Source organism: Amborella trichopoda, chromosome 12 (genome assembly GCF_054954075.1).
Source record: "Amborella trichopoda isolate Santa Cruz 75 chromosome 12, AtrichopodaSantaCruz75HAP2 v2.0, whole genome shotgun sequence".
Taxonomy (NCBI): domain Eukaryota; kingdom Viridiplantae; phylum Streptophyta; class Magnoliopsida; order Amborellales; family Amborellaceae; genus Amborella; species Amborella trichopoda.
The window spans coordinates 44065814-44133584 of NC_142347.1; the positions used below are offsets into that span (position 1 = coordinate 44065814).

The 67771-nt window shown below is 35.1% G+C and overlaps 3 protein-coding genes across 11 annotated transcripts; 2 read left to right on the forward strand and 1 right to left on the reverse strand.

Annotated features, from left to right (window-relative positions):
• Positions 1-9752: 9752 nt before the first annotated feature.
• On the reverse strand, positions 9753-23588 carry DUO3 (Homeodomain-like superfamily protein). 6 transcript variants are annotated; one of them, XM_020667924.2, is made up of 10 exons: positions 23409-23588; positions 22901-23053; positions 19831-21602; positions 19355-19721; positions 16737-16821; positions 14165-14221; positions 13322-13381; positions 13021-13224; positions 10919-12922; positions 9753-10421 (listed from the first exon to the last, which is right to left on the reverse strand). In XM_020667924.2, the coding sequence occupies exons 3-10, from the start codon at positions 21506-21508 to the stop codon at positions 9816-9818; spliced, it is 5061 nt and encodes a 1686-aa protein (XP_020523583.1). In that variant the 5' UTR covers positions 21509-21602; positions 22901-23053; positions 23409-23588; the 3' UTR covers positions 9753-9815. The 6 variants fall into 6 exon arrangements, with proteins under 6 accessions (XP_020523583.1, XP_088709993.1, XP_088709992.1 ...); XM_088853867.1 differs by having other exon boundaries at positions 19831-21477; positions 23409-23539; XM_088853866.1 differs by having other exon boundaries at positions 19831-21480; positions 23409-23529.
• Positions 23589-42565: 18977 nt separating this feature from the next.
• On the forward strand, positions 42566-47283 carry LOC18435347 (uncharacterized). Its single transcript, XM_011625486.3, has 2 exons — positions 42566-42767; positions 46549-47283. Exon 2 carries the CDS (start codon positions 46580-46582, stop codon positions 46883-46885), a length of 306 nt encoding a protein of 101 aa, XP_011623788.1. The 5' UTR covers positions 42566-42767; positions 46549-46579; the 3' UTR covers positions 46886-47283.
• LOC105420738 (mitotic-spindle organizing protein 1-like) lies at positions 46727-58794 on the forward strand. 4 transcript variants are annotated; one of them, XM_011625488.3, is made up of 3 exons: positions 54932-55289; positions 56958-57240; positions 58416-58794. In XM_011625488.3, exon 2 carries the CDS (start codon positions 56985-56987, stop codon positions 57204-57206), a length of 222 nt encoding a protein of 73 aa, XP_011623790.1. In that variant the 5' UTR covers positions 54932-55289; positions 56958-56984; the 3' UTR covers positions 57207-57240; positions 58416-58794. The 4 variants fall into 4 exon arrangements, with proteins under 4 accessions (XP_088709995.1, XP_011623790.1, XP_088709994.1 ...); XM_088853869.1 differs by lacking the exons at positions 54932-55289; positions 58416-58794 and adding an exon at positions 46727-46865 and having other exon boundaries at positions 56958-57405; XM_088853868.1 differs by lacking the exon at positions 58416-58794 and having other exon boundaries at positions 56958-57405.
• Positions 58795-67771: the final 8977 nt, after the last annotated feature.

The following is a 67771-nucleotide window of genomic DNA, read 5'->3' on the forward strand; positions in this document are numbered from 1 at the left end:
AGAGGAACACGTGACTTCGCAAAAGGAGGCAATGAAATGAAGAGCATCCGCTTTCAACTCTCTCTCTCTCTCTCTCTCTATAGATTGGGTGCAAATTGAAACATTGGTATCATCTTAAAACAGCACTAGGACCTTGAAACTTCAAATGGGTAAAATGATAAAATCATATACACAAATGGGATTGTATATTGAGGATTTTTTTTTAAAAAAAAAAAAAAATTTATTTATAGTCAGGCTCTAAATAATTAGAGCCCACTTCAAAAATTTCACCAGAAGAAGTTGTTTTGATGCTTACATATCCTTAAATTGATCATCTCGACATCAAGATGCTTAGACATGGAAAAAAAAATGGATTTCAAGTTGAAGGTGGAAAACGATAGCTTGAGGTGTATCAAAAGCTCAAGAATTTTTCTCTTGGATTTTGAGCATATTCAATGACATACCCTCAACCACTTAATTTTACATCTAACTGCTATAGGTAGTTGTGGCCTTTTTGACAAAAAAAAATGATTTTATTATACATTATAGGAATATAGAACAAGATTTAGCTAATGTCTCCCTTCCTAACTCCATTATGTTATTGTGATGTATTTCTCAAAAAAAAAAAATTGCTATATGAGATATACCTCTCTCTCTCTCTCTCTATACATTAATATGGGCCTTTCACAATAACTTATTAAAGGATCTGTTTTGTACAAGGCAACAACCTTCCTTTAAGAAGTAGGGTTGTAATGTTCTATGCCGTATTTTTTTGTTGGATGTATTTTTATGACAATATCAAAAAGTAGCATGTCTTTATTGTGCCAGATCTGCACTGTACATATAAATAAACAGTGTAGACTACTGAAATATTACTTTTAGAAGTAAGGTTATAACCTTGTATAAACTTTTCATTTATCAAAGCACTTAAAGACTTAAATAACTTAACATTTTGCTTATATTTTATTGTCAAATTTTAAATAGCCATTCAAATGACACAACGAAATGAGTTTTGATATTCATCAAATTACACTTATAGTAAAATGTTAAAGTATTTCAACTTTTAGGTATACATGTGACATTTATGGGACTCATATCTAGTACAAAATATATATAATGAGAGAAAAAAGAATAAGTGTATGCTATTTGGGTCAACGTATGGGAAAGGTCGACTTCCCTCTAAAAAGAAGCATGGGCCTCCTACATAGAGAAGGAAAAACCTCATGAAGGAGCCTCTAGAGAGAGAAGTTATAGTGAAACAAACAGTTTTCTCGTGCCTCTCTTGGAGAGAGAGATTTGTTTCTTGTAAAAAAGTAGTGCCCTTGGAAATTTTGGGTGGTATCATTTTGTGAGTAAAACGTTAGTTTCTCCTTAATGATAAAAAAATTGTTTTCTTATTGCTCTCGAATTTCTATCTTGCGAGTTTGGTAATAGTTGTCAGGAAGTAAAGAGAATGATGAACAACAGGTGATGTAGGTTGGGATAGTAGTTTGAAGGGTTTTGTTGATGGTTAGTAAGATATCTTTTATATCGTAAAATATGTAATCCGATCCCAACAGTATAATGGATTTTAGTTTATTATATCCATTGATGTAGCTCTTTTGGATGAACAATATAAATCTTGGTGTTTTGCATATGCAAATAAATCCCATGGTAAAAGATTTTACCAAGAAATGGTCTGATTCACGGTAAAACAAAACTTCACCTCTTGAGGTGGAAAAACATTTCTAGTGCTTTTATTTTTACATGCATACCCATTATTCAGTATTCAGTATTTACAATATAATAGTATTCACTAAGACGGGAGAAGGTGAAGCTCCCGTCTTAGTGCTAGAGAAGGAGGAGGTTGATCTTGTTGGTAAGTTTAGGAAGATGATGGTTGTTGGCTTTTTTAGCACTCCATCTGATGATATCTTCGGTATGGTGTGAGTGAGTGGGCCAGAAGGGAATGGGGACTTTCGTATGACCCGAAAGTTAGAATTTTGGGAGCTGATAGGGTTGATTTTGTCTTGAAATCATAGGATGATAGTAGGTGGGCACTGGGGAGTGGATTGTACATAGCTCATGACAGATTGATGATAGTGGAGGAGTGGAAGTCGACGTCTCATGGGACAAATATTCAAAAGGTTTCTTGTTGGATTCGGCTTTGGGGTGTTCCATTACATGTCATGGTTTGGAGAATTGCACTTTTTCAGAAGTTGAGCGCCTCTTCTGGGATTATCCAGGAAATGGACTTGAGAACATAAGGGAATCCGGATAGAAGGTTTATCCGTCTCAAAATTCGACTGCAAGTGGCCCCATACCTTTTTATGGGTGGATGTTGTCGTTGAAGGTTTAACTAAGTCGGAGGTTGACGTCGCAATAGCCATTCATAAGAAAGAGGAGGAAGGCGCACGGAAACTGGTGGAGTCTAACTTGAAAAAAACGTTGGAGGAGCAGAAAGGAGAGAACACAACAAATATTGACCAGAAGATTCGAAAAATGGAAAGTATGATGGATGTAATTGGGCTCGATTTCGAGGTCCCAATAGCAGTGGTTTTTAAGATATTAAGGCTAAAAAAAGAACCAAGAAAACTTGCAATGGGGAGTTGTGAATGAGAAATCTTGCAAGGGAGCTGTGAATGCTACCAAGGCATCAGAAAAGAAGGCAATTTCGGGTATGGCGGATAAGAAGCTAGAGAAGGAGAAGGCCAGTGCATCTCCAGCGGATATGACGACTCGATCTTTAGCAAGGTTGGCTGATAAAGGAGTCCCAAAGCTTGTTGTTGCGCCGAGAGGGGTGAGCTTTAATGAAAGCGAGATCGTGGATGTGAACAGTGACATCACCTTGTCAGACTCAGTGTTCACACCATCGGAGCTGGCTTTCATCTTCGACCAGCAACTTGATGGACCATTACAGGAGGGTCCAGGTTCATCTTCTACCCATTTTAAATGATCGTTCTTTGCTGGAATGTTAGGGGCCTTGGAGATCCCAAATGTAGGAGGGACGTTAGATTTTAAGTTTCGAAATATAAACTGGAAGACGTAATCTTACTGGAAACCAAACTTCCAGGACCCACTATGTCTAGTGTCAGGGAAGTTTGGGATCTGGGATCAATTAATTTTGTTGGTATTGATGCTATAGGTACATCAAGGAGATTGTGGATTTTGTGGGACCCTTCATCTTACAATATTTTGAAGTGTTAAAAGGGGATAAAGTGCTTACTGTATGTTTCAATGGTCCACAACCAAATTTTTCTTGAGTCTTGCTTAATATGTATGGGCCCAATGCTATTAATTTTGACAGAAGTTTTTGTGAATGAATTGGTTTGTATTATTTATGGTTTTCAGATTCCATTTTGTATAGAGGGTGACTTTAACTTGACTCGATGGCCTGAGGATTCTTCCTCGAGAGGCCCTATCAACTCTTCAATGTGATTGCTCAATCCTCGAGAGGCCCTATCAACTCTTCAATGTGATTGCTCAATTGTTTCTTTGAGAGTCACAGTTTATTTGATATTCCGGTGGTGGGATCTAAATATATCTTGTCAAACAATGGTCTTATTCACCTTATCCAATCGAAGATTGATAGATTCTTAGTTTCATCAGTGTGGATGGATTGTTTCCCTTTAATCTTTGTTAAAGCTTTAACAAGGTTCCTATTCTGTTGAATACAAGCAATATGGCTGGGGGTTCGAAACTTTTTATAATAGAAATAAGGTGGTTGGAGGAGAGTGAGGTGGTTGATCTTATTAGGAGCACTTGGGAAAACAGTGTTACAAATGAATCCATGGATTACCAGATTCATAAAAGACGGCTTAATATTAAGCATAGACTCATTTTATGGAAGATGGAGAGGAGGTATCAAATCAAATAAAACCTAGAAGGGGTTTTGAGCGAAATTCAAGCTATTGATGATACTGCAGAAAATACAGGTATCTTAACTGCCGAAAAATTGGGGATGGTCAACGAAAAATTAAAATCTCTTTGGCATTATCAGAGGATTGAGGAGGTTTATTGGAGGCAGAAGTCGAGAGTGAAGTGGCTAAGAGAATGTGATCTTAACACTGAATATTTTCACGCTATTGCTAATGCCCGAAGGAGACAAAATGATATCTCGGGGCTCTCTATTCTTTGGATTGATGAGGATGATAGGAAAGGCACTAATAAAGCAATAATAGATTACTTTCACAAAGCATTCACATCAGAAGTTCGGTTCACACTCGGAGAGAATAACTTTTAAAAAGTCAATTGAGGAGATGGTTAATTGTTTAGAAAGAGAGGTTTCTATGGAAGACCTAAAGAAAGTTGTCTTTCTTCTACTAGGGGACAAAGCACTCGGTCCTAATAGTTTCCCCATTCAATTTTTTTAAAGATTTTGGTATTTAGTAAGTGGAGAACTTCTCCTGATGGTCAAGGAATTTATGGTGACATGGGAGTTTTTTAAAGGGGTCCAATTCCACTTATATTGCTCTAATCCTGAAAAAATCATTGATGGCAAGTCTTTCAGATATTAGGCCGATTAGTTTACTAACTGACATTTATAAAATTGTAGCGAAGGTATTGGCTGACCGTTCGAAGGTTGTGCTACATTTTGTTATATTTGGTCCTCATTCGGTTTTCATCCAAAATAGGTTGATAACAGATAGTGTGTTGGTTGCTCAATATTGTATACATTCAAGTGGGGAGAGCGAAGAGCCGGGGGGTAATTATTAAGTTGGATATGGAAAATGGATATGATAGGGTTGAATGAGGGATGCATATGATAGGGTTGAATGGGGGATTCTTCTAGTAGTAAATAGAGGAGTTGGATCTTTGGTTGTGTTTCTTCGGCACATGTCTTGGTTCTAATTGACGAGAGTTTGAAAGGTTTCTTTAGGGCATCCAGAGGTTCGAGACAAGGAGACCCTTTGTCTCCTTTTTTATTCTCTATCTATGCTGCATGCTTTAGTTTGATGTTGAAAAATGTACAAAGTGTTGGATTGTTCATTGCTTTTCAAGTGGGGAGAGATGGCCCTTGTGTGCCGCATTTGCAATATGCAGACGGCACCTTAATTTTTTTTGGGGCAGAAATAGACCAAGTAAACAATGATCGGAGATTTTTAAGGTGTTGTGAAGCAGCTTTGGGGTTGAAAAGCGTCTCTAATTGGCATTCATTATAGTGAAGCAGTGGTGGTAGAGCTGGCAGGTTTACTGAATTGCAAAATTGATGTGTTCCCTATCAATTATTTGGGGCTTTGTATTTTAGACTCTAGGCTTCCAATCTCTGTTTGGGACAAGGTGATTCAGAGGGTGCAAACCAAACTGGATTTATGGAAGCCAAAATATCTATCAAGAGGAGGGAGGGTGACTTTATTACGCTCGTGCTTAGCTAATTTACCTATCTATCATATGTCATTGCTGAAAATGCCGAGAAATGTGGTTAAAAAGCTTGAACAAATGATGTGTAATTTTTGTGGGGTTCCAATAGAGATGGTAAGCATTGCCATCTTTTTTAGTGGGACAGGGTATGAACCCCGAAGAAGGAGGGTGGTTTAGGGATTCGGAGGCTAGCGCTAATGAATGATGCCTTGCTTGGTAAATGGTGGCGTCGTAGCCTTCAGTCTAAGGATCCGCTTTGGTGCCATGTGCTTGGTGCTAAATATGGTATCGATCGATTTGGATTATGGATTGGAGGAGGGAGAGGTAGCTCGAGAAGATCTATTTTTTGGAAGGATATTTTTCTATGTAAAAATTTAGTGTCGAGGAACATTAGGTGGGTGGTTGGGATAGGGACGGAAGTTTCTTTTTGGCATCACAGGTGGCTAGGGGATGTAGCACCGAAGCTGTCATACCTGGACCTCTTTGAAAAAGTTGAAAATCAAGAGGCAACCATAGCTGAATTATATGAGGTTGTGGGCAATCAGGTATGCTGGAATTTACGTTTCCCTCACAATATAATGGATAATAGTTTTCTGGACTGTTATACTATTTTATTGAAGATGCTGGCGGAGGTCTATTTCTCAAGGGATATGAAAGATGAAATCATTTGGGATGTTGAGGTCGATGGCCAATTCCCTGTTAAATCAATTTATTCATTGTTAAATCGATTTATTCTCTCTTTTTTCATGATAGGTGGATATGGTCGATGCTTCAGTTAGCCTCGGCATGGATATGGCCAATAAGGTGCAGGTATGTGTATGGTTGGCAGCCCAATGACAATTGACAATCTAATTAAGTGTGGTAAGATTTTGCCTAATTTGTGTTTACTGTGTAAAAGGGATGGAGAAACGGGTTCTCACTTGTTTATTCATTGTCCCTTCAGTACAAGGATTTGGAATGTTTTTTTGAGCAGGATGGGTATTAGTGCGGCTTTACCTCAGTTTGTGGAGGACTTAGTAAATTAGCTAGCTTTTCAATGTTTACTAGGTGTTGGAGTATTTTAATTTGAAAAGTGGTGAGGGGCAATTCTATGGGAGATTTGAAAGGAAAGAAATAGGAGAGTTTTTGAAGAGTCTGAATTGACTTTGGAAAGAGTTCTCAATAACATATCTCATTCTATTTGGAGCTGGTCGAGTATTACTAAGTAGTACCAAGTTACTACTCAGGTAGATGTTTGGTTAAATCTACACAACCTTGTCAAATTAAAGGTTGTCAAGAGCATACCATTGGGAAGATAGGTTCCTCTAATGCATGGTTCGCTAAAGTTTAATTTTGATGGGAGTTCGCATGGCAATTCGAGTGAAGCAAGGATTGGAGGTATTCTGAGATATTCCACTGGAAATGTCATCTTTTGGTTTTCCGGGGCCTCTAGGTGTGGCAACAGCCAATTACTTTGAACTAGCAGCACTTCTTCAAGGGCTTAAGATCCTCAAATCAAAGAACTTAGGACCGTCATGTGTTGTGGAGGGTGACTCCTTTAATGTCATCAAATGGTGTACAAATGAGCAATGTGTGCCTTAGTCCTTAAAACTGTTGTGGTGTGAGATTCTAGATTTGGCAGGAGGTTTCATGGTGCCTTATCAACAAGTTTACAAGGAAGCAAATGCTTGGGCTGATTCTTTAGCAAAGCGAGGAGTGCATTTGTCTTTGATTGTAGTCTATGATATGTAAACCATCTGTAATTCTTTTTTTAGGTTAATAAAGTTTTTAACATTGATCAAAAAATAAATAAATTTTGTTGTTCTGTTGTGTTATTTTTTTTGTTTTATTTTTCTTGCTTGTTGCTCATTGTATTTTTTTTTCAAACTTTATCCGTCAAAAATCAACCCATGACCTAACGAAGTGAGTAGTATTGTGAATTCATTATCTCTCATAATTTTTTTGAGTCTTGCTCTTCTTAAGTTATCGAAAGAGCTTCCATCAAAATTTAAGTCATACTTCCTTCTTGTAGTGGCGGCCATAGTTTAAATCTGCTCCTCTTTGAGGTTATGGATTGTGACATGTACCCCGTCATTCTCTCTCTGCACAAAAGAGCACTTACTTTCTCTCTCTACAAAAACCCAGAAACCCAGCTTAGCTTTTTAGGATTGTTGGGGCCTTTTATAGAAGGTTGAAAATTTGATGCACATGTTCAGTAATGTGTACAGGTGGGATGCACTTTGCTGGGCTTGAGGACCATGTGAGAATGACAAATGGTGGTTGAATTTGGCAGCAGTAGAGAGAAGACTTGGTTCCAATCTCAATCGATGAAAATCAAGCCAACCTGCCCCCAAAAATAAGTTTCAGATGGTGAGCAAAGCTCATTGTAGTCTACCCTTGTCCAGTTTGAGAGTGCATGATTCAGGTTTAGAGAGAGAGAGAGAGAGAGTGCATGATTGAGGTATAGAGAGAGATTAGTTCTTTTATGTCGATGTACATATATTACACGCAACACTTGTATGTAACAAATGGCTTTATACATGCAGAAAAACTTTATATAAGGGTGGGGTCCTAAACAATCAAATTAAGGCACACCTTGAAAAGTCAACAAAAGAGGGTGGTTCAATTGCCCAAAACTCCTCAAATCAATCATCTAGATCTCAAAGATGTGTGGACATGAGAAAAGATGAATTTTAACTTTCAAATATTGAAAATAGTGCATCTAGTAATGCATTTTTTGGACCGTCAATTTTCAAGATTTTTAATTGTTTATAAATCAGCTCGATCTACTACACTACTTTTTAACTTTTAAATTTTATAATTAGAAATAAAAATAAATTTTCAAGCCATCACAAAGATTTTCAGTATTGAAACATCTTTTGGCACTATTTGAAAGTGCGTCTTACTTTAATTTTTTAATGCCTAAGCCTTATACAAACCCCACCTTATATATGATATTTGTGAGGGCGTACACTTCCAAACACATTAATACTTTTCATTTGTTAAACCTTAGAGAATGCACTAGGATTTAAGTTTGGTTGAAGCCCACAACTAAGTGCCATATACTTTTCATTTGTTAAACCTCAGACAATGCACCAGGATTTAAGTTTGGTATAACTCTACTGGAAGTCACTTAGTTGCAACCTTGAGGTTGTGCAAAGGAACCAACTGAAAATTTATAATGTAAGACCAGTATCCAAGGCTAAAAGTTGAAGAAATTGCTGAAACACTTGTTCCCTGCGTTGGTCCCCCAAAATCCATTATGGGTGCTCTCTCTCTCTCTCTCTCTCTCTCTCTCTCTCTCCTGGATAGTGCTTGCCATTGTCAAGTGGATTCCAATAATGTAGACATGCCTTACATCTCTCTCTCTCCTGGATAGTGCTTGCCATTGTCAAGTGGATTCCAATAATGTAGACATGCCTTTACATCTCTCTCTCTCCTGGATAGTGCTTGCCATTGTCAAGTGGATTCCAATAATGTAGACATGCCTTTACAAGCAAGAATTTACCGCATTCGGAAATTATATGCTCTGTATGTATGCAATCTGCAATCTGACTAGAATGTAGACCACCCCTTTTGACGCAACCCCATGCTCGCCAGATATGTGAAATAGTTCGGTTATAGTTTCAAAACTATTGGATAATGATAAATTTAAATGGCTATCTTTCTGATAAGTAAAGCCTCCTCATAATGCTTGTGGACATTTAGAAAGAAGTAAACATTAACAATCCAGCAGTTTTATTGGAATGGATCAAGGGACTTCTTTCATGTGCCCAAGCCCAAAAAGAAGTACATAGCTACATAACAAATGACATGTTGCAAGAATGGAAGCAATAGCCATATTTTGGACCCAAAAGCAAAATTTCTAAGGAAATTTATATTCAGAACCTAAAACTGATATACATTGTAGACAGATCTAGACAGTAGTAGGTCCTCTGAGAATCTGCATCTTGAATGAATCAAAAGCGATTGATGGGAATTTTCTTCCAATCCTTCACAAGGCAACAGAAAAAGAGAAGTTAAAAAACAAATTTCATTGAACTATAAAGTGCACCTACCTGTTTAAAGGTGGGCCTCATAAAACCAAGCCGGTTTTGAATGCCACTCTCCATTTTCTTGCAACGAGAGGACATGGGTGCATGAGTCTAACATTGTTTTATGCCTCTTAAAGAAGTCAGATTGGGTAATCTGCAAAAGTTAGACCATAGCCCTCCAAATGTTAAACCAAGAAAGATGTTTTTGGTATAAGTTACAGTTGAAAAACAACTATACACCATAAATTTGTGATTGTTGAACCAACTTACAATGAATCTTGAACCAAACAAACATGAAATCTATGTGCTTGGGTCTGTGAGGAGATACACCTAGGACATGTACATGCAGCTAATAATACACATTGATGAAGCAAACTATCCTCTATTCAAATACTAACACTGATGACCAATGACACAAAGTGAAAGAACATTAAGAAGCCATTTCATTGATGGGCAATTACCCTCTGTTGATAGGGAATTGTATCACCTTTCCCCATCATGCTGAGGAAGGAATTCTATCACAGGGGGGTTAACATTTGGAGCATGATCACCTATTTTTGAGGGACAAGGCATCAATGAAAGACTACATGTCTGTAAATCATTACTGGTACAATTATCAGAACAGTTATCTGAATTAGAAGGATGTAACTTCTCCACAAAATTCACAAAACCTATACTTTTTTGGACACACTTTCTAGGTTTCCTCTTAGAGGTGCAGGTAAGGGGCTGCAATGGATCAAAAGATACTGAGGAAGCTTTGCTTTCTTTTCTCTTAGGTCGCCTATTGTTTGATTTGTTCTGGTCGGAATCAGCTGCTTTACTTGCACTCTTTCTAACTCGTTTCTTTTTCTCACTTTCAGTCTTGGATTTTGAACGGGAAGGATCAGGAATGGATAGATGAGAGGATAGCTGTGTTGATCTTTTTCTTCTTTTTGGTTGTTTGTCAATTGCTGTTGAGTCACAGGAGGTCACCAGGCCATTGCTAGCACAAGCATTAGTGTGGGGTGTATCACCCCTCAGGCTACATTGTTCAGCATTGTCATCATCGGAAATAATCTCTTCTTCCTCAAACTCGATACTTTGTACTTCCTGTAAAGAGCAAATCTTCATATAAGTACATGAAGATGTATATTGATGGAAAAATCTAAAACTAATCAATAGAAAAATAAAGAAATTTCTTAAAAGGAAAACTAAAAACAACTGCATCAAAATCAGTTAAAGTTCTGATCCCTCCATAATAAAGGATAGAACCTCAGTCAAGTAATAAAAGGAGTATGGGAGTTGCAGGGTGAACCTCAGCACAACAAACTAAGACACGGGAATGCTCGATGAAGTATAAATATTTAAGTGCACATGCTTGTGTGTGTACATGACAGAATCATAAATAATAATCAGACATTCAATACAAGTAACCAGCTTACAATATCCTATCACTTCTTTCTTCAAATAAAAGAGATATGTTAAAATACTGTATATAAAGTTTTGGATCAATTAGCCATTTTCACATAGAGTAGATGGGAAAGCTTCCAATTTGATATAAACCACGAGTAGATCCTGAAATGACTGAAAAAAGAGAATAGGTGTACCTGGTCGCAATCTGATTCATCTCCTTCAGAATCAATCATCTCTTCACATTCAAACTCCACATGTTTCTCAATTTCTTCTTCAGAATCACTTAATTCTTCATGTTCCATCACTACTTCCTCAGTGGATCTCTGCATAACACCATTTGATCCATCTGGTTGTTCCAAAGCAAATAGGCCCTGTGCTCTATTCCTACTTCTTGACCATAAATCAAATTCATCAGAGCTCTGTATTGCATGCATGCATAAATTAGTTGTAGTTGAAGGTGTAAGGCATTCTACTCCAGTCTGGTATCCATTAACCAGCTGGCTTTCCTCAAACATATGAGTTTGCCTAGACCTTAAACCTGAATCTGTATTATCATTATTAGTATTTACTCTTTCTATTATTTTTCTCCTTCCATTCCCAGTGCTCAAATAAATACCCAAGTCCAGCTCATCTGAATTTCCTTCAATGGGATTCGAAGAACTGAAGGGGTAAGATTTATCATTTCCTTGAGGCTCAGTTGCACAAGCAACAGAGGAACGAAGTGAAGCAGCCAGAGCCCTGGAGTCCTTATCTATGACATCAGTCCTCTGAAACAGAGGGTGAAAGTGTATGGTACGCAAGCTTGAGGGTGCCTCTATTGACCCCATAGTAGGAGACTGGTCAACAATTGAACTAATCACTTGTTGGGGCTTAAAGAACGAACTGAAATTTGCATGAAGCGAATTTCCAGAAAAAAAGTGAGATGTACTTGAAGTGGTAGCATTATAGTTCTGATGATACAGCTGGTAACCCCCTTCAGGAGTCTGGAAGAGTAAAGGATGCATCTGAAAATCAACTTCATTGGAGACATCCACAGATGTGCTTTGATTTGGGTAATATCTTTGATCTTGTAAATCAACATTCTTATCACTAGAACTGAAACACAAAGATTTCTTTTCCACAGGTGGAGTCTTTCGAGATGATTTGGACATCAAACCTTCTGTTTCCTTACTGCTACTCCTCATAGAAGATGGGAAGTTAATCATGGCCGATTTCCTCAACAGTTCAGTTGATTTATCCAAACCTTCTGGTTCCTTACTGCTACTCATCAAAGAAGGTGAGTCACTTATAGCCAATTTATTCAACAGTACAGTTGATTTGTTCAAACCTTCGTTTTCCTTGCTGCTTTGCTTTGAAGAAAATTGTGACTCAGTTGTGGCCAATTTATTCAACTGTTCAGTTGATTTATTTGAGCCTTTTGTTCCCTGACTGCTACTCTTCGTAGAAAATGGCAAGTCAGTTATCACTGACTTATTCAACTGTTCAGTTGAGTTATTCAAACCTTCTGGTCCCTTACTGTTACTCTTTGAAGAAGATGGTAAACTAGTTATGGTTGATATATTCAACTGTGCAGTTGAATTTCTCTTCTCTTTAGCAATTAGTTTGTTAGATGCCCCACAAAGTGAAGTCTTAAGAGTAGATTGAGGGATGACCCGCACAGATGGGGGAAGGTTGACAGGAGGCAAGTCAGGTGCCAACTTGACTAAATGGGTATTCCCTTTACGCATGCGATATGGTCGAAATGTCACTTGGCTTCGTAAGGGCCTTTTGCCACTATCCATAGCCAGTTTGGTGGAAGAATCAGTGTGAGATTCCTTGCAAGTAACATGAGTGAGAAGAGGGATAGGTTGCCTTCCAGAAGGCTTTGATGAGGCAATAAGTTGATGTGAGGAACTGTTATCTGGCAAAGCTTTTCTGAATCCGTCGATCAGGGCAATAGAACCTTTTTCACTGACTTGGGCTTCCTTTTGTGGGGATGAACCATCCACTCCAAGACCCCTACTGCTATTGTCCAATGTAGCTGATAAGGCAGTTTCAGAGGTCACAAGAATGGAGTCCTTAGGTTTCCAATCAGCAAGAAAAGCTTCATGCACATAAGCTTCTTCTTCTTCTTCTTCTTCTTCCTCTTCTTCTTCTTCAACTTCTGTATTGTCATCTCCACTGTTATCTTCATCACCAACATTATCAGTCTGACGACCCTGCATAGAAAGGAAAACATCCTGTAGTCATGCTGAAGGTCAAAAAAAAATTGAACATTCAACAAAATATCTGGAGCTAGGGCCGTTATTGAATGCACATGATCCTCATCAGTTTTTGCCGCTTTGGATTTTCTTCTTTTTGCTTCATAAAGCCGGCGCTTTTGCTTTTCAGCTTCACTCATTTTGTAAGACTTCTGAGTCCCAAGTGCTATTCGCCATTGACGAGGTAGTAAGGCAGGATCTCTATGAGGAACACAGAATCTCCACACTGATAGCCAATCGAGCCTTAAGACTCTAAGTCCCTGAAAATTTCACATGAAAATACCCAATTAAGTAATCAAAGAACCAAAAAGAAGCTGTGAACGATACTATGAGCAACAAGTAAATTTTGAGTGAGACCTCATGAATTAGTGCTTTCTCTTCTGCAGTCAAAGGAGAAGACTTCATTCTACGAACTGCCTGCAGTAATAGAAATCAGGTCACAATGAAAGAAGAGTGTAACATAAATAGACCCTTTTATTCCAAAAGACATGCAAACAAAACATCCATTAAGATATTTGCGGGAACAAAATATGAAAAAGAACATTCAAGCAACAACTGCCCAAAAAAAAACAACGAAAGAAATTTTTTTTGAAAAACCATAGGCATGCAAATTTTGGGACAGCCCAGAAACAAAGTTGCAACATATATCTTGAAACATCATTAATCTTCCTAGTTTCTGTACAAATCAAAAGCATAACTGAAGATCTTTAATCATATCATGGAAACTGCAGACCCAATTAGAAGCAATGCCAATCGTACAAAAGGCCCCACCCAAGAAAGCTTCAACTTTAAACCGTCTCTTGGCTATTAACAGATAGCTGCTCATGCAAGTTTAAAGTTTGAAATTGAGACTCTTTCTTGGCTATAATCAGATAGCATATCGACGGACCTGGTAATTCATTTTTCCAAGCACCAAAACCTCTTTTGAAGAAACCCTTTCAAAAGGAGTTTTTGCCTCCAAATTTTTAGCAATTTATATATCTAACTGTCCAACTATCTGTTTATCTATCCATTCAAAAAGAAAATTATCTATTTATAGATCTGTGTGTGTGGCAGATGAATATGCTTTCCTAGTAAAAGTAATAAAAATAAAGCCAAAAGGGTAATAATACATTTCCATACACAAAGATACATATTAAGTACAAAAATAAATACAAATTATAAACAAATAAAAAAACAGAAAGAACAAGAAAGACATACTTTTATCGGATTTTCAGGTGCTTTGGCTGAGCTACGATTCTTCTGTCTGACAAATATCTGCATAAGTAAAACATTACAGTTAAATGTACGACATAGTTGTGTTCTCTTCTAATGGGAAGTGCAAGGCTGCATCAGCTACTAACAACATGGACGTGTCTACAATTGGGCTAAAAAAGCCTATGTGACAATATTTTATTTTCTAACATATATGTTGTATGTAATACATATTTAATATGGTCTAAGAAGCGTGATGACCTTAAAATTTTTCTTAACCCATCCCATGCCCAGGTAAAAGGGCTAGGTTCTGTTAGGTAGGCAACCAACATAAAATTTTGCCAAAACTTGGTATAAATGAAGCCGGTGGTCATAGATACATTCGTAGGACTAGGATGTCGGAAGTGAAAGAAGCTTTGAAAAGGACGAAGATAGGAAATGCTTTAGCACTAGATGGTATCTCGATAGAGGTTTGGAAGTGCATGGGGGAGATTGGCATTGGCTGGCTAACAAAGTTGTTCAACAAGGTGTTGACAATAAAGAAAATACCAGACGTTTAGAGAAAAAGTATTGTGGTATGTATTTACAAGAACAAAGGAGACATACAGAATTGTGTAAACTATCAAGGGATCAAGCATATGAGCCATACGATGAAGCTCTGAAAGAGAGTGATTGAGCAACGACTACGACATGAAACGAGTGTATCTGAAAGCCAATTTGGTTTTATGCCAGGAAGGTCAACAACTGAGGCTATTTTCCTACTTAGACAACTGATTGAGAAGTTTAGGATGAAGGGAAAAGATCTCCACATGGTCTTTATAATCTAGAGAAAGCATATGATAGAGTACCTCGAGATTTGATTTGGGGGGTGTTGAAAAAGAAATGAGTCTTCAGACACTACACCGACTTGATGAGAGATATGTATGATGGAGCGCTAACTAGTGTACGAACAACTAGTGGAGAGGAGTGAGTTTCCAACGACAATAAGTTTATATCAAGGGTCAGCATTGAGCCCATACCTCTTGTCTTCGTTATGGACGACTTAACTAGGCACCTACAGGATGAGGTACTGTGGTGCATGTTGGTCACAGATGACATAGTTTTGATTGATGAGACCCAAAATGGCGTCAACACAAAGTTGGAACTTTGGAGGGCTGCTCAAGAATCCAAAGGTTTTAAAATTAGCAAAACTAAGACAATATATATGGAATGCAAGTTTAGTATTAATAGGAGTAGAGACGAGGCAGTAGTTAAAATTGAAGGTCAGGAAGTACAAAAAAGATCACACTTTCGATATCTTGGGTCGATTATCCAATAAAATGGAGAGACTGAGGAAGATGTCTCACACAAAATTAGAGCTGGGTGGGAGAAGTGAAGATGTGCAATTGGAATTTAAGTGATCACCCAATACCAATGAAGCTAAAGGGCAAGTTTCATAAGACAACAACAATACTAGCTTTGCTAGATAAGGCAGAATATTGGGCGGAAAAAAAACAATATACCCATAGAATGAGTGTAGCAGAGATGACGATGTTGAGATGGATGAGTGGTAAGACAATAAAGAATAGAATTCAAAATGAATCCATTCAGGAAAAGTTAGGTGTGGCGCCAATAGGCAATAAGATGAGAGAGAGCAGACTTAGGTGGGCTGGGCATGTGTGCGCCAACCTAATACAACACATGGTAGAATGTGCAAGTTAGTTCAAGTGGAAGGATTGAAAAAGGCAAAGGATATGCCCAAAAGGACATGGTTGGAAAGAGTCAGAAAAGATATGGGGGCTTTTGGCCTCATTGAGGTTATGGCCTTTAATAGAGCAAAATGGTGGACCAGGATTCATGTAGCTGACCACAATTAATTGGGAAAAGGCTATGATGATGATGATGATGATGTAATACATATTTAGGCCTTAGCGATAAAATAGTATTTTTATATTTATTTAAGTGTTTGTATATCTACAATAAATGAAAGAATAAAGACATGTATATTTGTAAACAAACGAATGTGAGGGTGTAAGTGTGCATGTGTGTGTGTCTCTATATATGTATATGACATGGGATATGTATTTAATTATAATACATATGTAAGACATATCATAATTTTTTATGCTTTCGCCTATTCCATTTAGAATTTACAAGCAAAAAAAAAAAATTGAATGAAAGAAAGAAAAACAATTATAGTGTTATAAGTTGACTTAGTTTGGCTTTGAAGTAGTCCTAAGCAAAGTTCAACTGTTGGACACAGAAACATGCAAACACCAGGTTGCCCAAAGCATTCGAAAAGTTCTCTCACAGAAGAATTTCAAGGATGGAAAGAACATAAGTTGGCAGCCAATGACAAGCCAGTCGGAACTTGAAATGACCAGAAAATTGAAAGAAAAACTAACTACAACCATAATTACCAGAGAAAGTACTCAAGCCACAATCTACTAGAATACCATGTGAATTCCAAAATAATTTAACAGAGATAAGTTTGACCTATCAGCTGTTCCCATTTGATACAATTGCATGCATGCAAGAACTATGACTAGTAAAGTTTATAGTTGAAAACTAAATGCTTCCAAAATTCAGGATTGCCCACCTGATGTGTTGATTTACATGGAAGAAAGCGTTCTTGGATTGCCTTCCAGTCACTGTTATACACCATCAACCCCATGGCTAATAACCTACACAAAGCTCCCAAAGCAAATCAGCAAGGCAAATTAATCAATCACATCATGTTATTGACATTCATCTAGTGCAAACAAATTGCAAAAGCAATAATCACCCGATAGAGGTAACAATCATTTAGAAGAAGAGAAATGTGAATTTAAAGACGAAAAACAACGGTCTAATAAACTTATAATCAGGTATGACAGAATAAAGAAACGATAATTGCTACTGCACTTGTAGATTTCATCTACCCCTAGGGTTCCTCTTGTAGCTCTTTAACAATAAAAAACTTTCATGGAGGCCAATACATATTGAGGGCAATGCAAAGCACAAAATTAGAGGCTCAAATTGTGTTGAACTTGTATGACTTGATACCCATGGAGTTCAAAAGAAGCCCATGAAGTCTACATACTGCAAACAAGATCTTATCGAAGCACTTGATGGTCGATAACAACCAACTTAATCAGCAATAAAGTAGTCATTTATCAGGGTCCCATCAAAAAAGAAGCAAAAAACAGAAAAAAAGAAAAAAAGAAAAGGGAGAGAGATAGTCATCTATCAGGATATCATGGGGCAAGGTACAACAGTGACACATGAGATTTTAAAACCCCAAATAGTGTGGAATCCTAGTTTCACATAGCCTAAAAACATTTCCAGGGAAGATGTGAAAACAACTAAAAGCAATTTAGAATTTAGAGCCACATGAGCGCTTAAAGTTGGAAAATATCATATTGTCCATGAACATTGAAAACCCACATAAGAGTAAGTCCAATCAGAAAACAGTGTAATGACCAAATCATAAATATATGAATGAAATGGAACATGGAAAAACCGATTTTAGGATAGCAAGTATACTTTCCCTAGTTTCGACATCAAATAAGAAAAAAGAGATTGATAGGACTCCACCCTACAGTGTAATGCCTTGACATTAGGGGCATTTCAGTCATTTCTATGCATGTCCAAGTTGTATCTAGCGACACATACACCCACACGCACACACAAAGAAATGTGTATATATATATATATATACATATAGAGAGAGAGAGAGAGAGAGAGAGATGGAGAGTTGGAGGGAGAGAGGCAGAAAGACAAACAGACAGACCACCAAATCTATAGATAGGTAGATAGATAGATAGGTAGACAGATAGATAGATAGATAGAAAGCATGTGTGTTAAAGATAACTTTGCACCATTTGAAAATTGCAAGCCGGAGTACAGAGTCCAGTGGATTTACACAATAAATCTCTGCTAATATGACTGAATATTCCTCAGAATGAAGCCATAAACCTTTGGTTCCGATGGACCTGGCCAACTGGAGTTTTCCCAAATAGTATCCCCAAGGAAGTGAAAGATAAAGAGTCTCGATGAAACGGGTAACTCTATCTAATGGGCAAGAACAATGTTGCTTCTACATTTAAGAAGGATGCACTTAATGGGATCCATTATGGGATCTTTCCAACATGCAGCAATGTCCCCATCTTCACAGCACACACACTCTTCGTATAACAGCTTCGCAAACATGCTTTGACCATTTCACACTAACAACAGACATCAAAATAAATTCCCTCCCCATTTTGTCCAAGACATCGGTTTCAGGGCATAGCAAGTTAGGGCATAAGCCAATGAATGGCATAAGAGGCTAACAGGCCCCCACTTTGCACAAGAGCCTAAGCGTGGAAGTGAAGTACGACTCTAAGCGGCTCAACATGGCAGGAGCACTACTAAGATGAAATTTTTTGTTGAGATTCAGCAATCAGGGAGCGAAGTGTCACAGCCTGAGCCAGTTGAGGAAACTCACTTGTTTATCTGAAAAGTATGTTTCCAAATTAACCAAGGAGTAGGATGCAAAGGAAGCTTTGCACTTAATCTGCAGTAGATTAATGTGAAGAACCCCTTTTTCTTTGCTTGAATCAAATTATTTTTAGGTTAGCTAAGGAGAACAACTGGACTACATAGGGGGTTACTACACAAATTTGGCTTGTTCGCATTCACAACATCGAGAAGGTACACACATATGCAGATGGAGAGTTTCAAGGATTCTTTTATACACAAAAAAAGTTCAATCAATGTGGATGTGACACTGGGACAAAGGGCAGCAACGCCAGAAGAAAATGGTCGGTCCTTTTGCCAATGATGGGAACCTGTAATAACTTATATTGGTTTGTTAAGCAGTTTCCTTCCTTCTCTCAGACGTAAAAATTAACAGATGAATAAGCATTACTCGCAGCTTATTCCACCTGATCTTACATTTAGGGTGAGCACCAGTTCCACGATATGTCCCCAATTCCATTCCCTTTTCCATTGAGTAGGTATATGATTTATATTACAGCAGCTTATATAGCAAAGACCAGATGAGGTAGAAACATAAAGCTAATGGTGGTTCACAAACATGAAGCTAAAACGATAAACTAACAGACACATAAAAACTGCTTTTTTTATTTATTATTTATTTATTTATATTTTTATGGAGCGATCAGGGAGAATACAACATTTAATCATAAAATTCCATGCCATCACAAAGATAAAGAAAGCATGTGGTTTACTCACTCATCCTCAGAATCAGTGAACAGCACCCGGTTTGCATTACCAACTGGAGGAGGCTTGTGAGGAAATAAGGCTGGATTGAACATTAGAAAAAATCTCTGGACTAACTTGACAATGTTCTTGGGGACAAGAGCAACTGACTTCTTCATCGTGCTCTCTACAAGAGCAGCAGCCATGGTCTTCTTTGGCTGGGAAGGTACAGGCCTAGAAGATGAATCTGAGTTTGGACATGTGGAAACTCCTCCTCTAGTAATTGTTGAATTAGTTTCAACACTATTGGCAAATGCAGGAAAAGGGAAAAGAGGTTCTTTTTCAAAACAAGTATTATAATCTGCAGTTTCCACCCGACGATTCTTATGCGCTTCCACGGCTGCCAAGACAATTTCATGCCACCAAAGCAAATCAAAGTTAGAATAGCAATAAATCATTGTTATTGACTGTATAAAGTCAAAGCAACCAGAATCACAATAGTGACTTACCATTAGAAACATCCGCGAGAAATCCTCGAGCCATACCAAGTGGAGCAACGTCAAGGACTGATACCACACTTCCCAATACTGTAGGTACCCAACCAGGATCCCCATTATTTTGAATGGTATCCCCTGACACACAATGAACATTCGGGGACCCTGAAGATGGTTGACAAGAAGCAGACCCAACACTGCTGCAAAAAGGCCTCCGTAACTCTGACGATTTGGAAGTAACTAGAGATAAAAAATAGGGATCCTTTAACAAAGAAGCGGATGGCTGAACCAATGGGGGCTGAAAACAACACTCAGGATATGGGGTTTTTCTCCAACTTAAAACTTCTTCACGCTTATCAGCCAGATCCATAATCATTCTTTGAATGTCACTTGCAATGTGCTGACGAGAAGGATCCATAACACACAAGGAGAACACTTGAATAAGAAGTTGGACATGCTCATATATTAAGCAGTGCAATTGGCCTATCTGATGAGGAGTAAACCCGTCTGCCGTATCAATCATAGGCAATGAAGACTTACCATGAAGACCATGATTTGCATTTTGCATTTCTGTTGGCGAAGAGTGTGTGGCCTGTGCATTTGTTGTTAATGGCAATATGGGACGCAGTGGGGTCTTTGCCAAACCTAGAAGCCTCCCTTTGTCTTGGGTAGGCACCTTTTGACGCCTATTCTGCCTGGTCTCATGCTTATGAGAAGCCCCTCGTAAGTTTTTCTTCTCAACCTTTTCACTAGAATTTTCATCATTGTCACTTTCTAGGGCCTCTTCAATTTCAAGCTCGAAGTCAGCATCATTGTCTTCGTCATCATCCTCATTTTCATCCTTATCCTGCATCACCTGATCATCTTTATCATCTCCATCTACCTTGCAAATAACAGCAGCCAGGAATTTACGATATTCCTCTTCATCATCAACATTTTGAAAATAGTCATCTTCATCTGATTCCTGGAGAAATGCCTCCAGCTCATCAAGTGTCAAGCCAGCAAGTGAGTAGCGTGCACGAGTTCGCCTACATATAGCATCCTCAATATCCACATCATTGTCTTGGCCCCTTTGTGTTTCAATAATGGTTTTTCTTGAAATTCTCAAATCAGGCAGGGAATCCATGGTTTGGCCCAACAATTCATCCTCTGTTCTATTGCAATCTCCATCTTGCTTTCCCTTCTCAAGGGCACCCTCCGTACAAACCTGACTCTTTTCAAGATGACCAACTGATGAGGTAGCATTACCTAAACTTTGTGTTTCCTGCTCATCAATCAAAGGTGACTTCCTCTTCTTCGATTTCCCCATTGCGCCATCTTTCCCACTGACACCTTTCTCAGGGGTTGCAATGTCTTCCACATTGTCAACAATTTCCTGTCCAGCATCTGCATCCTTGGAGCCTCCAATAACCGGTTCCAACAATGCATCAGAGTCCTTATGATGAGAAGAGCTTCCAAATTCATACAGAGCCTCATCGTCAAATCCTCCATTCTCAGAACTCAAGCTTGAAGAGGCTTCGGGAGATGGAGTATCTTGCACAAAAGGGTCGAAGTCTATATCCTCATCTTCATCCTCTTCCTCCAATTCTAAGTCCCCATTGCTATCATTATGAGTATCACAATCTGCAACTTCTTTGCTATAGGTTTGCATAATTGTGCATGCTGCTGTTCCAGTGTGGGACAACGTTAACATAGCAAATCAATGCAACAACAAAAACAAGACAGTTGACAGATGGATCATTTCTAAAACATTATTTTGTTACAGTGATGTAATCCACCAGAGCCATCTGCGTGAGAATTACAAAAAAGAATGTCATTGCCAATTAAAACAATGACATATTCCTAAAGGAAAAATGTGCAGGCAAAAGAGATCAAGACAAACTAGCAATAAGCTGAACACTTAGTAAAAGTGAAAACATTAAGACTTTCTAAAACTGAAGAAAGTAATACAGGACAAACCTATAGCATTCACGTAGCATTGCATCACAAGGACCAGACAAATCTTGCCACTCAAACAAAATTTATGCTCTCCATGGGCTCAAAAACTAAAGCAATGTTTCACCATTGGTTCCATGTATCAAATAAACACTTATACAAAAAACATAGGAGCCAAAGAGAAACGACATCATTCCAAAATACAATAAAATGTTTCTCTGAACTGCTCCAAAAAACAAATGCTTTTATCATTTATGAATACCCCAACCCCAGAATACCCTAGCCTAGGAGCCCAAAGACCCTGCATCCAGTCCAAAACCCCTGCCAACTCCTATTAACCCCCCTGTCCAGGCCCTTGAAAACCTCCATGTACTTCCTTATGCTCATGTAGGATCCCAACTAAGTTGGTGCTGCATCACTGATTCTTCTCTTTTAAACCCAATAAATTCCATTCCCATATGAACCACCCTAAATGCCATCCTAGCAAACCGAAAACATGAGCTTGGAAGTTCAATCAAATAAGTATAATTAACCTTTTTTTGAAGAAGATGAAGAAGAGTATAATCAACCATGAATCGCTGATGTTAGGCTTTTATCACAAATCGAACCATCTTCGAATTCCTGCATATAGAAAAATGTGATACCAAGAAACATGACCCTAGCACCAACAATCATGACACATTTTGCCATAGGGAATTCTAGTTCTTTAATCAAACTCATCATCTCACATTCTTTGGAATCAAATAAAAATTGAACTATGATCCAACAATCATGACGTATTTTGCCATGAGGAATTCTAGTTCTTTAATCAAACTCATCATCTCACATTTCTTTGGAATCAAATAAAAATTGAACTATGATCCAAAGATGATTTCTTTTAGTTTCAAATTCCAGAAACAGCACAACCAACCAAAATTTCCTATTTTTATTGAATAATGCCAACGATGAGCCTATATATTTCAATGGACATTCACAAAGAAACTGTAAATATTGCAAGCGAGATCATCCTTGCAATATAGACAATTCATAGTAATAGATTAAAGCAATTGCAACAGAGCTGATCACAAAAAAGGAATGGCTTTTGAACAATATAAACTATATATAAAAACACGAACAATAGTAATATCATATTAGGTCAGATCATGGATACCTGTGTAACCCTAGCTGGTTCAAAATGCTTTAGCAGATCGAATCCTCTTCTGTATTTAACTCTTCATCATCACAACACCAGAAACTTTCCCTCCTCGGAAAATTAACTACCTAAAAAATAACTTATATGGATGATCGTGCGTGATTTGAATCCCTGACCCATTAGAGAATAAATCAGAGAACAAAATATATGGGAATCCATGGTTTCTAACAATGAAAAATCCAATCATGCAAAAAAATAAATGCGCGATTAAAGCAACAATCTTTCAACAAATTCATGTTTTAATATGAATGCATAATACCTCTCGAATAATTAGACTATGATAATTAGGGTTTTTACTGTTTCGCAATTAAAAGAGAAGAATAAAGCCGTTCTCTTTAGCGCCAAAGCGAAGCTCCAAATTATAGAATCAGTTTTCCTTCTTTCTTTTTCTTTTTCTTTTTTGAGATCTTTTTGGTGTAGGGGAAATTCACACTATTGGTACGGAAATATAAATCCGAATAGATACCTGAAATCTTTAGGCTCGAGCAAATGCCGCTTTTCGGTAAACCGGGACTCTCGAAATTTCGCCAAGTTTCGCGAGGGCCTCGAATTTTGGGAGTTCTTCCTGTCATAAAATTTGCACCTTATATACCGAAAAAGTTTATATAAGGTTTACACCTTATATTGTAGAATTAAGGTGTACTTTAAAATCCATAATAAACCATCTAATTGATATATGGATAAGGAAAAATATATATTCCAAGTTTAAAAAAAATAGTACATCTTGCAACGTATATCTAGATGGCCCATTTTCAAGATTTTCATGCATCTATATATCTTGATTTTCTTGTTAAAAAAAATACATATGCTATATTTGAGCAAGTTTTTGGGATTAAAATTTTATAATTAATTATGAAAATAAATTCCCGGGGCATCTAAAATTTTTTTTATTCCAAAATTGTTTCTTATTTCAAATTTTAGAGATGCACCTTATTTTGATTATTTAAAGTTTGATTATTTAAAGTTGCATCCTTATTCACCCAAAAAAAAAAAAAATGCATCATTATGCAAACCATACCCCTTATATAAACTTCAAGGAAAATTATTTTTTATGCATCAGGGGTACGCGCTTCTAGCATCCCCCAACGCACCGGACATCCATGTAATTGGATGTAAAAAATGGCAACCCTTAGAAAATTTAAAAAGAATAATACTAAAGCTACATCAAGAAAAAATTTAAATTTTATTTTATTTTTTATGTACATGTTCACCATAGTTGAGATATTCAACCTACAAAATTTTGGACCAAAAATCCAACTCTAAGTAGGATTTTATGAGTGAGACTCATTTCAATAGATGAAGGGTATGATTTGTACAATGCTGAGGTTCTAAACAATCAAAGTACGGTGCACCTTCAAATGGTGTTAAGAGATGTTGTTTCAATTATGGAAATCTTTGTGATGGACTGAAAATGCATTTTCATATATAATTATAAAATTTAAAACTTTAAAAATAGCGCAGATCAAATAGATCTATAAACACTTGAAAATCTTCAAAATTGACCGTAAAAAAAAATACATTACAAGATACACAATTTTAAAGATTTTTTTTTTTTTTGACAAAGGATCCAAGATTTTATTAAAATAACTAAAAAAAAAGATATTACATCAGGAGAGAACACAAGGGAAAGCAAATAAGTCCCTCGTCTAGCAAGAGAATTAGCCAGGGAATTGGCCTCTCGATAAACATGAGAAAATGAGACCGAGAGGGAGGCTGAGAGATCTAGGATTTCCAACCAAATAGATTGAAGCTCCCACAGGATACGCCATTCCATCTTGCACCAGCCAATCACGTTCAAGGAATCCCTTTTAATAATCTAAGAGAGGTGAGGTTTTGGGAGGAAATAAATTTTAGGCCTTGTAATAAGGAAGCAAGCTCCGTGTGATTAGCTATGGCAGTACCAAGGGGACCAGGATTGCCTAACGAGTTGCCACCAAAGTTCAACTTAAGGAAGGTTGTCCAGAACAAAGTCTCATCTTGACTTTATCCAGTGTCCAGAACAAAGTCTCATCTAGACAGAACAGAGTCTCCTCTTGACTTTATCCAGCAATAATAGATTAGGAAGGTTGAGCATGACATCTAAATGAGACAAACGCCACCCCAATTTGGTGATAGATTACCAATTCCATAAGGAGAGCTTGATGTGATCGAGCAGTCTATCATCCGAAATGCTAGCCCCCTCAAAGGTTCACCTATTCCTCTGTTTCCAAATTTCCCAAAGCACAGCCCCTCTAGCAATTTGCTCTTGTACACACATCTTAAGGTTGAAATGATCGATTTGAGGATTTTTAGACTTCGAAACGACCTCTTCTAATGAATTTCCGACCCACTATAACCTTGCATAGTACCAAAAGAACTTGGGGAGGTTGGGGCATGTCTTTAGTGAGGTCTTTACAAAAGATGGGGGAGGGGGGATGAAACAAGGTGTGTGTATATATATATATATATATATATATTGTTGGGTGTGTTTAGCCATTAAAGGCCTTATGAGTGATTGTAAATGTATTATATAGTGCAACATGAACTCAATAAGAGTGTAGTCCCGTGTGGACCATACTAAGCAAATGATGTTTGCTGATACCGAAGTGTACTTAACGTGTTAGGTTAGTCTGGTTGGGAAAAACTCATCTTACCTAGGCATAGAAAAACAAACCGATAAGAGTTAAATGGGTCATCCCTTGATAAAGTCGAAGTATGCTTGGAAGAGTGAGCTAATGGACTGTGTGACCCTTGTATATGATGGAAGCCTTCAGAGACGGGGCCAAAACCTCATTTACATGCCATCATACGACATGCATATTGATAGTCATTTTCTGAAACGTACCACCTTTTAGTTTGAAGCATGTGCATGTACGAGAGATAACTCCTGTGCACCATCGAGTAATAGATTGCATTAGGTCAGGGTGGCATTGGTTTCATTTCCAGGGAAGAAACTGAAATCCATGAATTGAGACTGCGTCTCCTTGCCCATTGGCTAGGCTTTGGTGACCCACTAATGATCTCCTATATGGATTGTGGGTCATGGGCAACATTGGGTCGGTTTGATAAAGTATGTATGGTCTGTAGTCCACAGTTGAAGTTGGAGTGCCCTAATGCATATTTATTCCTAGATCATATGGATTATTTTTTCATCAAAGTATTTAATTTTATCTATTTTAATAATATATGATTTTTATAAATGTTATTTGAATGTTTATAAATCTTTGAATATTTTACTTATCAAATTTGAATTTATAAAAATATAGATAGTGATTTAAATATTCAAATATGATTTTAAGAATTTGTAAAAATAATATTATTTTAAATATTACATTGGAGGCCCAATAGGACTTATGGGCTCCCCATGACAAATTGGGTGGAGCCCATTGTGTGCCACAAAGGGTGGCACGCCCCACCTACGTGGCTTTCTATTTTGAAAGAGCACAAGCTCTTGACTTCAAAGATAAGTAATTTGTGTTTTGGAAAGCTTGAGCATTGTGGTAATTTTGAATCAAATTTTAGTATGTGTGAGAAAGCTTGAGCATGAAATAAGAAAATATAATGTTATTATATATTAATTTCTTGTTTGAATTAATTTATGAAAAAAATAGTTTACGAAGTGGAGGATAATGGTTCTAACATCTTCGATATGATATTGATAACCTATGTATATAATGGATTGCTCATATCTCTCACTCCACAAGTCACCCAAGATCGATGGTGCATATTCAATCTCACATGAAGAGGCAAGCCATAAAAAACGTATACCATTTAAGCGCTATAAAAAGGGAAATACCCTACCCAAATCTCTACCCCTTGAACTTTTCATCTATCTCTTTCATCTTGGAAACTTTCTCTCTCCCTCAATAAAACCTAATGAGCATGCCCCACTCTTGGAACTCTCTCTTCCATATTGTGAAAATAAGCTAAGGGTTTAAGCTATAGAGAGTTATTATCTCTCAAACTAGGTTATCATAGGGGATTCACCTAAGGTTTAAGTTCTGTGATCAAAATGATTTATGTTCCATTAGTGTGGCCTGCCCTAAACATGCTTTCACGGCTGATATTGAAGGTTGACCATTAGATCCCACAATATCGGAAGGTGGTGACTTGGTATTGGGTGTAAAAAGCCCGATTGAGGTAATATTCGACACTCTCTTTTGTTTATTGCTTATTTGTTTATTTTTTTATTGTCTTATTTATTCTTAAGCATAAGTTATGTATTTTCTTTATTAATGAAAATTAAGGTTTTAAATGGCTTCAAGTTCTTGAGATTTTATTGTATTAATTTTTTTTATTTGAAGTTATTTTATTATAAAAATACTACTTGTACGTTCTCTAAACCGTTAAGAAAATAGAAATAATTGAAAAAAAAAATTATATACTTTGACTAGATCACACGAGTCATTCTTTCATATATATGGTCCTACAGAGAGAGAGATGGTCTTTTTGAGGAAAGAGAGAGAAACAATAAGGGGTAAAATGATGCTTCCATGGGCAACAATTTATCCATTTCATCGTTAACACTCGTCAACGTTCTTGTTTAGGTGCGATTTATATAAGGTTGCAGTTATATTTGTTGAAATAAGCTTGCACTATATATCATTTATTTTAGCTAGATAGTATAGGTTTGGCATATCTTTAAGACAGTATCGAAAAATAACATATCTTTTAAGATGGTGTCAAAATCTACACTATTAAAATCAAATAAACAGCCTCGATTACTGCAACCTTATTTTTACAAATAAGGTTAAAAATATGGTTGCAACTATATATAAACTTTCTCTTTCTTATGAGACAGCTCATGAGCACCTTGATTTAATGATGTGACTATGGCTTCCCAACACCTTAGCCAAACTAGGTTACATCAATTTTGATATTCATTTACCTTTTCTTTTTCCAACAATTTCAACAAGTATTTTTATTTTTTTTTTGGCAAACGGATATCCTTGTTTCTTATTGGAGTCGATTGGGCTATTTGAAGAGCTGAATAAATGGGCATCAATTCAGTAATTTTTAGATGGTAAAAACATAGTCAACAAGATTGGAGTGGACCACCAGGCCAAGCGGTTCCTTGGCCGTCTAGTAGCTAAAAATCTAGTCTCATGGAAAGTCAATAACAGAAATCGATATTTGACTAATTTTAGTTAGTTGGACCATCTGTTTTTATCCAAACATACCATCGGTCTAGTTAGCTTGAATTTTCACAATTCAATAGCCGATTCGATAATGATAATTATGGGTAAAATACTCAAAACCGATATTTCATAACATTGGGAATGATCACTAATGTTAAATGGCCAAAACATGATTTTACCATTCACGCCAAGGAAGTAACCCTACTTTTCTCACATTATTATAAATGCATAGTTAAATATTGGGTGTGGTTTCCATAAGGTTGCAACCTTAAACAATCCAATTAAAGTGCACATTCAAATTTTATCATAACATATAATTTTGATGTAAAATATTTTTAGGACTATCTCAAAATCTATTATTATATCTAATTATAAAATTTTAAACTCAAAAAATAGTTAAAATCAAGTAGATCTATAAACATGTGAAAATATTGAAAATGGACGGTCTAGATAATATGTTGTAAGATGCACCATTTATGATATTCAAAATCCATTTATTTTTTATAGTCATACATCTTGATGTCGAGATGATCAATCAGATATATTTCAACAGTAAAACAACCTTTTCCAATGGATTTTTGAGGTGCATCTGTAGTTCTACATTTTAAAGTTGCAACCGTATATAAACTTTTTTCTAAAATATTTGACAATATCATTTTAGTGAATATTTCATGAATTTCCATCAATTTTCAGTAATTTTGTTGAAAACAATAACAATGAGACAAATGTATTTTGTTAAGTATAGTATTGTTCTTATCCATTGTCTTTTGTTTCATTAAGGCAATCGTTTCTTAATATAAACTTTACACGGTTCTTTTTAAGATAAAACTTCAATCATATATACTAAGGGGTCGTATGGATCCTTGGAAAAGCATTATCGGAAAAAAAATCTATATTTTGTGGCATACAAAAAGTATTCTTTGTAATCTTTAAAATTGGAGCTCTGGCCCATATCTTTGATAAGCTCTGAAATACATTTTTTATGGGGCTTAGGGCCCAAACAAACAAAAATGTAGTTTATCGCATGGTATCATAGCTAGGTTTGTGCTGCAATATCACCCCTGAAATTAGTATTTGAATACCGCTCAACACCGCCTACAATACAGTCCTACAAAACCATCGTGCAAATTCTACCTGCCACCTATCTTCCAGCAAAACCATCTACCATCTCAAAAAAACCACCTGCCATCTCAAAAAGCCACCACGCCGTATAAAAAAAAACCACCATCTGAAAAACACTCTGCCATCTCTGAAAACCACCCGCCATCTTAGAAAACTGCCATCTGAAAAATACCCTAGCATCTAAAAAAACTGCCATATGAAAAACACCCAACCATATCAGAAAACCGCCCACCGTCTAAAAAAATTGCCATTTGAGAAACACCTTGCCATCTCAGAAAACCGCCCGCCATTTAAAACCACTCATCAAATATCTTATAAATCGGCCTTTCATCAGGAAAACCCCATTTGAAACCGCTATTAGAAACCGCCCATTAAACTATTTGAAATCAGTTTTTTTTTAAAAAAGGATCTGATTTTGTCACTTCACTTTTCTCGATGGCTGCTGACGATATGCCGTTCAAATTTGAGGCCTGATCTTAAGCATTTTTAGTCGACCCTCACATATAAATCAGTTTGTCCCTCGGGGCTTTTCCTGTTTTTCTGGATCCATTGTGTCTGCAATTTCTGGTACGCTTCTTTGGCCAGGTTTTCCGACCTTTATTAAATTTTTCGGCCATCTCTCTTCTGCCCATTCTCAGTTGTTTCTCTCTCTGGCTTTAGGCGTCTATCTATCACTTTCCCTTTGCGCCTCTCTCACTTTCCTTATCTCTCATGCTTTTCTTTATGGGTGCAGTTTGCATCCGTAGCTGCAGAGGTAAGGTGCGCCTTCAAATTTTATCATGATATATGATTTCGAGATATATGATTTTGATGTAAAATGTTAGCATTGGTTTCAAAAACAGATCGGTGGCTCGGGTCGGGCACTCTAAAATTTCATCCGGATCGGGTATCGGTCGACTCCATCGGATTAAGCTTTAAAAAAAAATCTAAAAAAATTATTAAAATTCATCATAAATATTTTCGTTCAGAAATCCAATAAGAAATGATGGTACTACATTGTTAACTTTCATTTTTTTCATCAATTTGTGAATATTGAGATATTATTTTCCTGTATAAACTTATGTTAACCATTAAATTTACATCACATAAAAAAAAAATCATAGAATTATCATGGACAATGTATATAATCATACATGGACTACAATAAAGAGTAGACTAAATAGATAAAAAAATAGCCACTAAAATCTTGAATTGGCGGAAAACCTAATTCGCTAAAAAACCCAAATTATTACAACCTAACTAACTATAATATTATATACTGAAATTAAAATTGTTGGTTTATATTTTATAATACAAATAATAACAAATCCAAAATATTTTATAATATCATCTAATTTAAAATGTATTATTGGCAACGGTAAGAAAAATAATACATTATATGATTTATAATGCAAAAATTAATAAATAAAATAAAAGATTTGGTTATCAATATATAAATTATTATAATGTGTAACAATTTCAAAATAACATTTTAATTTTTCAAAATTTTAAAATTTTAGATTTCTAGAATAAATTTAGTAAAAGGGATTGTTAGTAGAAAGAGAGAGATTTCAAATGGAATAATCCAATAGTTTAAACAACGGATCGATGCCCTAGGGTGTATTATTACAACCTAACTAACTATAATATTACATCATTTATTCCTAGGGTGTATTAAAAAATACTTGTTGTATTTATACATATCTTTTATTTTTGTTGACAATAAATATTTGTTGTATTATATATTTTTTTTGCTAAAAAAAATATGATACTTGTTGTATTACTTTTTATTTTATTTTTTGACTAAAAAATTAAAAAGATATTGTACTACATTTTTTTTTTGTATTATTTTTTTTTTTTTTTGACAATAAATATGTTATATTACTTCCTTTTTTTTTACAAAAAAAATAAAAAAATGTATTATTAGAAATAAAACCTCAAAGGGGGACTGCACACAACAGGAATTGAGGGAGGACAAAGGGGGACTGCACACAACAGGAATTGAGGGAGGACACGCAAGGGAAAATCCACATAACTAACCTCCTCCACGAATTCATCACATTATTACTTGGCTGTAATAAATATATACATGCTATTAGTTATGCAATTCTAACTTTGTCCCACACCGACGGACTAGAGCACTAAAATTCTCTATAAATAAGAACGCAATAGATAACTACAGTGCATGTAGAGTTACGGGGGTGATGTGTCTCACGTTAATGTGTTTTCACACCCGAGATGGGGCTGCCAGGTGTTTGTCTGCTAACAAAATAAGTGGTGAGTCTATCATTGAGAATCAATAATTTTTTGCCGTTTTACGACGGGAATCAACAATTTCTCTCTAGACTCTGCCCGTTCTCAATGATATTGTGCCGATTTACAACGAGAATCGGCAATTTCTCTCTAGACTCCGCCCGGTTATATTGCACAGCACAGCAAACTGATTCAATTCCCGTCAGTTCTATAACTCGCCTGGTTATATTGCACCAGTCGGTTCTATAACTCGCCATTCCCGTCGGTTCTATAACTCGTTTGGTTATATTGCGCCACTGGTTCTTAGATTTTTAAACCACTGGTTATTAGGATTATCTCAAAATCTATTTTTATATCTAATTATAAAATTATAAATTTTAAAAATGATTAAAATCAAGTAGATCTATAAATACATGAAAATCTTGAAAATGGACGGTGTAGATAATATGTCGTAAAATGTACTATTTTTTAGACTTAAAATCTTTTTATTTTTCATGTTCGTAAATCTTGATATGGAGATGATCGATTAAAGAGTTTTTCAACATTAAAACTACCTTTTTTTATGAATTTTCGAGGTACATTCGTAGCTCTATATTATAAGGTTGCAACCTTATGTAAACTTTTTCCTTTCTTTATACGTCGCCTAAGCAATATACCTTTCTGAACCGTCTAAGACTCATTCCTTTTTCTTTACACCGTCTATACAAAACCTCAAAAGCAAATCGGATGCAAAGTAGGTGGAGTTTTATTACAAACCTTTGATAACCATCTTGCTCACCATATAAGTGAGGGACTATACTATTGATTGAATACTCTTGGAATAATCTTTGGAGCCATTTTGTTGCACACACTTTTCATGAACCTATTTGCAAAAGTGACGGTGCACCGCTGCGTACTTGTGAGAGGCCAATTTTTCTCCAACCAAAACAAAAAAAAAAGGTTCCTTGTCCATATTGTTCATCCAAGTACTTCGGGTTGTTTCCTATCCAACCAAAGCATGTTCCAGTCATATAAGGTGCTATAATTGGCTCGACAACTGTAACACTCACACTGGAGCAATTGCACTCATTGCTCTCACAATCTCATTTTTGGGTCTTGGGTTTCAGGATGGGTTATCGTGAGCCACTCTCTCTTCATACCAACTTCCTCTGATGTTGTGCTCTCCTCTGATGTTGGATCCTTGAAGAGTTGGATCTGAAACCCACCTTTAAATCCACCTCTGAAATTGGTCTATGAAAACGACCGATCTGTACTATTTGTAAAATAACCATCGAGTCGTGTTTCGACTCTCTGATCTGTTTCTCTGCCGAGTCGTGCTTCGACTATTTGATCTTTGTTGGATCTTACTATTCTCAATTTCGAATCCAAAGTCCAACTGTGTGTGTTGATCCGCCGCTGATTTGTTGGCTCTTTTAAGTACCTATTTATTTTGATGATCAAATTTATCGATTCTGGTTAATGATCAAGTTTTATGTTACTCAATCATGTTATATGATTGAGTTTTCGGTTACTCATTCATGTTGGACGATGGAGTTTTCTATTACTCCATCATGTGTGATGATTGAGTTTTTTTTTTTCATTAATCAATCTTGTTTGTTCCAGAGGTCTGTTGATTTGCTATTATGTGTGACTGTTCTATTCAAGGCGTCAATTTCTAATGATCGCTAATTTGTAGCAGCTCAAGCTTCTTCTGTTCTTGTTTTGTTTTTAAGGGTTGCCTTCAGTGGTTCAAACTCAAATTGCTATCTCTTAACTCATATTGAGTTTGAGGGGAAGTGCAAAGATTATAGAAACCTCTATTTATTTTTTGGTACAACATTTTTTTTCATTTGATGTGTACTCATATTATGAATATGGTTCATTGTATATGTTACTTTCTTTAGTAATACACAACTTTGTAACCCTATAAATTGAGGCTCTTGTTCATATCATTGATAAGTTTTAAAAGGCATCTTTCATGGGGGCTTAAGGCCCAAATATTAAAAAATACAGTTTTTCACAATTAAAAATAATGTTTCAAAAGGGATTCAATCTTAAACTTAAAAAAAAGTAAAAAAGAAAAAAAAATTTCTTATCTTGTTGGCTTTTTGCTATGCCTTTGTTATTTTTTTTCCAAAATCCTAATGGTGTTTTAGTGTACAAATTGAAACCCTAACTTTTCTTCGGAGATAAAAAAGAAGAGATAGAAAGAGAGTAGTTTTTGGGTTTGAGGGTGAGAGATGGGAGAAAAAGAAGATGGGAGTATAGGTGTTTATGCACGTGTGTCTGTGTGTATTTCAAAAGAGGGATTATTTTAAGAGAGATTTCATGAGTAGGATTTAAGGTAGGTACATCCATTTTGCGAATTTGTTTGAGATAAGTCTATCTCGGTTATTTTAAGAATGGAAAAAAGTTTAATAAGGTTGCAACTTTAAAACGTAGGATTAAAGATGTACCTCAAAAATCCTTTGCAAAAAGTTGTTTTAATGTTGAAAAACTCTATAATTAATCATCTCGATATCAAGATGTATAAATATGTAAAAAAAAAAAAAAAGGATTTTGAATCCTAAAATAGTGCATTTTGCAATACATTATCTAGACCGTCCATTTTTAAAATTTTCAAATGTTTATAGATCTACTTGATTTTAACCATTTTTGGAGTTTAAAACTTTATAATTAGAGATGAAAATAGGTTTTCAGATAATCTTAAGAATTTTTTACACCAAAATTACATATTATGATAAAATGTGGAGGTGAGCCTTATTTGGATTGTTTAAGGTTGAAACCTTATACAAACCACACCCAAATTCCATGTAGTTTCCATAAGGTTGCAAACTTAAGCGATCCCACACCTTCAAATTTGATCATAACATATAATTTTGATGTAAAATGTTTTTAGGATTCTCTCAAAATCTATTTTTATATCTAATTATAAAATTTTAAACTCCAAAAATTGTTAAAATCAAATAGATCTATAAACATATGAAAATCTTGAAAATAGACGGTCTAGATAATGTGTTGTATGATGCACTATTTATGAGACTCAAAATCATTTTTTCTTTCATAATCATACATCTCAATGTCGAGATGCTCAATTAGAGGGTTTTTCAACATTAAAGTAACCATTTCCAATGAATTTTTGAGATATATCCATAGTTATGCATTTTAATATTGCAACCTTATATAAACCTTTTCCAACATGTCATAAAGTATATGCATCACGATAGTGATCATTGGGGGCCTGCCTTAGGTAAGTCATTATCTTATTCAATATTAAATATTTCTCTTCCCTTTTTAAGCGACGGAGTTTTTCATTGGTTATATAACATGTTACAGTTTATTTATTGGTGTTATGGTTTATTAGTGAAAATTGCATGCGTTTGGTTCACAGAGTTTAAGATGGGGTGAGATTAATTAGATATGACTTCATTCCCTCATAAAGAGTTTATTTTAGGGAAAACTCCGTACACAGTTCTAACTAGATCTTTTTTCCATTTTTCTTTCAAGCGGCATGGAAAAATCCCAAAGGATTTCACCGTACCTCTCATCTCTTATCTCTCTCATTTATTAACTTTTAACCATAAAAATTGGCCCCAACAAACTTTTTTATACCATTTCAACCAAAAAAATATATCAAAACCTTTTTTAACTTAAAAACATTTTTAACCCACCACATTATATCTTTTAACCCAAAAACATTTCAAAAATATTTTTTTATTATATTTTTTGCCTTTTCAGCTCCTCAATGCCACGTTGAAGGCTCCCTATCTCTCTCATATTGGGTTAAAATGGTATAAAAATATTTGTTGGGACTAATTTTTATGATCAAAAGTGAATAAACGAGGGAGATAAGAGATGAGTAAATATAGTGAAATCTTTAGATATTTTTTTATACCGCTAGAAAAAAATATGGAAGGAGGGTCTACCAAGAAATAAGATGGGGAATTAAGGTTTTATACGAAATTTTCCCTTTATTGTATGTGTATATGATTTTTTTTTTTTAAGAAATTAACATTGTGTTGGTGTTTTTGTTTGAGATGGTATTTTCATTGCTTGTGAAATTGTTCGTTATCTTAAATAATATTGGGTTTTTGGATACGAAATGTGAGTTCTGCCATGCTCCATTTATCCGCTTCTCTATCAATTGACAATTGGTAAACAATAAAAAGCTGTGGGGGGGGGGGGGGGGGGGGGTGTTGTCGGGGATGAAGCTTAAAAAAACACACAAACAAAAGAAAGGGAAAAGTTTGTATAGAGCCTAGGCTCTAAACAATTAAATTAGAGCCTACCTCAAAACTGTCACGAGGCTGTTTTGATGCCTAAATATATAATCAAATTGATCATCTCGACATCAAGATGCATTGACATGAGAAAAAATTAATTTCAAGTTTTGAAAATAGTGCATCTTGTAACGTATTTTTTTACCGCCAATTTTCAAGATTTTAAAGTTTTCATAAATTCGCTCGATCTATACTATTTTTGAAGCTTTAAATTTTATAACTAAAGATAAAAATATAATTTAAGGCTATCACATAACTTTTCAGTATTGAAACCGTATTTATCGACTCTATTTAATGGTGGGCTCTAATTTGATTGTTTAGAACCTCGGCTCTATACAAACCTTACCCAAAAAAAAAAAAAAAGGAAAGAAGAAGAAGAAGCTGGGCAAAAAGGTGTATATTGATGATCAGTTTCGTTTCATTGTTTTAGTTTGGGTTTTAATCATTGTTGAGGAGCATGCTTGATAGTTTTGTTTCAATGAGGAGAGAGAGAGACAGAGAGAGAGAGAAGAGAGAGAGAGAGAGAAAGAGAGAGAGAGCAAATGGTCCATTGAACCACTAACTCCATTGCAAGAAGGTCTGTGTCATGCTGAGCAATGGACTTTTGCAGCCTATGTCATTATTGCCATGCTCAAGTTCTTTCGGCTAATAAGCAACAATTAAAAAATGCATGTCAATGAGAGGTTAATCTTTTTCTTAGCCCTGAACTTGCATTGTTATTTGTTTATTTATTAGTACTGGATCTGAGTATGCTTTTTTCCTTTCTATTGGATTTTTGGTGTTAGAATAGTTTAGTTTATTGTCCAAACTATTTTTTGGTGGTTAATTCGATGGTTTAATAAATATGGAGTTATTAACTGATACTTATGCTTGTAGATTGATGGTAGTAGGTCTTCATATTTGTTTTGTAATTTTTATTTTAATTTAAGTTGTTTTATATTTGATTTTCTATTCAACAGATTACATTATTTTAAAATAAAAGGATTAATTTAATAATAGTATATATTTTAAATACGTATTAAATACCAAAAAATTTAATTATAAATAATTCTCAACATTTTGTAATATTATATTTTATTATTAAGAATTATCACAATTTAAAACTAAATTATATTTCAATTGCTTAAAAAATTGGAGGACCAATTCCAAAAATAATATATTTTTATATTCTAATTTACAAATGGATATTTTATTTTTCGATTATGAATTTTCGTGGCTTTGACTTTTAATATGTGTTTGTTTCCCAATTTTTGAATTTTTTTTACAAAAATTATAAAATATCTATGTTGCACACTATCCGTGCATGCTATTTTATTCATAATTTTATTTATTGATTGCTATATTTGTAGAAAATATAATATAATTTGTTTTAGTCATTCAAAATTTTAACTCACCCGGCCAACTTTGTTACAAATATGTTTGACATTCAAGATCTTTTATATTTTTTAATTTTGAACTTCAAATGCTTTTAAATTGAATTTATGTCTATCATTATTTATTTTAGGAAATATTAATATATAAATGCATATTTTTTAATGGAAATCTCATTTTTTGAAAACAGATTATGGCCGAGCACCAAATTTATTCTAATTAAATTTTAAATACTTCGTACAATTTATGACTAATTTCCAAAAAATGAGAAATGGGATAATATAGTTACTTGTTTGGTTATTTAAATAATTACATTTTCGTGAAACTTTTATGCTTCTAATAATAATGAATTTTTGTGTGCAACAATTTCTTATAATTTTTTAAGCCTTTAAAAAAAAATTGCACATAGCACCCAAAAAAAAAAACCAATTAAAAAATATTTTAAATTTCTTGATTCCAAATTCTCATGGTTTTCAATTATTCGACATGACATATGAAGATGTCTACAATTGACTCGTACAATATATTAGTAATATCTTGTATTAGCAATTTTGTGATATAATTACATGTTATTCTTCAAAGCTTAAAAGCAGAAGTCCAGAAGTCTCATGTTATATAAAAGATGTATCATTATTCCATTTTTTATCAATTTCAATGTAATTATCTCTCATTTGTTAGACATTATTTTCATATATTGTACTATTTGATGAGATTATTTAGGCACTTCTTACAAAAGCACAACGTCCTTGACTAATACATTATTAAGCCAAAATTAAGAGTGGATACATGTGCCAGTAAAAGGAAGGGACCTATTGCTAGATATATTGTACGATAAAGAACTTTATGTAGGTCACATTCCCCTGTTTTTAAGGGGGCAGGAGAGTTTGAACTCCTAAAATAATTGAGTGATATTTAGAGGGAGAGGGATGTGGATATGAGAGAGAGGGTTTGAACTCCTAAAATAAATGAGTAATTCCTTATCTTTAGAGGGAGGAAGATGTGGATGAGAGAGAGACAGAGTTTGAATATCTAAAATATATACCTTTATATGAGAGAGATATGGAGAGAAAATTAAAGAATATGATAGAAAATTAAATGGAAGAGAAAAACATGTTGATAAGAAAGAGTGTGACATCTCTCTTCAAGGGATAAGGGTTCATGCATCAATAAAAAAAACTACGTACTTTTTTATTTTTCCATAATGATGTGGGTTGGTGAATTATGTAATTGTGTATAACTCTGATATGTTTATCTTTTACTTTTTTTTGTTATTTTTTAATGTTATTTTTTTCATAGGGATTATAGACAATGATACCATTTATCTTTGATATAAGATGGTCACAATTCTTTACAACCATTTCATGTGAAATTTGATAGCTTGAATGTTTACTAAGTTCGAAAAAATTTATTTTGAAGTTTGAGCTTGGTCAATGAAATAATTGCTACGACCCAATTTTGCTTCTAATGATCAAGATTAATGTGACCACTTTATACCAAAGGTAAATAGTCTCATTCTATACATTACCTTTTTCATAATGTTACTTCATAATGTTACTTTGCCTTGGATTATAGTATCATTGCAGTTTATTATTGTTATGTATTGCATTCAATTCATTTAACAATTAAGTTAAAAAACACATGAAAGTTATATTGAAATTGTGCATGCAGGAAACATTGATATAATGGTGACACATTCTTTTTACAAAATATTTTTTAGGGTATATTTTTACCCAGTGAAGCTAGTTGCATGAACATCGGCCCTAGGATGCGTAGCTACGAATTTCACTTATAGGGTGAACTAGAAGATATTGTCATAAAATTGAATGCATTATTAGTTGATTAAATTGAAATAATCATTGTTCTCATTTATCTATGTTTTATACGGAAAATATATTTATATTCCCTATTTTTAAATTTTACATCTCCATGGACCAAAGATTTCAAAATACATATTTGGCCATAAATATCTTAAGTTTTATATCTTCTAACCCTCTAATCTAATTTTTTCCACTTTGAATTTATTTTCTAACCCAAACAAATTATAAGATGACAAATATTTCAAAACCTGTATTTTCACTCTCATTCCCTCCCTCTTTCACTCTCCCCAAGCCCCTTTTCTCTGTGTATTACCCCAACTCTCTCTCTCTCTCCGTATTTACCTCTCTCCCCTGTCGCTCCTCAAGCCCTTTTTATTTTTTGGACAAATACACTCCTCAAGCCCTCTCTCTCTTTTCCTCCCTGTATGGCCCTCTCTCTCTCTCTCTTCGTATGGCCCCCTCTCTCTCCCTATTACCCCCCACTCTCTCCCCCAAATGCCTTATAACACCCTTATAACCGAAGCTTTCGAATTGAAAAAGAAAATGGCCCAAAAAGGATTGATTGCTGATGGGTTCACTTATGGCGCTCTTGTACATGGTTGCAAGGAGAAAATGACTCAAGGAGCAAAATGGGTTATCACTGAAATGTTAAAAAATGGACTAAAATCAGACTATTATATTTACAGTAGTTTGATTGATCGTTTGGTGAGAGTAGAAGAAATTGAAGAGGCTTTCAGTGTAAAAGATAAGATGGTGACCTCGAGTATTCAGCCCAATGCTATAACATACAACATGCTTATTTGTGGGGTATGTAAAAAGGGTATGGTGAACGTCATTGATAAGTTCTTGGATGAGATGGTGAGGATGGGTCATACCCCATATTCCATGGCTTTTACTTCAGTTATTGAAGGGCATTGTAAGAATTAGAATTTGGCCGAAGCTTTCGATCTTCTTGCCAAGATGAAGCAAATAAGAGTGAAACCATATGTTTGTGGTAACTTGTAGCATTTTGATAAATGAGCTTTACAAAGCATGAAATTTCCGGATGGTCTTGATTGGATTTACCAATCGAACCACTAATTATCCATTGCTGAACTTTCAAACCTTAATCAATCATCAATTCACCATTGAACCTTTTAAGCCCTAGCCAACCTCCTATAAAACATGAGTAAGGGTTTCACATAGCATCAAACAATGAGATAATTGATGAGTATTTTAAGCACTAGGTAGAGATGGAAGGCTTTTCCTTTAAACTGAGAAATTTTGGAGTCGTCTAAGATTCCATCGAAAATGGCATTACCTCAACAAATGGAGATCTTTGTGGCTTCGAAAATGGCAGTACCTTTGCAAATGGAGATCTTTGTGGTTTCGAAAATGGTAGTACCTCTGCAAATGGAGATCTTTGTGGTTTCGAAAATGGCAGTACCTCTGCATATGGAGATCTTTGTGGTTTGGAACCTCTGCAAATCGACTTCTCTCAAAGAGAAGAGGGGTTTTGGGGATGGGTTTGGAAAACACGGGGTAGAGAGAGAGTGGGGTAATACGGAGGGAGAGAGAGAGAGAGTTGGGGTAATGCACGGAGGAGAGAGTTTGGGGAGAGAAAGAGGGAGAAATTTGGAGATAAGAGAGAAAAATATAGGTTTAGAAAAGTTTATCATTTTATAATTTGTTTAGGTTAAAAAAAATAGAATTAAAATGGAAAAAGATTGCCTAGAGGCTTAGAAGATACAAAACCTATAATTCTTATGGCTCAAGATATGTTTTGAAATATTGGGTCTATGAAGGTATGAAACTTAAAAATAAGAGATGTGGATATATTTTTTCTTTTATATATATATTTTTATATCTAATTTTTTTTTATGATTTTTCATTTTGGTTTTTTTGTTATTAAGCAAGAAGCAACCCAATTTATCCTTACGATAAGTATCATTTGTACTATCAATTTTGCTCTCTTTATTTTTAGCTTATTTCATTCATTGATAGGAGTGGACTGTGGATGACCAATACATTCCTTATATGAGTATATTTCCACCATTATATGTTCTTCACACTAATACACAAGAGTTTCATAGTGATTTATTTGTGCAAGTGTCATGCAATCGTTTTTCAACGAGACACTCCCTTACAAAACACTCACGAATGAGGTTCTACAGTATTTTACTTATAGCTCATTTCCATCAAAAGTCTATCAGACGGTCGTGATTATTTGATAATATTTGAATTTTAATTATTTTTTTGCAAATGAAATTCAAAAAAGGATGTGTACATTTAACCATATCGCATAAAAATAAAATATCAAAAAATAAAATGATTAAAATACTCCTATCATTTGAATTATTTTTAATATTTTATTTAGGCGTTCCTTACTAATGCCACACACACGTAAATTATGAGGTTAATCTAATAGGTAAAAAATAGTTAAATTTACAAACGATCAAAGAATTGTGACCTTCTTATGAACTTTGAATAATGATGAATCATGAGTAAAAAAGCTGTAGAATTCTACTCATTAGTGTAAGTATTCATGCTTGTGTGACTTTTATATCTCTCATATCCTTATGACAACTTTCTCCCACTTCTCGTGCTTCCATTCGATCTTTAATGGAAAAAGTTTATTCATAGCCTCAATCTCATGCCACAGAACTAAGGCACACCTTAAAAACCACCGGAAGAGGTTGTTTGGATGCAAGACAACTATACAATAATTATTTTTAATTTGTGCAAAGAGATATTCTTTTTTTTTCAAGTAAATATAGTACAATAAGGATTTGCAATAAATCTCTTGATTTGTGATCATTCAATCTCAACATATGAGGGCGCTTGTTTCTAGTTATTTCCTCTTCAAAATGCATTTTCTTAGGTTTTTGTAGGCCTTTTTTTAAAAATAATTTTTACTGTTTTCCCCTTTTTCCTTAAATATTTTTTAAATTTTTTTAATTCAGTATGCCGATCTGATAGGTGAACTTGCCTGTTCGGCCTGTCCAATTAGACTGGTGCCCTCACCAGTTCAATACTCCTTACAACACTGATCAATTTCGTGGGTGGGTTTTGAGTTTTTTAAACTTAAAGGGTGCGGTTTGTATGGAGCCGAGGTTCTAAACAATCAAAGTAATGTGCACATTTAATTAGTGTTGAGAAATGTTGTTTCAATACTGAAAATATTTGTGATAGCCTTAAAATGTTTTTTTATCTTTAATTATAAAATTTAAGGCTTAAAAAATAGTGTGGATCAAGCAAATCTATAAAAATTTTGAAAATATTGAAAATTGATAGTAAAAAAGTGCATTACAAGATGCACTATTTTCAAAACTTAAAATCCATTTTTTCAAAAGTTGAAATCCATTTATTCTCATGTCCATGCATCTTGATATCGAAATCAATTTGAAGATATTCGAGCATCGAAACAAACTCTTCTAGTGAAATTTTTGAGCTGGGCTCTAATTTAATTGTTTAAATCCTCGGCCCTATATAAACTTTTTTCAACTTAAAATCCACATTTTTATTAGCCTCGATGGGGTTCGATCGAAGAGAGTATATGAACAGTATACTCCCTCCACAAGACCAAATCTTCTCGCTTTCGCCTGATGGAGTAAAAATAGACGGTATAGTCCCGTAGGATCACAAAATCCTTTGACTTAGATATGCCACCCTCCCCTAAAGTAGCGCCAGCCCCAAATAAAATACAAGACCAGTCATTACGAATACAAGGCCAGTCATTACGGTCCCGCGTTATTTTTTTCTTGCTTCTCGGCCATCTTCACGGCCGTACCTTTTGATATTCGGGGTTAAAAAACTCAATCCTCCTCTATTTTTTACCACCATTTTCAAGAAACAGGCGATTTTTGTTGGCATCAATGAAGAAGACCGTCTTAACATCTCAGATCTGAGAATTTTCAGCTTGAAAAAGGTACTTACTCTTTTTCTTTGTGGTTTCCTTCTGATACATTTTAGGTATTTTTGTAGTGTTGAGACTTTTTCATTCTCCCTAATGCTCGTATAATTTGATTCATGCGTTAGATTTTTCTTTTTGATAATGTTTTTTTTGGTTATTATGTAGTTCTGCATATATATGTATTTTTTTTTTTGCAGAGAATACTTTCTTGCTGGAAATCAATTGGGATTTAGCATAGTTTTTCTTTAATGCCGAAACGACTTTCATGCTAACTTCTATAATCTATATTCAACAAATATTCGTAATTGATATTCATTCCTATTTTATGGATTGATTATTGATTTCTATCTTCAAATCCTATAATCCTACAATTGATTTTTAACCATTTTTTTCCCCTGTGATTTATGTACTTGGATATTTTGTTTCCGATTTCTTTGGTTTAGAAAAAAACCATGGTTATAATGGTTGAGGATATTATGGAAAAATTGGTTTCAAGGTGGATGTACTTTTTCTTTTCCTTTAACCATGCTGGTGAGTTAAAGGAAACATTTTAACCATTATTTATTTATTTATTGTGATAAATATACATGGATGTAAGTGATTTTATGGCAGAAGCTCAAATATTTGAAGTTTACATGGATACTAACTTCACATCTCTATGTCCTTGAATAATATTTTACATTCTTGATGTTATTCAAGCTTACACTCCATGACCGTTAATCTGTGTAGAGTGGATTTCTTACATTAATGATCTCAATATGTAAATTAGTCTTTCGGTCTGGTTTTAACGATGCTGGTGAGAACTATTCTTACATGGGTTGATTCGGGTGATCAATTGAATGGAGGAATAATATACAAAAGTTTTGGTTGATTGAGTCAATAGAGTGATTCACACATTTTTTGGTTTCATGAGAATATTGGAGTGATTCATATTGCTTTGGTTTAGTGAGATGCATTTATTAGCAGGGGAATTCTGAAGTTTGCATGAATTACGGTCATGGAATGCACTATGTAAAAAACATAGTAAATGCTCGTAACATTACACTAATAATGTGAATGATCTTGAGAAATTACAATTGTCGGCATACATATTGTTGATCTTGTACTGGTTTCACTACTGGTCTATACCATTCCGAAACATGCCTTCAACGGATACCAAGGTTGCCAAACTCAAGAGGACAAAAAATGTTAAGCCATAGTGTTGTCGGCATATGCTGTGGCTATTGCAGTGGCGTTCACTGCCGAGAGACCACCTCGCAATGAGTATATAGTTGGTGCTCGAATGTTCCATGATTTGGTAATCAACACCACTGCGATCCATTGTCGCATATGTGTGTGTGTGTATATATATTTCCTATAACAAGTTGAGATGTTTTTCACAAGTTGTACAGAAGCTTGAGCTCTCAAATATGAGCTGAGTATGAACATAATAGATGGTACCATACAAATTATAACTGACATGGGATCTGATGACAATTATCCTGCAATTATAAGTTTCCTACTCTGATCTTATAATGTTCCTACAAATGTAAGATCTATCTAGATCCTGAAGTTTGCTAATTTTATGATGCAAGCATCTATCTTAATTTACATAAATATCGTATATTCTAACTTTTGTGAAACCATCTAAATCACATAGATCTATCATCTATCTATATCCTGAAGTTTTTTAGTATTATTACGCTAGCATCTGTCTTAATTTAAATAAATCACATATATTGTAACTTTTGTCGTCTTACTATATTAAATCACATACACTTGTCCTACAATGGTTAGATAAATCGATATCACAAAGATTGCCAATTTTATGATGCAGGGAAATTGTGCTATTGATCTATCCGAATCCTTTTAGATTGCATCACTTCCAACTTTTGTGATCACATATCTAAATCCCATTGGATCATCTTAGAATATTTATTGTCGTCAGATCCCATATTAGTTCTAACTTCTGTTGCCTCATCTATTACAGGCTTGCTCAACTCAAATTTTGTGGGTTCAAGCTTTTGTGAAACCTATAAAAGAACAACAAAGCTCGATATAGTATCCAATATATACATAAACAAGTGAAACCCAAATACGAACAAAGAGTGTATCGACAAAACGAAGTAAGAATCAAGTGATTGCATACGTCACCATAATATCTTTTTGAATACTTCTATAATTCAGTTTGTATTGTCAAGATTACAAGTTTCATCTCAACATACGAGGAAACTTGCTTGGTTAATCCCCTTGACCCTTTGATGTGTTCAACACCCAAATGTATTAAGGAAATATGTATGAAAATAACTAATTATGAAAAAAAATAATGTACAGATGTACGATTTAAGAATTAAAGAAAGCAATAAACTTTCCTTAAGGAAAAATATAAATCTAGAGGTAACTACCATCTCTCTCCCTCTGTTTTTGTTTTCTCTTTGTCACTCTTTTGATTGAAGCTATGGAAGTTGATTGGATGAAGTAACTGCACATTATCTTTTTCGAGGTATATGTGAAGAACTTTTGAAAGTCTTTTATAAAAATATTAAAAATATTTATGTGCAGTTTAATTACTAATGGGCACAAGAAGTGCATTAATAATAAAAATTATTTCCAAAAAAATAAAAGAAAAATTAAATGCTACTTAGTGAATTCATTTTTATCTTACTTAGAATCATTTCCATCATGTGGGCGCTACAAATCTTGTATTTTAATTGTTCAATTGCTGTTAAAATATATATTTAAAATCTATGATTAATAGAGTTCCTTACCATTTCCGTCCCAAGATGATGACATTGACCATTAGGGCAAACTTGATAATTGAAAAGGAGAGTCCTTTGCAATTCTTACAAATATCAATTAATGCATGTGAAGTTTGGTGATTTTCAGTCAATAGTAATTGACGAAATGGAGTGCTATTTAAAGCTCATTCTTGTATGCTTGAAGCTTGGCCACAAAATATGGAACTGAGAAATGGAACTCTTAGAAGCAATCCGTAATTTTTATTAGCCTTCCCATTCTTAGCTAGTAAACATTTAAATAGCAAGTATTTTTTATGACACACTTACACCTAATAGTCTTTTTTATGACACACTTATTATGACAACTAGCACTGGCCAACTTTACACACTACTTGGATATCTGAGCTATCTTTCACAGCACCTGACTTGGCTAATCCACTACTGTTGTATTGGCAGTTTTGACATGTATGCTGCCCCCCTCCCCCCCCACCCCCCTCCAGCACAACTCTCCTCTTTTTTCTACCCCTCTTTCGCTCCCTCCCTAACATACACACACCAAACCTCATTAGCATCTATTCCATAGATAAACTTAAACAAACTTAATAGGACTCAAAATATTTGACAACATATGATCAAGTATTACAAAATACACTTAATCAATGTCATACCATTGTACAAAAGGATTAAACCAAGTAAGGTTTTGGTTCCTGGAATAGGCTGAAACACCAATTACCTTCAGCACCATGCCTTGCTCCTCACTCTTGGCTGTACCCATTGTATTTTTAAGGGTGGTGTAGCTCTGTTTTCTATACAGGGTTGGCTGTCTTAAGGCAAATCCTTCCTACTTCTCCTTCACCAACACTCCCTCCTCGTTCTTGGCCCTTCTTGTGCTCCAGCATGGCTGGTGCCCGTGTTTGCTTCTAGTTTTATATTGTTTAAAGCTGTTATGTTTATAGTAATACAGTCAGCTTTTCTCAAAAAGGGGGGAAAATAAAGAAAGAGCATTGATATGACAATTGTAGTAAGGTGTAGCTAAGTTGGCTTGGAACTCAACTCTTCATTCTGTCATGTACATGCAGGATTTTGAATTGTGTACAAGAGGTCCTAACCATGGTTCTAGACAGCTTATCATCTCCCCATAGGAGAACACAAAATCCGATTTCACCTTTAACTTCTTACAAGAAACCATTTACGACGCGCGACTTTGATGGTTGGGCAACTCTTTTTCAGCGGCACCGCTTTCTCTTGACCATGCTAGCGGTCTTGGGCTTTCTATGCACTGTCTATCTTTATTTTGCCGTCACCTTGGGGCCCACAGAATCATGTTCAGGCTTGAGCGGGGCCAAGAAGTCATTGTGTGAATTGGAGCGAGCAAAATCATCTATGTCCCACAAAGGTAAGTTGAGATTCTTTTGATTGTGATTTGGAACTCTATTTTTTCTCCCATAAGATATGTTTAGGAATTATAGTTAGATATTTATGTATTTTGGATATTGGGGGTATTGATTGGCAAGCTTTAATATCCCTACGTCAATTAATTATTTTTATGTCAAGATTTTCCTATATGTATTTATGGAGTTTTGGTCTTGGGAGCTTGTAATTGTTTTGTTCTGGTGCTTTGGATGTGACGAATGTGTCAATGAATTGAGTCATAGTTGGATCATACTAACCTGATCAAATTATGTAAGAAGAGTAAACAACCTGACCCCTGGAGCAGATGGTAAATCACAGAAATGACTATGTAACTAACTTGAATGTGGTGGATTGACTATTTGATCCCTATGATTTATTGGATGCCATTCGAGTTGCCCTCATCCTTTTGGTCATTTTGCAGTGTGTCTGGATTCTGGATGAGTTGTATTTTTCCTATCATGACTGGTGATCATGAGGCACCTTTTTGAGTTCAGGAAAGTGAATCTTAAAGCTACACCTTTGTGTAAGCATAGACTTAAATTAAGCATATATAGTATGAGATTTCCTAATTTGCTACTTCACCTTGAACTTTGTTAACTTGCACAAGCATTTGATAATTGCTGATCTGGCTCGGAATTTGCCGAAGCCAGATGAGATCAAAGGTGTACAATTTCGGATGGAGAATCCCCTGAACTGCACAACTCTTCTGGTTATCTGATATATTTTAATTTCTTTGTAATGTGTAGCCTGGTCTATTTTGGGAATTGCCCGATTTGGACCATTAGAATCATAAATGGGCCCCTGCTGATTCAGGTCTGATTGCCACTTTCTAAACACTGATTTGCAGCATTTTACAGGCCCTCTCTATTGTCAGTTCCGGGTGGGGTAGTTTCATCATTTGGTACAAGGCAAAATAATGGACATTGTGCTGATATCCAATCGGGATTTTTTAAATGAAGAAACTTACTCCCACTCTGAAACAACAATAGAGTTTGCCTGTGTTAACAAACTGCACTGTCAAGGTTGACAATTTTGCTCTCTAGTCTCTGCACTGCCAAGGTTGATAATTTCGCTCTCTAGTCTCCAGTATATTGCCTATTTAAATTCCCCCCTGCAAAGTGAAGAAACACTTTGTATGTTACCGCATCTCTGCGGCCCTTGAAACTGTAAAATTTTGGGGTTTGGTCCCCTTGAGCCAATAGGAGCGAGTTTTATCTCCTCCCAGCACAATTGGAGAAAAAAAAGAAAAGAAAAAATCTCAAGTAACAGGGAAGAGAGATGGAAAATACATCTAGTGAGTGGTTTGTGCAGACCAGCCCCATGGCTTTTGCGAAAATGCGGTGGCAGTGGCTGATCACAGTAATCGTGTAAAATCTGTCGTCGTAAGTGTCATCACTGTTGAATTAATGGATGGACAGCGATGCAAGGAGTTGGACAGACCAAATGTCTCAACCCAAGCTTTTCCGTCACAGTTCATTCGGTACACGCCAATAGGATGGTATATGCGTTTGTAAACATTCTCTAGGTTTGAGGTAGAGGTGGTTTGGGTGGTAGGTGCCACAACATGATATCTAGAGTTCTATCATCATTAGGATGTAAATTAATATTAAAAATAAATAAAAAGGTGGGTGGGTGGGGGGAAATGTAGGATTTTGTTGGAAATGTATCAAAGAAAAGAAAATAGTATTTTGTGAAAATAATATTAATCCAGATTAATTGGATTGATACGAATGCCCAATGTTCTTCAAATGTAATCTATATTTGATTAAAAAATTACGATCACACCTGAAAATCTGACATTGTAAATAAGGTTGAAATATTTTGAATTTTTGTCTGGTCCATGTATTTACTCCTATATTTTATATCAAATTTGGTTGCATTTATAGTATCTTTCGTAATCGACCTTAGCCTATGTAACTGTTCTCTTCATTAAAGTTGATAATATCATGATAATATTGCAAGGTGTTAGTGTGCTAAGCAACCATTTGGGTTGTAAGCAATATGATAGTTGCTCCCGATCATGGGGAAAAATTATGAGTGTAATCCATGTTTTTAAAGTCTCTCTAAATTATGCTTTTCTTTCTTTATCTCATGACCATGGGGAAAATTTCAACAACAGATTAATCAGAACGCGAAAATGGATTACAAGAAAGAAGAAATATGCTAAATACCACATGCTAGATATTATACTACATGTTTGGTGCATAATAAACATCATGTTGTGCGGCAATCAATCTAACGTTGAGATTAACCAATGCGGGATTAATCTAGTCAAAACTGATATGACTGTTAGTTACGTAGGTTGGAAAGGATTTAAAAATAATAAACAATATTAACAATAACTTTAAAATATAATTGTTTCAAAAATTTGTCGAATTTTTTTTAATTGGTTAAAACCATGTAGGTACAAAATGCTCAAATCGGTCAAGCATTAGTTTGACTCGTCTCTCCCTCCCTATGTGGAAATGCAATGGACCAAACAACGAGTTATAATTTTGGGAAATTTTGAACTCACTAAAGAATTTGAAATAAATTGTGTTCAGGCGGCAATTGAATTTTAAACCTCTATCAAGAGAACATCAGACTGTAGGCCAGACTGATCCCATTGGTATGAGTTGCACTGTCCATTTTGGCGAGCGGAATCGGTGCTTCAATATTTTTTAAAAAAATAATAGAGAAAAAACTATATTCAGGGATAAAAAAGGCAAAAAAGATGAAAAGAAAAAAAACTTAAAAACACAATTAAATATTTGATTACATCTAATAGAAGCCATAAACCTAAATCAACAGCAAAAACTAAAATAAAAAAGCATTTTTTGGGAAGAAAATGGTGGAAAAGAATGGTAAAAAAAAAAACGTGAAAAGGAAAAAAACGATCTTAGATATTTTTGTTTTCTATTTAGTATTTTTAAATAATTAATACTATTTTTTAAAAATCAAATAATTCCAAATTAAAACGAAAGGAAAGACCCGAAATTGGGACTTTTGTTTTCCGTACACTTATTAAAGACTGAATTGAGGAAATCATTTGAATTAGAGAAAGAGAAATTTATTTAATGTGATCTGATATGGAGGTTGATAATGAAATGCGAGGATAGAGAACCTATACATTCTAAACACACTTAAAGAAAAAGTGCCCTCCCGCATATGAATTTTTTTTTAACAATATTCCAAACTTTTATTAATAACTCCGGGACTTAACAAAATTTCAGGTTATAAGTCATAACAACCTGATTAAATCACCAGAAATCACCAAATTAGAGGGAGAGATACCATTTTTTGCTAATGCTACAACGTGTCCTCCCGATCGTTAGCTTTCCTATAGACATGAAAGAACGAAACTCTCAACAATTCAACTACATCTATAATATGCAACCAACATTTTCCTCCCGCTATCCAACCAAAAGACCCCATGCCAACTGTATTATTTTAATTACGTACTAGAAAAATAACGAGGAAGAAAAAAGAAATCGCAAAAAAATTTAAAATGAAAAATGTTTTGATAGGGCTACAAGCCCTATCAAAATAAGTAAAGCCTCCCCTTAAAACTCATCAGAAATTGTAGTTTTGGCATCAGAAAATTCTCAAGTCGATCATCTCAACCCACGCCATTATGGTTGTAGAAAAAAATTAAGATTTAAAGTCCTAAAAATAATAAACAATGCAATACGATATCTAGACTGTCCATTTCACCCCAAAATAAGCGTTCATGGACTGCAAGATTTGTAACTTTTTTGAGCTTGAATCTCGTAGTTGATGTTGGAAGCTGATTTTAGAGCCATCGTGAAGATTTTCGAAGGCTGATTTTCGAAGGCCAAAGTGTATTCTAGACGAGGATTCAAGTTGAGGGTTTATTTTTGTTTTCATGAAGCCTAAGCCTTATAGAAACTCAGGGCATCAATAAGTGGAATCATCGTTGGAAACCACTTTGGACATAAAAAATCTCCATGACTCTAAAATTAATTTCTAACTACTAAGAGAAATCTTGCAGATATGTGAATGTTTATTTCTAGGGTGTAATAGACCGTCTAGATAAAATATATACACTATTTCTAGAGCTTGACATCTTATTTTTTTTCGTAACCATAATGGATAAGGACGTGGTTAGCATGCCGCCAGCCGGCATATTGTAGAAATGCATGCTTGGTAATAAAATATAATTTGATCATACTTTTTAGAGAATATATAATCTTTAACAAGATCATGAATATAAAGAAATAACAAAATTTGAAAACTAAAAATAATTATTATTTAAAAAAAACATTTAGATTGACCATCCATTTGCATCCATCTTAAATCTAGACAGTATATTGTAGAAATGCGGTCCAACCCGCGTGAAATAATTGTTCAATGGTGAATGCATAATTGATTTGAAGGTTTTTAGAGTTTTATAGTAGGGTGCGGTTTGTATAGTGCCAGGCTCTAAATAATCAAATTAGAGCCTACCTTTAAATGGTGTCGAGAAATGTGGTTTCAACACTGAAAATCTTTGTGATAGCCTTAAAATATATTTTCATCTTTATTTATAAAATTTAAAGCTTAAAAAAGGTGTACATTGATAGATCTATGAAAACCTGAAAATCTTGAAAATTGATGGTATGTATAACAAAATACACTAGTTTCAAAACTTGAAATCAATTTTTTCTCATGTCCATGCATCTTGATGTTGAGATGATCAATTTAAGAATATTTAAGCTCAAAACAATCTCCTCTAGTAAAATTTTTGAGGCAGGCTTGAATGTGATTGTTTAGAGCCTTGGCTCTATATAAACTTTTGGCTCTATATAAACTTTTCCCTCAAGCTTTACTTGGTTATATATAAACTTTTCCCTTGCTTATTTTGATAGGGTTGCAGCCCTATCTCTCCTTAATTCCAAGTCTGCGCTTCGTGTGGCAGAGGGGCCACGTGCGGTCGTATTCAACCCAAGCTCTCGCTAACCCTCTCTTATCCATAGTCAGCAAGTAGGGGATTATCAATAAATCGACTCACCATAAAATCAGAAACAAATCATTTTTATTTTAAAAAGTTGGATTAAAAAATCGGGAAAAAATACGGATCGACAAAAATACTTCATATAAAGATATTGCTAATATATCATATTAGGCTAAAACAATCGGATAAATTTATCATATTAGAAATTTTAAAATTCTAAAAAATAAAAATCATGTCAAAGCCATCAATAGCTAATTCATCCATAAAATTTTTACTAAATTAATATAATTAAGTCAATTAATTTAGATGCCTTGTGACTCTCATCCAATCATCTAATATTAAATACATAATTAATTAGTATATACCAAAACAAAAATACCATATAAATCTCTGGAAAATTACAAAAAATATAACCCTCACATTTTTCCCATCAACAATTTACTTTCGCAAAACCCCCCAACCTAAAAAGAACTAAAACGCCTTTTTTTACCCACGAAAAGTCTAAAGCCACAGTGCTCCAGCAGTCAGGTTAAACGCTTCGGCAACTAAGACTCGACGATACGAAAACTCACTCCGACAGTAGACCTTATAGAGCCAGAGCGCTCCGACTGTTGATTACGTTGTTCCAGCGATACAAAAATGCACTTTGGCGATACAGATATTTGCTCCGACAGTACACCTCATGGAGTCACAACGCTCCGGCAATTGATGAATTTGCTCTGGCATAACGTGATCTCGCTCCGGCAATACAATTTATGGAGACATTTTGCTCCAGCACTCTATGAATGCGCTCCGACAATAGTCTTTGGAGCCACAGCTCTCCAGCAGTGCATTAAGGCGCTCCAGCAAGGTTTTCAGTGCTCCGGCGGTAGATGAAGGCTCTCCGACGGCACACCTTTTGGAGCCACAGCACTCCGGCAGTGTTATTCTACGTTTCGGCAATACGCAACTTGAGACCGCCAGTTGACTTTTTTTTGTATGGGAAAGGTATTTTTGTAAAAAAAAAAAACAACTTTTTAATTTAAGGGGTTTTTTTGTAATTTTCTCATAAGTCAACCCATTAAATACTTTAAGAAACATAACATCTGTTTATTACATACTAAAAACAAATATACTATATAAATTTATTCATTAAATATTTTAACTATTACTACATAAATTCATTAAATACTTAAAATATCATACCAACTTTGCTGGTATAAGAAAAAAAAAGAAAAAAAGTAAAGAAAAGTGTTTTCTCACGATTTAACTATAGTATGGTGGCTATGGTCACTATATAACTATGGTCAAAGCAATGATTTAAAAATCGACGAGTCGAACCGGACTCGCCCGATTCGACTCGGGAATCGGTATAAGCCGTGCCGGTTACAGTACAAAACCGGGAACCGCCCGGTTATAGAGCAGAACTGTCGGTTCCAACCCAGATCTAGAGCAGAACCGTCGGGTCCCACCCAGTTCTAACGGTTCCCAGCCGGTTCTAGCCATTTTTTTTAGAGAGATAGCAAAAACAATATATTTCTTTGAAAAGGAGAGAGAGAGAGATTCTAGGGTTTGGGGGGTTTAGCCCGAGCAAGTATCATCGCCATGACGACTCAAACCTCGGGCAATCTTCACAGCAATGGGATTCCTTGCCCAAACGTTCTCTCGGTTCCTCGCCGGTTCTAGTCATTTTTTTTAGAGAGAGCAAAAACAACATATTTCTTTGAAAAGGAGAGAGAGAGATTCTAGGGTTTGGGGGTTTAGCCCGAGCAAGTATCATCGCCATGACGGCTCAAACCTCGAGTAGTCTTCGCAGCAGCATGATCCTCTGCCCAGACCTTCTCTCGGGCAGCCATGGCGGACGCCACCAACCCCATCAATGAATCTAAGCCGTTCATTTATGGAAGGGCAGCATCTCAGGCAGCTCCGATAGAGAGACCGGGCAGGCATAGCTGCTTAGAGAAGATCAAGTAGTGAGCAAGGAATTAGGGTTTGCTTCTCCTTTTAAATGATAGTCGATGGCTTGGATTAATTAACTTTTCTCTTTATACTGTATCCAGGCCTAGGCCGTTCTTTTGAAAATAACAAAAGAGGGGAGGAAGCGGTTCATATTGTTGGAGAAAGACTGAGGAATCTCCACCATCCATTGTTTGAGAAGGAGGCATGATGATTATCACTAATGTTATTTGCTTTGACATCTCAAGTTTGAATCCCCTCTTGGGCCATATAATAGTTATCCCTTCTTGATTTAATTTTTGTTCCCTCTTGAGCATATAATAAATTAAAGTGTTTTTTCCAAACTTTGTACGCATTTTAATAATTTTTACATTGATAACCAAATCTTTTATTTTATTTATTAGTTTTTACATTATAAGTCATGGCATGTATTATTTTTCTTACAGTTGTCAATAATACATTTTAAATTAGATAATATTATAAAATATTTTTAATTTTTTATTATTTATCTAATAAAATAATTATAAAATTTAAACTAATAATTATAACTTCAGTATATAATATTATAATTAGTTAGATTGTAATAATTTTGGATTATAGTTAGTTAGGTTGTAATAATTTGCGTTTTTTTAGCGGATTAGGGTTTTTTGTCAAAACGAGATTTTAATGGCCATTCTTTCATTGATTTAGTCTACTCTTTATTATAGTCCATGTATAATTATAAATTTTATCCATGATAATGCTATGATTTTTTTTTTATGTGATGTAAATTTAATACTTAAGTTTATACAGAGAAAGAGCATATCAATATTCACAAATTGATGAAAAAAATGAGAGTTAATAATGTAGTACCCTCATTTCTTATTGGATTCCTAAAAAAAAATATTTATAATGAATTTTAATAATTTTTTTGATTTTTTTTGAAGTTTTAATCCGATCGATTCAGTCGATTCTCGATCAGAATAGCTGATTCGCAGATCTGGATCAATTTTTGAGGTGCCGGATCCGGGTCACCGATCCACTTTTTAAACCGTTTAGGTTAAAGTCTTATAAATTTATTGAATTGAAAATACACTCCTAGAACTTCGGGCTTCGTATCGTTGCGTTTACGGCTGAGAGAGAGGACGAAGGAAGAGAAGAAAAGAAAAGGTCATAGGCATTAGGGTTTATAGAGACAAGAAGGAAGTAGGAAAAGTTCATCGGCTTTGGTTTATAGAGAGAGAAGAAAGAAGAAGGAAGAAAGAAGAGTTCATCGGCTTTACAAATCCTAATGCCCTAATAGAAGAGGCCTAACTGATTTTTAGAGAGAGAAAAGGAAGATGGGATGCTGATTTGGGATAGTTTGAAGAGGAATTTTCTCTCTGATTTGAGTTGTTGTTTGAGAGAAAGCCCTAATTTTGAAGAGACCTTAACTGATTTTTTGATTTGTAAAGAGGCCGTAACTGATTTTTAGAGAGAGAAAAGGAAGAGGGTTTTTCATTTTGTTGGGGAAACAGGAAGCAGAGCTGAAGGATTAGGTTTGGGGGATTGCTTACTGCTGTAAGTTTACAGTTTACACTATATTGTTTGTCTTTGTTACCACATATTCAAAAACAAAATATTGATTACTTGGTCCTGTATTCACGCTCTACGCTTCTCATTCATCAGTAAAAGACTATGTTTTGAGCTCTAATTTGTGCCAGAAACATTATTTTCATAAAAACAATTATCACAAATAATAACAGAAATCTGCATGTATATGATTTTCTTTACACAATGATTTACTTTACGAAATGATTTGCTATAAACAGTATTATTTCATTTACACAATGATTTTCCATAATAACAACTTTGTTTAAATTTTAAAAGGAAGGGAAAAAAAATTCATACTTTCTATCTGCAACTGTGGCTTTGAAGAACACAGTGGGGATAAAAATTTATATTTTAGTTATTTTTTTTAAATAATATTTTTTTTCAAAAGCATGAAATTAGCAATGGCTGCAATACACAAAACAGGGGAAAAAAATTATAGGTAAAAAAAGATACGATTTTTTGGCCTGATTTAAATCGAATTATGGAAAAATCGAGTTTTAAACGTTTTTATGAAAAGTACGCTGTCTGCTTATGTTTTGAACGGCTGTCTGCTGCTTTTTATTTATTTATTTATATTTTTTGCTGCTGAATTTTTTTTTGTTGAATTATCAATTGCCTATTTTTTTCATTACATGGATTTACTTTTGCCCTTGGTGTTTGCTCTGTTTTTTTTTCTGTTTCTTTGAGCAATTCGGTGTTTTCTCTGATTATTTTTTCTTTTGTTGACTTTAATTTGCTCTTTACTTATGCTCTGAAATTTTTTCTGCTAAAATGTTTTTCCAGCTGAAAGTGTACCCCTTGAGGTTTTGTGGATTGTTTTCTTTTTATGGACGATCGATCTTAGAATGGTCGCTGAATGCCAATAATAGTTTATGGTTTTATAATAATAGCGAAATTTTTTCTGCTAAATTTTTTACGCAAAGCTTGTTGACTGAAATATTGTTAGTTCGCATATGAATCCTTTTATTGTTTGACTCGAATGCAAAGTTTGGGTTTGTTTAGCTGCTGCTAACTTGCGATGGGTATGATAGGTTGGTTGAAATCCAAATCTCATACTTTTAGCAATTATTATCTTCTTGTCAATGAAAACTACAATGAACGGTTAAAACTGACTGATTTCCAGACTTTAGGTTTGCAAAACCCCAGGTTCAACCAAACACTGTTATAAATTTCCAGACAGGTTGCCAAACATAGTATGTTTCTCTACCAGGTATCCAAATTCCCAGCATCCAAATCTCAGAAGTACAAATTCCAGTTTCCATTTCCAGCTTCTACTTGCCCAACTGTATTCTTGCCAAACCGGTTACTCAGCAATAGTATAAAAGAAAGATTCTGGTTTGGAACCTGAAGTTTTAAACCAAAAATATTTTGAAAATAAACTCAAAAAAGACAAGCTTAAAACATGAAATATCTTTTTAAGTTCCTTGAATTAAAGGGGTATAATAACATAAATTTCCCTTATTTTCAAAAAGAAAAACAAAGGAAACCATAACTATATTTTGCTTCTTCGTTTTTTTAATTGAAACCCTAACTTTCCAGGGTCATGACCAGTGCCAAACCTCTATCGTCCAAGGTTTCCAAAGCTCGCATCCACTTTAAAAAGCCATAACTATATTCTAATCCTTATTTTTCTAGGGTTTTTTTCACAGAGAATCTGGAACAATGGATCCGTTATCTGCTCAAAATGCGAAAGAATCACTCGACCTAGCTTTTCACATGTCCAATTTTCTCAACACGGGCCTGGATCGCCATACTCTCTCCATTCTTATTACTCTCTGTGAGCGAGGGGTCAACCCCGAGGCCGTTGCAACTTTAGTCAAGGAGCTCAGAAGGGAATCAGCTGCCTTTTCACAAAAGCCCATTCAGTCCCAGAATGGCCATTGATAGTTTTTTATCGGAGCTCCATTTCTCTCCAATGGTATACTTGATCCGATCCCTAGTTTATGTAAATGCCTGTTTTTTATTTGTTAGTTGAGTCTTGTATGTGTAATTGATATCCTTGTGATTTTGCTTCTTGATGATGAAGGAAATGTTGGATTCCGTTTTGTTTTGACTTAATGGAGCAGTACAACATGGAAAGAAATAGATTGAATGTGTTGTATTTATTTATTTTTCTTTTCGTGGAATGCTGCATATTGAATTCTTATAGGTTTGAATGAGTCAGAAGTGGGTAATTTATTCATTGGAACATTATGGGAGATCATTTGTTTAGTTGGATAATCTGTAAAGATTGAGGCAATGTTATAGCTCCTGTTCAATTCTATGTGACTGAATTACTGATGATTGAATTTTCTTTTTATGAATTATCAAAAAAAATATTCTCCTTCATTTGTTCGAAGTTAGATAAGATTAAACACAAAGTCATGTTTTTGCTTGAACCGGTAGAAAACAATTTTTAGTAGCCTTCTCCAGTTTAAGTCTCTTACAACCTCATGATTTCCTGCCCATAATTGAAAACCTCAGTGCTTTTGTGGGGGTTTTCCAACTAGTATTCATTCCATTATAAGGTTTGTAAGCTCTAGTTTCGATATCTCAGGGATCACTCATTTGTATAGCAAATAGGAGATAAGGATCGTACATGAAAGCCCAAATAAATGGAAAGGGAGATGGGGATGATCATGGATTAATGGAAATTGAGATTGTGAGGAAGAAACATATGCTTGGTCTGAATTCTTCATCATGGGCAAGACAAATACTTGAAAATGAGAGTTGCATTTATATTTGAAATTATGAAATTAAGTTTGGAAAATTGCAGTAGAATTGAGGTTGTGGCCATGTTCATTTTCTGGCATTGTAGAATATCCTATTTATAATCCAGTAAAAGAGAATTTCATGTGTGTATCGTCTTAATTGTTTTGTTTAGAAATAGAAATTTAGATATAAAAAACTAAAATTTGGTGGAGTAGTTACTGTCTACCTTGATCAAAACTGTCGTCAGTTGATTTTTTTAAGTGCAATCTAACAGCTCGGCTTCTTTCCTGCAATCTTTGAATATGTGCAAATTAGTCCTTATCTTTTCATATCCAGGCTATCAATAAGCTTGTACGCTAGAAAGAAAAGTAAAACTATTAACGCTTGTATCCTTTGGCCCAGTATTTGATGCTTGACATGCATTGGACAATACTACTCAAAAAGGAAGAAATATGGAACTATAAAAGAATGCAAGAGAAAACTGCTTGATTGAGGGAGTAAGAAGAAGTTGCGGTTGTTCTCCGATAAAAGTCTGTTTTTTTCAATTATCAAAAGGCGTGTATTTGTGTGTACCCCCTCAGGTGTGCATGTGTGGGTGCGTGTGTTTGTGAAGATGCTATTATGCTTATTTTTGGGGTTGGGTGTGCAGGGATTTGTACTTTGCACGTTAGTGTGGCATTTATGATGCTCTCTAACCACTTGGTCAAGAGGCCAATACATAACATGCCTTTGTTTTTTTTTTTTTTTGTTGCAATTGATTATTTCATCTTAGAAAAGAAAATACAAGCTACAATGAATACCCACACCTTGATTGATGGCTAATCAATCATCACTCTTCTCTTCTCGTTAAAAACACAAAATTTGCGGCGGACTCGGTCGTTGCCAAACCGACTTGACTCACTGAGTTAAAGGGTCCCTTCATACGAATTCACCGAGTTTCAAATATTTGTGTTTAAAAAAAAAGCAATAAAAAAACCAGTGAGTCATAGTACGACTTGGGTCCAGCTTCTCACTAGGTTATATGGCCATCTTACCACATTCGTTTATATGTTAAATTAGCACAAAAAACTCTCCTACTGAGCGAGCCTAGTTTCATTCGGTCAATTCTTTTTTATTCAAAACGAGTTTTTTTCCAACTTGTCTTACTCAATACTTGGTACCTAAAGAATACTTGGCCCTCTCATCTCAAAAAGCATGATGTAATCCTTATTGGTCATTACAGTCCTCTTATCAGTCTTGGTTTTTTTCTGGGGTTGTGCTTTCATGATGATTGACCTGGGTCTTTACAAGTTGCAACTAACAGTCAAAGGCTGCGTTTTCTAGTCTTTATAGGTATTTTTGAATGAAGGACACGTGTGATTTAGTCAGAGTACATAATAAATTTTTTTTTTTTTCAATTATTTTCTTTTCTTCACGGTCTAGATCACTCACAAGAAGTTTTTTTACAATATAACAATTTCAAATAATAACAATAAAAAATACAATAGGATTTTAAGAATTTGAAGCCATTTAAAAACACACTTTTCATTAACAAAAAAAAGACAATCAATGCTTGTGAATAAAAAATATAATAAATAGATATGAACGAAAAAAAAAAGGATGTCGGAAGTTACTTCAATCGAATTTTTTTTACCCACACCGAGTCACCACCTTTTGATGGCACGAGATCTAATGGTCAACCTTCAATCTCAACAGAAAAAGCAAGTTTGGATAAACCACACAATTGGAATATGAGTTCATTTGATCACAAACTCAAACCTTAGGTGAATCCACTTAGCAACCTAGTTTGAGAGAGATGCTTCTCTTTTATATCACAACCCTATAATCTAAACCCTAATTAGAGATCATGAGAGAGGAACCATGAGAGAGTAGAGAGAGCCACCATGAGATGAGAGAGTGGTGTGTACCAGAGATAAGAGAAACTTTCTTAGATGGGAGAGAGAAGAAGTCAAGAGAGCATGAGAGGTGCATGCCCCCCCTTGGGCTTTCATGAGAGAGAAGAGAGAGTTTTGAGAGAGATAGAGTTTCTAAGTGGAGCGTGTCTTTTTTGGTAGGTTAAGAGAGAGACAGAAAGATAAAGTGTATAGATTTTGGATAGAGACAATCTCTTTCTATAGTGCTTGATCAAGTTTAGAGTTTCTTAGGGTTTTTCTTGGTTCACCACTTACATGAGGTTGAATGTGAACTATTGATCTTGGGTGACTTTTGGGGTGAGAGATCTAAGCTCTCCATTCCATAGATGGGCCATCAACAACTTATCCAATGTGTTAGACCATAATCCCCCACTTCTTAAACCATTTTTCCATCAATTAATTCAAATAACAAATTAGTATATCATAATATTATCCTTTCTTATTTCAAGTATAAACCTTCCAATACATTCAAAAATATTAACCAAACATTTCTCAAGGCTTCAAACTTTCCAAAACAACACATAACCTTCTCTCAAGCTTCAAGCTTGAACACCAAATAGGAAAGATGCTATAGGTGGGGCATGCCACCCATGGTGACACATAATGGGCCTCACCCATCATGCAATGGTGGGCCCAAAAGACCTATTGGGCCTCCCTTGCATATTTAATTTATTTTATATTTTTGAAAACAACACAAAATTATTATTTGAATATTTAAATCATTATAAAATCAATATCTTTATTTTATAAATCCAAATTTGATAAATAAAATATCCAGAGATTTAGACAAATTCAAATAATAATTCGAAAAATCAAATATAATAAAATATAAATAAAATCAATAAATCTTGATGGGAAAAGGATTCATGGGGTTTAGGAATAAATATCAATAAGGGCACTCCATGTCCAACTGCGAAGTACGAACCACGCATGCTTTCTCAAACCGACCTAGCGTTGCCCATGACCCACAGTTCATCTAGGGAGATCATTAGTGGGGTCACCAAAGTCTAGCCAATGGGCAAGGGGTCGTAATCCCAGTAAAAGAATTTCAGTTCCCCCCCGGAAATGAAACGCCAAGGTCATCCTGACCTTGATGCAATCAATGGCTCGATAGTGCACAGGGGGTATCTCACACACATGCACATGCTTCAGCCTAAAAGGTGGTACACTTTTTCGAAAATGGCTATTGATGTGCATGCCATGTGATGGAGCAAATGATGAGGATTTCACCCTGTCCCTCAAGGCCTCCATCACACTCAAAGGTCACATAGTCCATCGGCTCACTCATCCGAGCATACTCTGACTTCATCAAGGGATTACCCATATGACTCTCATCGGTACTCATCCGGGCATACTCCGACCTCATCAAGAGATTACCCATATAACCCTCATCGGTACGATTCTCATAGCCTAATAAACATGGGTTTTCCTCAACCATACTGACCTAGCATGTCAAGCATAATTTAGTATTAGTAAACATTGTTTGTTTAGTATGGTCCATAAGGGACCACACTTTCACTGAGTTTATGTTCAATTATATTATTTCATTTTACAAGCATTCATTCATAAGGCTTTTAATGGCCACACTCACCTAACAATTTGCATCTGAAACGTAAAATGGTTAAGTGACTTGATGGACCATTCCTCATTCCCTTCGACCACTCCATATTTGGAGGGGCTCATGGGCCTGACGTGATTCACTATATCAGTGCTATCTGCTGATGATAAGGAATGGTGAACAACATTCAACTTGACACGGATGGAAATTCAAGGGTCAATGAAACTTGTTGTAAATTTACTATAAATCAGTAATTAATACGAGGCGTTGTCATTCTCCCAAAAACAAAAAAACAAAAAATTCTCCAAAAGAGGAAAAAAAAAGATAAAACATTTCAGGGGTTTGTACCTTATTTTGGACTATAAGGTGTATTTGCCATCATTTTACTTTCTGCCCTTTAGCTTTATTATCATCACATTGCTATAGCCCTCGACACAACATTAGCTTCTAGCGAATGGCACTCTATTGTACTTGTTGTAGCTTGATTTTGTATGCGTTTCTTGGGATTATCTTAGATCTGCTATTGTCTCCATGAGTTGCTTAATTGTCGGAGGCAAGTTTTTATACCATATGCTTGCTTCACTTTCTAGATGTTTGATCTTGTAAATTGTATCTCAGAATATTGTTATTTAGTTGTTGTTTTCCATATAATTCATTGTATATGGCAGAAGGTTCGATTCTTATGTTGTCGACGTCTAAACCAGTACCTAAAACAAGTGCTGCCTACTTCTAAAGAAACCAAATTTGTTTGTTCCTTTCACCTATGCATCCAAATAGATTCTTTTTGAAACTTTCTGAGCAAGTTCAATGGTTTTTACCGATAAATAAATGTAAAAAACCTCTCTATTTGTTAAAACCTTTGTTCAACCACGCGCAACTTCAAATTGAGAGCAAGAAAATACCACTGTCACTATCATTTAAGTTCTGGGAGTCTAAACCTGCCTTTTTCCGGAGTCATAAAGGGGCAGGACACACTGTTCTTTACCTTGCCCTTTGGAAACATTGGAGACACCTCTAGGGTCAGTTGGGCTTCTGCTCTGACATTATCCGTCCTTCCACAAGAGGGAGACATGATTTCTATTTTTGTGCAAAGGGCAAGACAATTTTGCCGAACTTGTTTTCAAGTATTCAACACCCAAGAACCATGATTTCATTGATACTGTTGTGCATGTTTGCATGGGAAACTTGGTATTTTGTAAATATTGAAGGCATTTTTTGCATTTGCTTGTGTGAGTGTATGGGAGAGTAGGTACTTTTGGCCTTCCTCTCGTATGGGTGTATGGATTATATATAAAATGTTAGTCCTAATGCAGATATGATGGAATTTGGGAATCCCCAACATTCTGGTTTCAAAGATCTTGGACACTATAGTTGCTTTTCCCATTTCATGTAAGCCTTGTTAATATTGGAATAGCTGAATAGAAACTTGCTTTGACCTACGGTTAACTCCGTCGATTCAGTGCGGTGTTGCCTATGGCTCAGTTTTATAGTGCATAGCCTCGAGGGCTGAGATTTTCAGTTCATAAATTAAAACTCACCAGATTTGGTGCCAAAGTGAAATATGCATTTTGTGCTTTGTGGTAGCACTTAAATCTACTATTTGATCGCAAGTTGAATCCTAATACCCATGAGAGAACCTATTTTCAACGACCCATGGCTGATAAACTATTTAACATTCTACCCACGTCTTTTAATTTAGTTTTGAAATACCGATTGAGACACATGATCATGACTTAGAATAATTGTAAAAGGCAAAAATGTTGAATAGTTCATCTCTTATAAGTATATTGACAAATTTCTCGATTATAAATTTGCTTTTGGATGTTGTGATTATAGTTTTTAGCTTTTGCTAGGGCAGAAACCAGGGTTTTTTTTCCCAATATCTTTTTATCCGGCCCTCATGTATCAGTTATCTACTCGAAGTTTGACCAAATATGTGTTAAAATAAAGAGAGCTAAGACGCCCTCCCCCCACCTTTTTACATGACCTATATGCTAAAATATCCTTTTCCTTTCCAAAAATATCAAAACTATTCATATTGTTGCTTGGAGAGAAATTTAGCCTCCTACTCAATTCAATAGGTGTCTATTATTGCAGTTTCCCGTAAAATTTTGTATTTTATTTATTTTTAACGTTTCTCAAAACCAACTACTTTGGAACTTGAAAATCTGAAATCAAGATTATTACAACTTCACTTCAGATTTCAAGGCTTGAAGTTGAGAATTTCTTTTCCACTTATGATCTAATGTCTTTATCACTTCGGATCAAAGAAATTCTTGACGTTAGACCTTAAAGGTCCAAAAAGTCCATACCTTTAATTGAACTGGGGATATTGCAGTAGAATTTCTTTGCTACTTTGAAGTGGAGGCTTTTTGCAAAAAAAAAATGAGCATGAATATAAAAACGGATAATTGGGGGATATGGATAATTGGGGTATGACTGTAAGTTTCCCTTGTTTTGACGATTTTTCCTCCCTTGACCTCTTCTTTAGAAAAGTTTGGCAAGAATACCCAGCATTTGGTGGAATAGTGTCTGAATAAGCATAGTAATCCGTTGATGTTGTCATGGATTGTCCGAAGCTCGAGCCAAGTTACTCTCTGAGTCCTACACAACACCAAAATAGACCTAAAAATACAAAGAAAATGTGAAAGAAATTATAAAAAATTAAAAAGAGCAAAAAACTAAAAATAGTATTAGAAAACATTAGAAGTCTATAAAAAAAACTAGAAAGTTATATAGAAAAGATGGATTGTTAAAAATTGGGTGCGGTTTGTACATAGTAGAGCTCTAAACAATCAAATTAGAGCTGATGTTCAATTAGTGTTGAGAAATATGGTTTCAATATTGGAAATTTTGTGATAGCTTTAAAATATATTTGTATCTTTCATTATAGAATTTAAAGCTTCAAAGTAGTGTATAGATCTATGAAAACTTGAAAATCTTGAAAATTGACAGTCCAAAAGTGCGTTACAATATGTACTATTTCCAAAACTTGAAATCCATTTTTTTTCTCTTGTCCATGCATCTTGATGTCGAGATCATCAATTTGAGGATATTTGGGCATCAAAACAATGTCTAGTGAAATTTTTGAGGTGGGCTCTAATTGATCAGAGCCTCTGCTCTATATAAATTTTTTCCTTGAAAATTTGATTTATACCTTGAGATTTTTCGAAAAAAAAGAAAAATTAAAGCATATATTAAGAAAAGTTTACAAAATCATCATAAAATGGCAAAAAAAAAAAAAAAAACAATACTTCTAAATTATATATTGGTTTTTTAACAAAATTAGTGATATTTAAAGGGATTTTAAGACGAGTTGGGCACGTAAACTTACACGGACAAGGTGCCGAGTTCAAGTTACTCGGCCAAGTCCTTAAACACTGGTTATATCACATGCATTAAGGTAAACATGAGTAGATCCATCTCTCCCTCCATTTTTCAGTATATAGATAATAAATCATGTTTTTATAGACAGAGGATGCATTTCGTTACGGAATAGATCCATCTTCCCTCCATTTTACAGTATATAGACAATAAGTCATACTTTTACAGAGAGAAGATGCATTTCGTTACAGAATGGGAGAGAATCACAGCGTGTATCTTGAGAACAAAATAAGCTCCATCACCCTCTTGATCACAAACTGCAATGGAAAAAGGAAAAAGAGAATGCAAAGCAAAATTCTTGGTTTTTCTGATGCAGTTTTTTCATTGAGAATTTCTCACAATTTTGTGAAGATAGCAGGTAAATGAAAACTCTACAATTCACAAAAATAAGAGATTCCGGCGATCAGCCTTTTCCCTGTTAGATAATCCGGGGAGAAGGTTTAGAGTGAGAGATAATCGTTTATTTTGCAATGAAAAGGTATACATCTGCAAATATTACATGTCAAAAAGGTCAAGAGGGATATACAGGTCGAACTTTTTAAGGGGAGGGGGTCTACAGGGTCAGGCTCTAAATCAGTTTTTGAAACGGAGATGGGTCCACAAATCTGTGTCGGACAGCCGTTTTGAATTCGTCTGGTTGAACAATATGAAAATTATTAAAAAATTAAAAAAAGGGGAATTTCCTTGTATTTTATTTTATTTTATTTTTTTTGTTGGGGGGATGGGCACTGATTTTTACTCCGAAACCATTTGATCCTGGTTTATTCTATAGCATCAGGATTTCAAACAATGGCCTCAATCGGGAATTACGATTCGAAGCACCATGGTCTATAAATTATCGGGTTACGTTGTTTTTCTGTAAAATATCATATTTGACTATTGAATTTACTTTTAAATTTTTATGAAAACATCCCTGCCACTTAGATTTGGAGGGCCATTAACTAGTTTAGAGAGTTATTTTGTAGCTATTGCAGAGTCTTGATTGGGGATGGTGCTAGAACAAGTTTCTGGATCTCTAAGTTGATTGTGAATGGGCTTATACTCTTCAATACCCAGTTATTTATCAGAGAGTTGCTATGATGAATTGGACGGTGAGGGACATTCCATTTTAGGAGGACCTTCCAATTGGGTGTGGGAAATACCCCTACATTTTTATCAGAGAGTTGCTATGATGAATTGGACGGTGAGGGACACTCCATTTTAGGACCTTCCAATTGGGTGCGGGAAATACCCCTACATTGTACAAGGGTGGACAAAGAGGTGACTAATCGGCACATCAATCTCTTGGAGTCTTTGAGCTCTTTTTTTTATTTTATTTTATTATTATTATTATTATTTTCATGGAAAATGGTTTGATTCATCTCATAACTCATTGAAAATTGCAATTCAAGCATTAGTAAACCTTTATATCGATCATCTTGGCTTGAACATTATGGTTGTGAAAAAGAATTAGAATTTCAAGCTCTAAAAGTACTGTATATTATAAAAAATTATTTAGACCGACCATCTCGCCCTAAAAATATCTGTTCATAAGTCTGCAAGATATATATCATCTTTTTAGTTTTAAATTTTATTATTGTTGATGAAAATTGATTTTAGAGCCATCATGGATATTTCTATTGCTTAAAGTGCTTTTAGAATGAGGGTTTGAAGTGAGGCTCTGTTCTTCATCCTTTATTTGTGGGGCATGGCGATGGCTGCAACCTTGTGGCAAGTTTGGAAGGAAAGTAATCAAAGGGTGTTTCGAGGTACATCTAAGCCTCAGGATCAGGTTCTGGAATCTACATCCAGCTATGGGCGCAAGCATGGGAAGACTTTAGGAGGGTGTGAATGGAGTACTTTATCACAAACTCAAGATTCCTGATGTTCTTTAGAAAATGCCGAATTGGAAGAGGGAATCTGTACAAACTAAACGTGGTATGGGTAAAATTGAACTTTGATGGCAGTTTGAGAGGAGGAGGCCTATCGTCGAGGCTTCTTGAAGAACCATCTATGGGAGGTAATATTCCCATTTTCCAATCCGATTCACTCTTGTGAGGCAGCATGGGAGGTAATATTCCCATATTTCATTCTGATTCACTCTTGCAAGGCAGCAGACGCTGAACAACAGGCTAGGCTCACAAACTTGGTATTGACTACTTGCTAGATGAATAGAATTATCATTGAGGGTGACTTCTTGAATCCAAAACTGTTCATATCCGGCATGTTTACAAAGAAAAACATTCGGGAGGATGATTGTCCAAGGTAGCCTCCAATCTTTAGAGGACTTCCTACCTTCTATTGAGGTTGTCCGTGGCTTTTTTTATTGTGGATGTGTTGTTTTCTTTTCCTTTCTTCTAGAACTCCTTATTTGATGTACATCACTAGGGTTAAGGATGGGTCGGATCAGGTATGCAACCATTAGGATCCAGATTTCATCGGATCTAGAATATTTAGAACTGGATCCGGATTCAAAAAGCATACATAAGATTTGGATCTAGATCCGATCAGATCTGAAAAATTATTTTATATCTATGAAATAATTTATAACAAAAAAATACTATATAACATATTTGTATATATAAAATAATATATATTATATTAATAACTAGGTCGGATCTGAATCGGATCCACCTGCACACAGATTCGATCGGAATTACTATTTGGATCCAAATGATCTGGATCCGAACTGTGAGATCCAAATCTTGGATCATCTAGATCTAGATATGATCCTAAATTCAGGTTTTGGATCCAAACAGGATAAATTCTGAGCCCTATATATCGTTTTATACTATTGGATTTTGTTAACATATGATGTCCAATGTTTGAGAAAAGGAGATTGATCAAAATGCTCATTATGAAAGATGAATTATTTAGTATTTTTCCCATTTATTATTGTTCTAACTCAAGATCATGTATCATGT

Excerpts from the sequence above, each read along its gene's own strand:
- DUO3 (XM_020667924.2), bottom strand. The coding sequence starts at position 21,508 with ATGTTAACGTTGTCCCACACTGGAACAGCAGCATGCACAATTATGCAA. Across the intron at positions 19,722-19,830 it reads TCTCGCGGATGTTTCTAATG|CCGTGGAAGCGCATAAGAAT; the intron begins GTAAGTCACTAT and ends TTGTCTTGGCAG. Across the intron at positions 14,222-16,736 it reads CATGTAAATCAACACATCAG|ATATTTGTCAGACAGAAGAA; the intron begins GTGGGCAATCCT and ends TTACTTATGCAG.
- LOC18435347 (XM_011625486.3), top strand. The coding sequence starts at position 46,580 with ATGGTTCTAGACAGCTTATCATCTCCCCATAGGAGAACACAAAATCCG.
- LOC105420738 (XM_088853869.1), top strand. The coding sequence starts at position 56,985 with ATGGATCCGTTATCTGCTCAAAATGCGAAAGAATCACTCGACCTAGCT.